The sequence below is a fragment of the Phoxinus phoxinus genome, assembly GCF_949152265.1.
Source record: "Phoxinus phoxinus genome assembly, chromosome: 1".
Lineage (NCBI taxonomy): Eukaryota > Metazoa > Chordata > Actinopteri > Cypriniformes > Leuciscidae > Phoxinus > Phoxinus phoxinus.
Genome location: NC_136876.1, coordinates 23,607,790 through 23,679,878, shown reverse-complemented (window position 1 = coordinate 23,679,878; position 72,089 = coordinate 23,607,790). Strand labels below are relative to the sequence as shown.

The following is a 72,089-nucleotide window of genomic DNA, read 5'->3' as shown; positions in this document are numbered from 1 at the left end:
CACAAACATCAAAAACGCAAACCGCCTATACAGGTTGCAGAAAATACCTGTAGACTGTCCATGCAAGTGAGACAGAGCCGATAGAACCTGAAGGAATGTGTACAATCAACAGGCACTTAAGATAACAACAAAACATATTCTGCTTACCTTTTTTCTTTCCTTTGTGCGTATGGAAAAATGTAAGAGAGAGATCTGAAGTTGAGCTAAAGCATAATTCCATTGAATTTCTTACAGTTCCCCTACAGGAAAAAACACCCTTTTAAAGAAAAAAAGGGATCCTGACTGTTCAACGAGGTCCTCATCTTTAGCGTCACACACACACAGAAGGAAACTCGCACACATGTACGCATGTATTCGAAGGAGGTTCTTATCGAAAGGCTGCAGATTATATGCTAACAACCTCAGAATGTTCCATCAACGAGTGTTGTTCTGACGTTTCAGTAATCTTCAGCACTGCCGCGGTCATCCTCGCGTGTCCAGAGATTCCCTAATGTTCCGGTGCGCCACCTCGTCTCTTTGAACATTTAAAAAACTGCTCTCTTTCTCTCTCCTTTTTTTTTCTCTCTCTCTCTCACCCTTGTCTGCTATCTGATCTTTGCTGCAGTTTTTCACACCCCTCTCTCTCTCTCATTTGCTCCCTCTCTCTCTGAAGTTGGCATTTGCAGGGACCGTCTCACCGATGCTCTTGAAAAGCAGCCTGGTGGTCATGCACAAAACCAAAATAAGAACATTTTACTACCCTCTACATTGGCTGAATAGATTACAGACTGAAAAATGTGTTCTCGTGAGTCTGTGAAATTAGCAAATCGTAAAGATATTTTTGTTTGAATGGTTTTGTGCTGTTTTCTTTTAGTTGTGAACTGAGATTTGTGGACACTGTTTTTTATGTTTGCGTAAGGTTAGTGTGTATGCGTGAGAACATGTTCTCAGATGAATAATCGTTTTAAAGAGGCTGGCTCTTTGGTTTGGGTTGCACACACAAGGATGATGACAGAACCAGGACATTTGCCTCTACAAATAAGCACAAATGAACACATGTATATGCTCATCTGTCATGCATGGTCATGCTGGCTAATTCATCTTTGTGTGTGTGTGTGTGTGTGTGTGTGTGTGTGTGTGTGTGTGTGTGTGTGTGTGTGTGTGTGTGTGTGTGTGTGTGTGTGTGTGTGTGTGTGTGTGTGTGTGTGTGTGTGTGTGTGTGTGTGTGTGTGTGTGTGTGTGTGTGTGTGTGTGTGTGTGTGTGTGTGTTAGAAGTGTCGGTGTGACAGTTTCTCAGATAGATAGATAGATAGATAGATAGATAGATAGATAGATAGATAGATAGATAGATAGATAGATAGATGTATTGACCTCTCATTGTAAACATACTAATGCTCTCACTGGGATGTCAGCTTGGGTTGCAGTGGCTTGTCCTGATACTGTTTCATGTTGTGCATTGCTTGCTATGTTTGGAACTGATCTACAAGGACTGCTATTGATCTGCTATTGAACGAAGGGCTGAGAAGTTTACTGTAAACAACAAACGGCTCAAGTAAATCCATGTTCCATGAATCCGAGTTATCAATGCAATGTAAATAAACTACTTTAAGCCATGCTTTATACACTACTGTTCAAAAGTCGGTTAGATTTAAAAAAACAAAAAAAATGTTTTTCAAAGAAGTATCTCACCAAGGCTTTGTTTTAGAAATACAGTAAAGACATATTATATATTGTGTAGAATTATTATATTTTAGAATAACTAATTATTTTAATATTATTGGAACATTATCTATTGGAAATCTCTTTTCTCTATGGAGAAGCCACCTGATTGTTCTAACTGGCATATAAACTCTACAGAATTGTGTGAAGCATTCATGCTCTTTTTTTTAATAAGAAAACTTAACAAATTCACCAGCAATTGGTTTCACCAAACCCTGATTGTAACATAATTCATTCTCGCTTCGTGCCGTCTCCGTTATCCTCATTTTCTACTTTTTCTACTTTTAAAATTCTAACAGTTGAGGAAATTTGTTTCATTGTACAAAAATCGAAATCTGTCACGTGTCAACTGGACCCATTACAGACTCACTTGGTTAAAGTTGGTTTACCATTCCTTTCCTCTTTAATCACTGATATCATGCATACTTCACTTCTTTCTGGTACTGTCCCTACTGCACTTAAAACTGCTGTTATAACACCTATTCTTAAGAAACCTGGGACAGGCTCAAAGAATTTTGATATTATTTTCTGCCGTTTCTGTCAAAAATCCTAGAAAAAATGTTTACTCTCCAGCTCCGTGAACATCTTGCTTGTAATATATGAGCAGTTTCAATCAGGGTTTCGTTCTCATCACAGTGTTGAAACTGCACTTGTAAAAATTTCTAATGATCTATTACTAGCGGCTGATGCTGGTCTTTTATCAATACTTGTACTTCTTGATCTTAATGCAGCATTTGATACCATTTCACATTATATACTCTTGAGCAGGCTGGAATCTATTGGAATTACTGGTATTGCTTTAAGCTGGTTTCGTTTCTATTTGTACAACTTAAAGAGTTTAAATCAAAACCCACCTATGTTGTCACTGGTGTTCCCCAGGGTTCTGTTTTAGGACCTCTTTTGTTTATTATTTTACCAATTGGTATCATCTTTAGGAAATATTATATTTATTTTCATTGTTATGCCGACGACACCCAACTTTAAAACCTTCTTCTAAACCTTCTTCAAAGTTTCCCTCTTTTGCTCTTGGTGATGAGTGCAAAAAATGGTTTTCAAGTAATTTTCTAAAATTGAACAGTAGTAAAACAGAAATTCTTCTCGTTGGTTCAAAAAAATACAATAACTAAGTCAAATATTTCTTCTGTGGGAATAGATCATTGCTCAGTTCCTCTGTCTAATCAGGTTAAAAGTTTGGGTGTCATTATTGACAGAACATGTCTTTTGAAGCTCATATTAACAGTGTTACCCGTTCTGTATTCTTTCATATTAGGAATATAAATCGTCTCCCTCCTGTCCTTTCATTCAAGACAAGAGTACTGCTATGCTTGTGCATGCTCTTGTAACATCACAAATCAACTATTGTAATGCTTTGTTTTATGGGCTTCCTTCCAAATCTCTTCATAAATTACAGTTGGTACAAAATTCCGCAGCTCGTTATTACCAAAACTTCCATTTCTGAATATATTTCTCCGGTTTTACAAAATTTGCATTGGCTCTCAGTTAAATTCCGTGTAAATTTTTAAAATTTTACTTTTAACTTACAAAGCACTTAACTTCATATCTTCCAGATCTTGTTCATATACATACTCCTTCCCACATTTTAAGATCGGCTTCTGCACTTACACTTGTTCTTCCACGCACTCAGACAACTTCTATAGGGTCACAATCTTTTGGTTATGCGGCTCCCCATTTATGGAACTCATTTCCTGTAGAAGTTTGCAACAGTTCTAGTCCTTCGGTCTGTAAATCTCATCTTAAAAACTATCTGTTTAGGCAGGCTTTTATATGATTTTATGTTTGTTGCTGTACTGGTTTTATTGTTAAATGCCATTGCTTTATGGATTTTGTAAGGTGTCTTTGAGTGTCATGAAATGCGCCTATAAATAAAAATTTAAAAATTTATTATTTTATATTATAACAAGAGTTTTCCAAACACACACAAAAAAAGGTTCTGACAAAAATGTATCTGACTTTGATTTAACCAGCCAATCAGGTCTAAGATTCTGTGATCATATTATTTGCATGCTAATTGAGTCTAAGTACCATTTGTTTAGAGTATCTGCCTCTTAAATACTTCTGTACATTTAATTGAATCCTTATAATTATAACTAATGGTCGTCCCGTTCCCCAAACACCAATTAACACTCTAGATTTTTTATTTTTTTTATCAGATGTTGGCTCAGAGTTTCAAGTTTGGCTTAGAGCATGTGTGATTTATGAGGAATAGTTTCAAAATTACCCATCCTTGTGTCGTTCTCAACCCATAAAACTGTCTTTCTTCTGTGGAACACAAAAGTTAAATATTTGAGGAATATCCAAGCTGCTCTTTTTCAAAACAATGAAAGGGATCGACGACTGAAGATATCACACTTCAAAAGCATCATAAAAGTCATTAAAATTTACACAACTATACTTTTAAATGGCTGTCAAAGAAAAAGAAAAAAAAAAACATTTTACATGCAGCATGGTGAAGTTAAAGCATCTAAGCTCTCATAGAGAATGAATTATAAATGCTCATTTATTACAGCACACCTAATTAGGACTAATTCAGCCATTACATAATTGCTCATTTATTCTGCACAGAGCTATGAAGACTTTTGTCATTCCAGGGTGTCAAGTGTTTGTGTGCATGTGATTTTGTTGTAATATTTATTAGGAAATATGTCTGTGTGTTGGCCCTGAGGCAGATGAACAGATGTCTGTTGTGGAAATTCAAGGGTCCATATGGACTAGAGTTAAATTATTACTGTAGAGACTCTTACACACACACACACACACACACACACACACTTAGGCTCAATCATGTCATTGTGCCCTTTTTATCAATGAAGTAACTGTGAATGTTTTCTCCGCTGAAGACAATCTTGGAATCAATAAAGGAAGTTCCACTTTTATATGCTATCCTCCTTAAGCTCTGTGCAACAAAACACTGACAGATTATTATTGTGTGTGTGTGTGTGTGTGTGTGTGTGTGTGTGTGTGTGTGTGTGTGTGTGTGTGTGTGTGTGTGTGTGTGTGTGTGTGTGTGTGTGTGTGTGTGTGTGTGTGTGTGTGTGTGTGTGTGTGTGTGTGTGTGTGTGTGTGTGTGTGTGTGTGTGTGTGTGTGTGTGTGTGTGTGTGTGTGTGTGTGTGTGTGTGTGTGCGCGTCCCTGTTTCTAACTTCACGCCATATGGAGCATGAAAATATCATGAGTGGAAAATAGGCTGTTTAAAAGATATGAGCAAAAGTATGTACATTTATGGATTCAGTCAAAATATACAAAAATATTGCACTAAGCCCTGCCTCTTTTATAATGTAAATCTATGGAAGTTCTTTGTGTTTGGATAGTTTGAACACAATTTTAAAGGGATAGTTCATCAAAAACTAAAAAATATTTTTATACCCTTATGTCGTTCCAAACCCCATAAGACTTTCGTTCTTCTTCAGACCACACATTAAGATCATTTTGATTAAATAGGAGAGATTTCTGTCCCTCTATTGACAGCTATGCAACACTTTGACGTTTCAAAAAGTTAAAAAAGAGATCGTAAAACTAATCCATATGAATTGAGCGGTTTAGTCCATATGTTCTGAAGAGACTCGATTGCTTTATATGATGAACTGATTGATTTTTGGCTTTTTTCCTCATATAATCGTGCCCATCTCGGGACTTGGCTGTCTGGCCAGTGCTGTATCAGTCTCATATGTATCAATCTGAGCAGCATGACAGCAGCTGCAGAGACCATATGCCCCAGGAGCCTCTGAAATTGTTTCAGTGGAACCGCTGTCTTCCCCCTAAACATATTCAGGCAGTTCAGCACTGACTGCGTGCGCTCGTTTGTGAGATGCTCTCCATGGGGGAGAGCTTGCTTTTTTTTCAGTTGACCCGAAGCCCCAGCTGGGTGAGGTGCCTGAGCACCAGGTCCCTGTGTTCCACAACAGATCTCGAGAGTGAGCTAGAATGAGCCAGTCTTCAATATAGTTTACAATACGAATGCCCACTTCCCTTAGCTGGGGCAAGGGCAGCTTCTGTGACTTTAGTAAAGATATAGGGAGATAGGGACAGCCAAAAGGAGAGGACCTTGTAGAATTTTTAAATGCATTTCTGCGTCAGCTTCTTGAATGGGAGCTTGTGAAGGGTCCGATTCAAGATTAGCAGATCCAAGTTCTGCCATAAGCCTCCGCCTTTCTTGGGTACGATGAAGTAAAAGCTGTAAAACCCCTGACATCATCTCAGCTTGAGGGACAGGCTCCATTGCATTCTTCACCAGTAGGACCGCAATCTCTGCGTGCAGTACAGGGGCTTATTAGCCTGCCGCCGAGGTAAAAAGGACTCTGGGGGGACGCCTGGCGAACTGAATCTCGTAGCCAAGTCTGATTGTCCGCAAGAGCCAGCGGGACGGGTTTGGAAGCGCAAGCAAGGCTCCATACAAGTTGCACCAATACCCCTTTTCCACCAGCAAGAACCAGGTGCTGGTTTAGAGCTAGAGCTATTGCCGGTTCGGAGTTGGTTCTACTGATGGGTCTTCTAAGAACCGGTTTGTCTTTCCACAGGCTAGTAAGCCACAAGAGAGACAGATCTTACGTCACTGTATACATCTCATGTTGCCCAGCAACGCTAGCGCGGCAGAGCCAAATCACACCAGGCTTGTTCGAGATGGTTCGGTTTCTCGCAGACCGATTGCCGCATGACTTCAAAGCACTGCGAAAGCTATCCAAAAGCACAAGGAGTCGTATGCTCTCCAAACATTCCCAGAGCTCTGATCGGTCCGCGCCGCTCCGATGCATCTCGAACAAGCCTTACATCAACAATGGCAGTTGTTGCATTACTATTGATGCTCATGGCTTTGCGAACCTACATCGGCATCCAAACACGGCGAATCCAACGCGTTTGTGCAGCTCGCCGTAACTTACAATCGAGCTGCTATTAGCTCGATTAGCTGCTATTTAAAAAATGGCGGTCACAAGTTTCTGTTCGTCTTGTTGGTCACGGTAACCCCGCCCCCAGCCCCTGACGCAGTTCTTACTTCTAGCCTAGCAATGTTTTGGTGCTACTTAAGAACCCCTTTTCCTGGTTCGAAGCTGGTGCTTTGGGTGTCAAAAAACAAAGAACCGATTTGAAACTAGGCTCTGGCTCCGAACCAGCACCAGCACTGCCTTCGTGGAAAAGGGGTACAAGAGGACAACTGATGTACCTACAGAGGGGCAGCGAGGAAGAGCACTGCCTGGGGCCCAACCCGGGTAGTGTAAAATCCCAAAGTAGAGGCAGTGAGTGTAGTGTGACACTTACCTGGTTCCAAGGATCCCGCAAAGGGGGTGGCCAGAGATGCGTGAGGAGTCAACGTGTCCTCGAAGCGCAACCTCTTGGCTCGTGGCAAATGTAGAATGGGGGGCTAGGAATGAGGAAGAAAAGCATCGCTCACTGCCAGACTGTGCCCTTTATGGCCTAGAGATTGATGAACCTGCTCTTTATCGAAAAAGTGGGTACCACCATTGAGCCAGCAGTGGAACAGAAATAAACTCTTTTAAAGGAAACAAAGGATTGACCACCTGGAGAGAAGCGGTGCGTTAACCCCCTCCTGATGCAGAGCTGCTCCCCTCGTCTCTGGGCCATATCAGGGCCGCTTTGATGGGCGTTTGGAGGGTTTTGTGGCAGCCTGAGGGACGGGCTCCGTCGCCTTCCTGTGAGGGGCTCGACATTGCAGCCAAGTTGTTGCCTGGTGGTGGAGTTATCTTGCCAGGGCAGGGTGTGCTTAATGGCCTCCATCTGCTTCTGAAGTTCAGAGAACTGTAGGGTGAAGTCTTGGACAGTGTCGCTGAAGAGGCCACCTTGTGAGATGGGGGTGTCGAGAAAGTGTACTTTGTCGACATTCCACATCTCAGCAAGGTTTAGACAGAGATGGAGTTCCTGGGCCTCCAGGATGGACATCGTCTGAATGAGGGCCCATGCAGTGACTTTTGTCACTTGGGAGGCAAGGTCAGTACCCGTGCAGTTCCTGTATCAACCCTGGCTCAGAACTAACCTCTTGCAGTTCTTTTCAGTGCTTTAGGCTGGTGTACTTGCAGGATGGCCATCGCATGCAAGGCGGAGACGGCTGCCGTCGTCTTACAGGCCGTGGACGGGATATGTGTGCGGTTCCGCTAGGTGGCGGCACTTTGTGGGCACTGCAATTGCATGCTCCACCTGGGGAATCTGCACATACCCCTTGGCGGCCCCATCATCCAGGGTAGTGAGAGTGGAGGGGACTGCAAAGTGGCTTTAGTCAGGAAAAGGTGCCTACAATGACTTCTGAACCTCCCCATGCACTTCTGAGTAGTGCCTAGGAACCAAACATTCAACCGTGAGCACTGAGGACAAGGTGGGAGGTTCCATAGTCTGATGCCCACAGTGGACCAAACAAGCATGGCCGTCAATTCTGAATCCGACTCATGAAACCGGCATGAGTGACCACTCCCTAAAGGGGAAGCTTAGCCTCATCTCCCTTTCCAGAGGACAATAGCGCACTCTCCAATGTAGCTATCGACATCTGATCCGAAGTGCAGAAGGACACAAACCATCCGGCAGCTCAACAGCACACGAAACCACAGAGGAGCCAGTGGTCCATTGAGACTAGCCCAGTGGAAACGCTCCCACTGTAACCCTCAGGTCTCCCAGAGTGTTAACCATACTCATGGCTCTGCTTCGTGCAGAGGCAGCGGGCTGGGTAACATCAAACGAGACTCTAGCCTTCACGAGAACCTTTCACGAACGTCGCATGTGAGACGGCGATAGCGGCCGTCAGATGAAGACAGGAAACGACGGCATCCAGAAACACACTTTAAACGGCGTCTGGTTTGCTCTTTTAGGGAAATTCTCTTTTATACTGAAGCGCCCATGGGGAATCGCTGCACTTATCCGCTGGCGAAACACCGCTGATTGCGCCTTAGATCTTCCAGCTAAGAGAGATCCATTCTTCATCTCTGTTAGTAGGTGATTGGAAAGTGCGATTGCTGTGTGCAACCACTTTTGCATTTTTGAAGTGGATGCCATCTTATATACCTAAATGTACGGGGGACTGGCTCAGCATGCAAATTCTACTCACCAATTCCATTAGCCATTTTTCTAAAACTCAGAGGTGATTGGGGCTTCCAATTGAGCCCACATTTGTCAGTCGACATAACGTTGTAGTGACTGACAGATGGCGAAGGTTCTTTATTGTAGAAAAGGGCTTTTTAGGTTATTAAGAAGTTCTTCAAGAAAAAAAAAATGTATTTTAAAAACTTTTCACTAAAAGTTTCTATGGCATCACTGCAAAAACAACATTTTGGAACCTTTAGTTTTTAAGAGTGATACAGACATGTTGGTTTTTCCGTTCCCAAATTCACATAGGACAAAAAAAAAGAAATCTCATGTTTGGTATTTAGGCCACAGACTCTCTTATGTGTTGCCACTTAGGCTAATTTTTGTTTGCTGTGTGTTTAATCATGTTGTGAGACCTAAGTATAGCCTATGCATAATGTTAGATGAGGCTGTATCAACAACACAGACAGAAGCACTGCAGCCCTGTTTAGAAAAGTTCTCACATGTTTCTTTTTAAAGATAAATGGTGTACAGTAGGCATGCATCACACAGGTGATGAAACCAAATTTAAAGAGCACACAGACCCAATTTATACAATGTGAATTTGATAAATACACACACACACACACACACACACACACACACACACACACAGTGGCACACTGAGCATGATCTACTTAGAGAGAAGTGTGTGAGTGTGACCCCAAATGTGCTGTGCTGTTTCTCTACCTTCTTATAAACTAGTTTCTCACCTTGTTTGCCATTCATCTTTCTCTCCGTCTTTCTGACAGACCTGCATTCATCCTGCTTAATCAGAAAAAAAAAAATCACCTGCAGGAATAACAACCAAAAATGTGCAACATAAACGCAAAACACTAAGTGCAACAAAGTATCTAACTGTATTTGTTTCTGTCTCTTTTTCTCTACTAAAAGTGAAGTTCATTGTTTTACTGCTACTGTTTTAATACATGTATATTTGTATTACATGTAATTTATTCCTGTGATGGCAAAGCTGAATTTTCAGCATCATTACTCCAGTCTTCAGTAATAATTATAATATGCTGAACTCTTAAAGGAGAACTCCGGTCAATTTTAACATTGAGCTCATTTTTTTGTAAATTTGGAGTGCTGTCAATACAGAGAACAACGACAAAAATCGGTGTTGCCTACACCGTGTTATCCTCTTTTAAACATTTGCACCCTGTTGACTTCAATGGGGCAAGTTTTAAACCTGCTTTTAGCCTCTTAACATCCGTAATGTGTCATTACAAGTGCCCAGCCATGTGAGTGATTCTTTTAGAGTGAACACGGTGAATCTGACTGCAGTAGATGTGAAAGATATGAATAAAAATTGTTATTTCAGCCAGCACAAATACCTGTATTTACATCCTGTTTTCGGTCGAAGTCCAAAGTAGTCGATTGTCGAGTTCACGCGCGTGATCTAAGCAACTAAACCTATGTGCGTGAACACTGATTTTTTGCCGTTGTTCTCTGTATTGACAGCACTCCAAATTTACTAAAAAATGAGCTCAATGTTAAAATTGACCGGAGTTCTCCTTTAATATATGGTAAATGGACTGCATTTATATATAGCGCTTTAACAGACCCATGGCCACCAAAGTGCTTTACATATTGCCTCACATTCACCCATTCATACACCGACGGCGGTGTCAGCCATGCAAGGCGCCATCCAGCTCGTCGGGAGCATCTGGGGTTAGGTGTCTTGCTCGTGGACACCTCGACACTTGGTCAGGTGGAACCGGGGATTGAACCACCAACCTGACGGTTTGTAGATAACCTACATGAACCACTGAGCCACTGCCACACCAATTTTTGACAATGTAATTAATATGTATTCTAATAGCCTATGTACTATATATGCCTGTATAGTAATATTTAGTAATTTTTGCGCTAGTGACAAAGAAAAAAGCTAAAATATCAAGATGCACAAAATAGCTTTACGTAACACAGCAGTTTCACAAAAGAATTTAATAACGAGCATTAATTGAGCCTCTTGTTGTGTTTCCATTATGTAAATGAGGTTGATGAGCTCTTCTGCTATTTTCTCCTCTCTCACCGCAGACAATCAAGAGTCTCATCAACTACATCACAAGGACCAACTGCTGATTAACAGGTGTGTGCGTGTCCAGTAGTAGAGTCAAGATACAGCACAGACACAAGTAATCAATCATGAGACAGCAGATGTTGTGAGACCTAAGTATAGCCTATGCATAATGTTAGATGAGGCTGTATCAACAACACAGACAGAAGCAACAGAAATTGAACATGTAGCTCTAATGGAACAGACATTATACAGAAAAGAAGAGGGGGATTGTGCACGGGGGGAAAAGTGTGTCATTTATTTTCACCGCTGCCCAGGTGTGCTGATCAAAATGAGTAATGAGAGAGTTAGTGGAGCAGCACCTCAGAGAATACACTCACACACCATGCACATGCAAACACAAAACTGCACAAAAAGAAGAGAATTATGGAACAAAATACAAGCATTCTACTCAGAAGGAAAGAGCATTCAAGAGTACATGCAAGATCATTTGCATGTTTCAATTGGAATTGAACCATGCTGTTGCAGCACCGTGCTCTACAAGTTGATCTATGGTAACCCTGTTTGTCCGCTACAGTATTTCTACAGCGCAATACATTTCTTCTGTATGCCAGAGTATTTACACTCATGATACATGGTGTGTGCATTTGGCAGCGATCTGTTTGAGTTTGTGACATTTGGCATCTAGCCCCTGGAAAACAGATCTCTCACACCCAAGAGGTCTTGAGGTCTCCTCGCCATTTCCTCAGATAGATTTTAGATGGTACACATAAGCCCTGCAGCAAACAAACAGGGAAGCTCCCTTTCTTTCTTACACACGTTCCTGTACCGTCCCGCTCCAGAACCTCTGCACGAACAGATCGGGATGGTGGAAAACATCATCTGTTATTTCACCCGTGCCCTTAGAATGATTAATTTCATCTAGGGATCTATTTGTGATAAGAGTTTACATGCAATCACGTACACACAATATTATATTGCATATGATGTCATCTCATAACAATAGTTTTTATTAAAATACACTGTTGATGTGCAGTTGTTTTTAATACATTCTGAGAATAGCGATGACTAGTGTAAAAACACTTATGCATATTTAACATGTAGTGTCGCATAATGTTGATGACTTGATTACAAGGTCTGTATGCATTAGCCTACACATGTTGCTGTTTCATAAAGACACTCTTCATACAGAAGTATGTTCAGTTAATTCCTTTTTTCTTCGTGGCTTTTTGTAAGTGAGGCAACAAGTTGGATGAGATGATGTTCAGTTTGATCTCATAGAAAACAACAACATGGACAGTAAGGTGCTTTATGCCTCACTGAGATGAGACCAACTGCTATCATTAGAAACACTTTGGGCCTCAGTCATGAAACACGAGCAGAACTCTCTCTCTCTCTCTCTCTCTCTCTCTCTCTCTCTCTCTCTCTCTCTCTCTCTCTCTCTCTCTCTCTCTCTCTCTCTCTCTCTCTCTCTCTCTTACTCCCTTCACTGTAAAAGAAATCCTGTTGTGGATGTGTGATAAAACTGTATTTCAGTAACTTCTATTATGTTAATATCAACTGATTTCAACAACAAAAATCTGATTTGTATAATAAAATGTACTGATAACCACAATAATATTACAGGTGGTAAAGTTAAATAAAATTGGTCTTTTCATAACAAACAAAGCAGCATAAAGTGTAATATTAAACACTCTAATGTGCAAGTAACATTGATACATGAAACATTGTCTAATTGTCTAATCAAATTTGATGCATCACACAGGGAGTTTACTGTACAATTATATATTGGAACCATTTTATTAAGATTATAAAATATGCACACTACCGTTCAAAGTTTTGAATTAAGATAAGTAAGATTTTGTATCGTTTTTGAATAAAGTCACTCCTAAAGTTCTCCTCAAAGGGCTTTTGAGGCAACCATTCCAAATAGCTACAGGCGTGTGTGCGCGCAAACTGCACACTTCCTCATCGTCTTGTCAGACCTTTGAATATAAAGTGTTAGCAGTGTGATTACAACACTATTGTACATTTCAGTTGTATTAAATTGGACATTAATGTTTACCTGTATTTGAAGAGCCTGGTGTGTTTTTTTGTATGTTTTTTTTTTAAATAATTGGAAAGTTACTGACATCTGCAGTCCTGCCAATGTTGAAGTGCCATTTGAGATCCCTCCCTGTATTAGCAAATATAACTTTACTAAATACTTTGTCATACTTGACATCGTGGGATTGAAAATATTAGAGAGACTCAATGAGTAAAACCCATAAAAGACCTAAGAAATTCTGTTCACAAATGCATACCAGTGATATGGTGCCATCTTCTGTCAGTGTATATTTTATTATTTGACATTTGGATGCGGCTTGCGAGGATATTGTCTTAATTGCGAATAGAAAATAGTTTTTGTTTGTTTGTTTGTTTGTTTGTTTTAGCTGTTTGTGTTTTGTTTTTTAAAGACAAATATTTAGTTGTCTTTACTGTTTTTAAAATAAAAAAACGTCTCTAATACTATAACTTAAGTTGGGATTTTTATCAGTTAATTTGCAAATATGCAAACTAAATTTAATCAAAATTATGATGTAAATTAAATGACATTTTTTGATAATATTCCTTAAGAAAAAATGTTGAAGTATTTTTTTGCACAACATTAAGGTATTGAACGCTGAATAATCAAATTAATTTTTGTATTTCAACATGTAAAAATAGTTAATTTAATGATAAAATAAATGTTTTAGAATACTGACTTTTGTAGCCGTGTTTTTCAAACGGGCAATGTGTATGGCGACTGATGATGACGTCAGCAACGTACGACGTACGTTGGACTGTGTGAGGACCTCGCGGTGCATGGTTTGGAAACAGTACGAGGATTTCTTTGAAACAACAATAAAATCACCACAGACATAAAGACTCGTATACAGGTAAAACACTATTATACATTGTACATTTACATGCGATAGACATAAATGAAATATTAATTAAATGAGCAATTCGTTCATTTGTTGTCTTACGTTTGTTGCGCGTTTAATTGCGTTAACGTTAGCTTCTTTTAAGGCTGTTCTCAACTTTTTTTATATATATTGTGACTGTCAGTAAATTACTAAATTGTTTTACTGTCTTATACATGCATAATGCATGTTTGATATACACTACTATGATCAGATTTCTGTAATGGAAACCTCCTAGTTCAGTGTTCAAAATCCCATTGAAATCTCACTTGTGATTATCTATGAATTGAATTTAACAACAGGGACAACACGTTTGTGAACATTATTATTATACTATTATTCGAATTAATTATTATTATGATACCTGTAATAAAAGCCTAACTAGTTTTAATACAATTCACCAAAAATTACATTATGAAAAATAGTAGTAACCATTTGAAATAACAAACAGATAAAAGCAGTATTGTATTATATAAAAATTAAACGCATAATAAAAATGAAACAAACTAAATGAGTATGTATTTAACCAATATTTGTAACGTTTTATAATTGTATTAATTATTTTCACTAACTGAATATATAGTTTCCAGTAATTACAAAATGTAACTTTTCAAATGTTATTTTATGTTTGTGCTTTAGGAAATTGATCTTTACCATTCCTAATTATGGTTATCATTTTGAATTTTAGGCTAATTTGCAGCAGAACGTATGTGAATTCTGTAAATGTAATTGTTTAGTTGATCATTGTTTTATTATTTGTACATATCAGGGTATACTTTCACCCACGTGGTATATTTAAGATGTTTGTGTGGGAATTACTGAGGAGTGTGTTGTGATTATGGAACTTTCTGATAACTTTACAATTGTGTGCAAAACAATCCTGCACACTGTTTAGGTCCTGTTATATAGTGCATACAAAATAGTTTTACTTTAATTTAGCATGAATAAGTTAGCATGAGACTACCTTGAATGTAGTTGCAGCACCCTTTTTTTGTCAGCTCTAGTCAAGGACAAGACACCAAAAACGGGGACAATAATAGTAAAGGAGTAACAGTAACTTCATCAAGCCTATGAAACCACATAAATAGAATTATAGAAATAAAATTGTTTTGCTTTTATATTTGGGCATCTAAAAGCAGTCACAGGTTTCCTAGATTACAGCTGTGTACACATTTCATGAGCAGCATTTCATGAGTTCCCATGCATGCTGAATAGTTCTCTGCACAACTGTAGTATGGGTGGTTGGAAAATGCCATTCCAATCTGTTTTGTCTTATCAGCGCTCGTCAGCATGGAGACGGATCTTTATGATGAGTTCGGAAACTATATAGGACCGGAGCTGGACTCTGATGAAGATGAGGAACTAGATGCAGAGGACCGGGAGGCTGATGAGGTGTGTCTAAACTACACAAAACCCACACAAAAAACTAGAATTTTGATACTGCCAAAAATTATGTTTTATGTGCTAGTTGCAAGACAGTGTATGGTGGGATATGATAATTGTTTTTCTTCTTACAGGCAGATGAGGATGATGATGATGAAGACCAGGCTGAGGTTGATGAGGAGGGTGGTGGTATGGAGGTGGTTTTGCATCAGGATAAAAAGTATTATCCCACAGCTGAGGAAGTTTATGGTCCTGAGGTGGAGACCATTGTCCAAGAAGAAGATACACAACCATTGACAGGTAATAGACATGCTGATGGAGTTTATGCACTACATGCACACCCAGTGCAAAATCCAATTTCTCTGATTTGATTTTCTCATCAGAGCCCATCATAAAACCTGTAAAGTTGAAGCAGTTTACTCTGATGGAGCAGGAGCTTCCAGCCACAGTCTATGACATGGAGTGAGTTCAGTATTGTGTTGATTCTCTCTCTCCCCCCCATATGTTTGAATTGCATATTCTTACATGCATGTCTGTCTGCAGGTTCCTTGCTGATTTAATGGACAGCTCAGAACTTATCAGAAATGTCACTTTGTGTGGACACTTACACCATGGCAAGGTAAAAGACATTATCATGCTTATTAGATTTTTCACTTTTGTCTAATATTCATTATGATGATTTCATTAATTTTTTTTTTCAAAATGCATTTATTTCCCCATCCCAGACATGCTTTGTGGACTGCCTCATTGAACAGACTCATCCTGAAATCCGCAAGAGAGATGACTCTGATGTAAGTATATAGATAATGAATATAAATGTTTCGGTAACATTAGTTGGTGTATTAACTAACATGAACTAACCACTAACATTTGTTACTGTATTTGTTAATCTTTGTTAACATTAGTTAATAAAAAAATACAGCTGTTCATTGTTTGTTCATGTTAGTTCACGGTGCATTAACTAATGTTAACAAGATTTTAATTAATGCTGTTAATGCAAAGATTAATAAATGCTGTATAAGTGCAGTTTATTATTAGTTTATGCAACTAATTTAGTTAACTAATGAACCTTTTTGCAAAGTGTTACCAATGTTTCTTTGCACATGCAGACCGAGGCGGCCTGTTTTTAAGATGGCATGCCATATTTGTTCAGCTCTACAGTCATGCACAGGATATACTGAAATATTGATCTTTTATTTTTTGCAGCTACGATACACAGATATCCTCTTCACAGAGCAAGAGGTAAGAAATGACGTAATAATATTACAAGCAAGCATTTATCTTGTGTTCTCATGGTATTCATAATTTCATTCAATTGTTTCCTCACAGAGGGGAGTTGGCATCAAGAGTGCTCCTGTAACCATGGTGCTACCTGACTCACGGGGCAAATCCTACCTCTTTAACATCATGGACACGCCAGGTACTTCTCTCCCTCTTCCCTGTGAAGTAGCTAACATCCACAGAGGTTTAAAGAGTACCCGAAAACCATACTTTAGTAAAAATAGAGATTCCTCACAGCGAAAATGACTAGATTACAAGCTACAAATAGATAAACCTCTCCTGAACAATCGGATGGTTGGATGAATTTTTGGCATGCCAGCAATTTTGGTCGCCCCTCGTGAGGTATCTCACAGTTGAAGCAGAGCTACGAACCGATTGCTCTAAACTCAGTGTTTTTCCCTCGCTGTGCCGGCGCAACAACAGAAATTAAATCATTTCATCTTTAATTCTGCAAGAAAGAAAACGAAAAGAAGGGACATCTTTGAGTTCTGACTATTCTCGCAGTGCGTTAGTTATGCTGTGATGCGCTATGAAATTAATGTGGGGTAAACAAATTGTAATATCAATTTAATAATAAATGTAGGCCTGTACTCTAATAATTATAATATTTATAATTAAATGGGCCTACATAAATTAAAAATGCTATATCCTCTTGATATCGATAGCTAATGCTTTTGACTATCTCTGGATACATATCTATACATATAGGCCTATGGTCTATCTGCGCAACCCGTCACGGGGGTTTATCGTGCATATTTCACATGCATAGTGCGAGCAGACAACTCGTAGCTCGATGATCGGACCGTATAGTGTGAGCACATAAATCTTGAGCTTTGACTTTACATCCCATGTGATCTACTCGTACATTGTGAGTTGGTAACCTTGCTGAAATTGCACAGAAATCGCAAGAAAAACAAGAAACAGCTGGACGTGCTGGTTTTAGCCTCATCACTGGCTACAGCCACGTCCTCATCTCATATGTGAAACGCCTGGTATTCACAACTACCTGCTAATGTGCTCACATTTGTGTAAAGTAGCCTTGAAATGCTCAAGATATCTTCATTAGGTACCTTCATTGCCCTGTAGATGGTGGTATCGCTTCTTTAGTAAAAAAGTGCTGCAGAAAATGTTAGGTGCCATATAAAATGTATTGAGTAGTTGCATTAATCATTACAAATGTATTGGAGTAAAAGTTGTTAATGTCTTTGATACTCAATGTACCGTAAAGTACAGTAACTGATTGCATTATCTCTTTACACCACTGCTTATCTGTTTAAAATTCCACTTACACAGTATATTTGCACACTACTGTGCAAAAGCAAGTGACTTATATCTTATATGCCTCTTCAGGTCATGTGAATTTCTCTGATGAAGTGACATCTGCAGTCAGACTGTCCGACGGCATTGTGCTTTTTATCGATGCTGCCGAGGGGGTGAGTTCACATTCACATACATGCATACATGGTTTACTGCTGATGTCAAGATTTTCGCTTCAAGACTGTCATTAGTATGTCTTTGTTATTGAAATTCAAGAAACAAATCATTGTCTAGGCTTAATATTATATTGTATTTTTCAAATGAAACTAGCTGTTATGCAAGTAGAAAACTTTTTAGTGTGTTTTTAACAGTCTGTTTGCATGTGTTCAGGTGATGCTGAACACTGAGCGGCTGATCAAACACGCAGTGCAGGAGAGGTTGGCCATCACTATCTGTATTAATAAAGTAGATCGTCTGATCGTGGAGCTCAAGCTGCCCCCTACTGATGCCTACTACAAACTTCGCCACATTGTGGATGAGGTCAACGGCTTGCTGAGGTACCCTACAATACTTAAAAGAAGACATTTTTGTTGATAAAACATGCTGCTTGAGACCAATCCTAGAGCTAGAAGCCTAGAACTATTTGTATTTCACCTGCTCATATTTTAGCTTATAGCTGTTGAGCCTCGTGAGTTAAATTGTTTTAGCAAACGGTTTTGTCTGAAATACTAGAGATTAAATCTCTCTGTTTCTCTCTCTGGCAGCACATACTCCACAGATGAGTCTGTGATTGTGTCTCCCCTGTTGGGAAACGTGTGTTTCGCTTCCTCGCAATACAGCATCTGCTTCACTCTTGGCTCCTTCGCTAAAATCTATTCAGACACTTACGGTGAGACATACACTAACCTATGGGTCAAATGCATACTTAATGCTTTTGTCTGAAAACAATTTATTTATTGTTTACTCTTGTTTTACAGGTGATATCAGTTACATGGAGTTTTCTAAAAGACTGTGGGGAGACATTTACTTCAACCCTAAAACGTGAGACAAAAAATAAATTTAGAGTAATAGCAGCATTTTTTTTGTTTCTTTTTGTTTTGTAACTGGGTGTGTTCTGTGCCTATCAGGAGGAAATTCACAAAGAAAGCCCCCAGCAGCAACTCTCAGCGCAGCTTTGTTGAATTTGTGCTGGAACCGCTGTACAAGATTCTTTCTCAGGTAAGATGTACACAAATGTATTCATGCATCTTTAACTTGGGCAATATTTCTACACATTCAGACAGATGTAGGCAGTCAAACACGCACATATGTCCAGGCACTGCAACTGTGGTCTGTCTGTAGGTGGTGGGGGATGTGGATACGTCTCTTCCTCGTGTCTTGGATGAGCTCGGCATTCATCTGACCAAAGAGGAGTTAAAGCTCAACATCAGACCTCTGCTACGTCTCGTCTGTAACCGCTTCTTTGGAGAGTTTACAGGTGAGTGTCATTGTTTTGTTTTTTTGTGCTGCTGTGCTATTGCTTTGAATTATAGTTATTGACCATGTGGGGTGTGTTCGGTCTAATAATGTGTGCAAATCCAACAGGCTTTGTGGACATGTGCGTGCAACACATACCTTCTCCTCAGGGGGGTGCCAAAGCCAAGATAGAGCACAGCTACACAGGGGGACTGGATTCAGATCTCGCAGAGACAATGTCTGAGTGTGACCCTGATGTAAGTGTGGGATCTATGGAGGTTGATATCAGTGTTTTGATGTTGAACTTGTAAGAGTTTCCATCCCTTGTGTTTAAGAGAACAAAATCATCACGTTATACACTACTGTTCAAAAGTTTGGGCTTGTAAGATTTTTGTAATCTTTTTTAAAGAACCCTCTTATGCTCAAGGCTGCATTTATTTGATCAAAAATCATGCACAATATTATTGAAACTTTCAAATGTTTTCTATTTTAATATATTTTAAAGTGTAATTTATTCCTGTGATGTCAAAGCTGAATTTTCAGCATCATTACTCCATTCTTCAGTGTCAATGATCCTTCAGAAATCAATCTAATATACCAGTTTGGTGCTCAAGAAGCATTTCTTAAAATGATCAATGTTGAGAACAGTTGCGCTGGTTAAAGGATTAGTTCACTTTTAAAATGAAAATTCTGTCATCATATACTCACCCTTAAGTTGTTTCAAACCTGTATGAATTTCTTTCCTCTGCTGAACACAAAGGAAGATATTTAGAAGAATGTCAGTAACCAGACAGTTTTTGGTTCCCATTGACTTCCATAGTAGGAAAAAAATATACTATGGAAGTCAATGGGAACCAAAAACTGTCTGGTTACTGAGATTCTTCTAAATATCTTCCTTTGTGTTCAGCAGAGGAAAGAAATTCATACAGGTTTGAAACAACTTAAGGGTGAGTATATGATGACAGAATTTTCATTTTAAAAGTGAACTAATCCTTTAACATTTTTTCCCCCTTTTTTCAGGATTATTTGAATAGAAAGTTCAAAAGAACAATTTATTTTCAAATAGAAATTTTGTAACTTTGTAAACTTAACTTTGTCATTTTTAACAATTTAATTGGTAGTGTATGTGATATAAATTAGCACAAAATATAAATGGAAATGGAAGTCATTGCTATTGGGTAAGCAACTATAGCTCTTCTATTAAGATAAATAATAAATAACATGTGGTTTAGAGCACAGACAAAATGCTGTGGCTGATGCTTTATGTCTAGGAGCGACAGCATGTCAGACCGTTCTGGAGTAACCAATCATTTTGATGACAGGCTAAGGCTCCAACATTTCAGAATGACCAGTCCAAAATGTTGTATTTTCCTCTCCGAGTCAAATATTCAGTCTTTTTTTGATGGCCGTTTCTTGAATTTATCCAGTAAATGTAATTAATGCACATATCATCTTACGGAATAAAAAATAAAAATGTATCCACCTCAAGCAAGCCTACAAAAAAAATCACAAAGTACTAAGTCAAACTTGTTTTCCTTTCTAAGGGTCCACTGATGTGCCACACCACTAAGATGTTCAGCACAGATGACGGCGTTCAGTTCCACGCGTTTGGTCGAGTCCTGAGTGGAACCCTGCAGGCGGGCCAGCCGGTGAAGGTTCTGGGAGAAAACTACAGCCTGGAGGACGAGGAGGACTCACAGATCTGCACTATTGGGCGCCTGTGGATTTCTGTCGCTAGGTGACTGTCACACTCTGACATTCTGATAATAAGCAAAATTTTTGCGTGCATCATTATACAGCAGTTATTCTCAATGCTTTTTGACTCCATGTCCACAACAATATTTGAAGGCTCTATGACCTTTCCAATTGTTAATTATTTACTGGATAAGTATTAAGGATAAGGATTATTTTCGGAAGGATTTCCGAAGTTCTGATTAAAACACAGATTACTGTAACTGTTTTACAAGAAACTACTATCAGTCTTTCATATTTAATTAATTGTATTATCTGCCATTCCTTTGTGAATGTTGTTTCAAAGTTTGGGAATATTTTTGACTTGATTTAAAGTAGATCCTACACTAAAAGTAATGTTTGTAAATGTTATTTTGAATGTGTATTGTATTTAATGCAAGGTACCAGATTGAAGTGAATCGTGTTCCTGCTGGTAACTGGGTGCTGATCGAGGGCTGCGACCAGCCTATCGTTAAAACGGCCACAATCACAGAGCCCCGTGGAAATGAAGAGGTGGGAAAGAGAGAGATAAATATCTATTTGAAACTAAGCAGTGATCATTTATGAGGGATTGGATGTTAAATGTGTTTTGCATTGTGAGTAGGCTCAGATCTTCAGGCCATTGAAGTTTAACACTGCGTCAGTGATAAAAATAGCTGTGGAGCCGGTCAATCCCTCAGAACTGCCCAAGATGTTGGATGGACTCAGAAAAGTCAATAAGAGTTATCCTTCACTTACAACAAAGGTAAACACACTTTAGAACAACTCGCGCTACCAATATTGTTTTAAAACCATATTATTTTCATGTATTAAACCTTGAGACCAAACTAGGTGCCGCATATACTTGAGTGGCAATGAACAGGGTTACTTGATAACATTTCGGTTCTCTGTTTAGTGTACGGAGATGTATTGCAACTGTTTTACTGACTTGTTTCGTATTAATCTGTGCTGGTTTCTTTGTATGTTCAGGTGGAGGAGTCAGGTGAACATGTGATTCTTGGCACAGGTGAGCTGTACCTGGACTGTGTAATGCACGACCTGCGGAAGATGTACTCTGAGATTGATATCAAGGTGCTTTTTTGCTCTCATACAATTTTCCTTTTACTCTCATCCCTTCTTGCCCTCTTCACTTCATTTAAATGTGATTTATCTTTGACTTCTCAATAGGTAGCTGACCCTGTGGTGACTTTCTGCGAGACTGTGGTGGAGACATCCTCCCTGAAGTGTTTTGCTGAAACACCCAATAAAAAGTGAGGAACAAACTTTCTGTATCTCAACACTACCTTTTAGAAATCCAATTTTGTTGAAATGTGACCTGTAAAAGTTGTGACAGGATAACATAGGGGTTCAGATATGTTTGTCTCATTCGTAACTCTGTGTGTGTTTGTGTAATTGGCAGGAATAAGATCACCATGATTGCCGAGCCGTTGGAGAAGGGTCTAGCCGAAGACATTGAGAATGAGGTGGTGCAGATCACATGGAACAGGTAGAATAACATCTCAGAACTAAAGAAAACTTAGTTATATATTTATATAACACGCATGTGTCTCTCTTAGCCAAGTACAAAAAAGTTGGAAATTAATTTGAAAAATTGTTTACCTATCATAAAAACATAATTGTTGTATTCCTCTGCTGTGAGGCCCTTAAGGGTTAAAGAGTTAGTTCACCCAAAAATAAAAAAATGTCATTAATTACTTTCCCTCATGTCTGTTCATCATATAAAGCAGTCATGTCTCATCAGAAATTTTGAACTAAACTGGATCATATGGATTAGTTTTACTATCTCTTTATAAACTTTTTGAAGTGTCAAAGTGTCACTTTGGCAGAAATCTCTCAGATTTCATCAAAAAGATCTTAATTTGTGTTTCGAAGATGAACGAAAAGCTTACATGTTTGAAATGACATGGTAGTGAGTAAATGATGAAAGAATGTTCGCTTTTGGGTGAACTAACCCTTTAAAATACCAACATAAACTACCATTCAAAATGTTGGGGTCGGTTAGGTTTCGGTTTGACAAATGCTGTTCTTCTGAACTTTCTGTTCATCAAAAAATCCTGGAAAATCACAATCAAATAATAAATGTTTCTTGAGAAGCAAATCAGCATATCAGAATAATTTCTGAAGGATCATGTGACTGATAAATTACATTATAAAATATATTAAAACAGTATTTTAAATTGTAGTAATGTTTCACAATAGTACTGTTTTTTTTATTAAATAAATTCAGCTTTGGTAAGCATAAGAGACTTCTTTGAAAAAAAAACATTTAGTTAAAAGCCTTACCAATCCCAAACTTTTGAATGGTAGTGTATATGGTGCTGTTCTGTTAACCAACTTAAAACATTCCCCTCTTTCTCCCTATAGGAAAAAGTTGGGAGAGTTTTTCCAGACCAAGTATGACTGGGATTTGCTAGCAGCTCGTTCCATTTGGGCTTTTGGACCTGACACGACTGGGCCCAACATCTTAGTAGACGATACTTTGCCCTCTGAGGTAATTTACATATCAGCTGACACTAATTGTGCTTGGTGAGGTTCATTTATTTTTCATTGAATCTCATACAATTCTACTGTAATTGGATTGCAAATTAATGAACTTTAGAATAGAATTAACGTAATCTCGCCGACGACTGTATTGACATTTATACTTAAAAATAGTGCCTTTGGCCATTTTAATTTACATGTCTGTTGATCTCTTTTGGCATGGATGTGTTGGTGTGTTATTATTTGGTGTTTGTTTTGTCAGGCAGTCGGAGGGTGTGAAAAATATTGTCGAGTGTGATTGCATGTGACAACATCTATCTGTTTTTGCGAGAGGTCATGCAAGTTGTTGACCGTTAAATGACTCGATAAATGATCTGTTCTCTTTCTGTGCGTGTTGTAGGTAGATAAAGCTCTCCTCGGCTCAGTGAAGGACAGCATTGTACAGGGCTTCCAGTGGGGAACACGCGAGGGTCCTTTATGTGATGAACGTAAGACATTGTAAAACATTTTATATGAGAGTTAGGCAAATTAGGCATTAAAAAATACCATGCAGTCAATAAAATACTCTTGAATGGCAAGTAAATATTAAAAGCATATCCACTATATTTCATTAATGGTAGATTTTTCACATATATCGGTCAGTACAGGACATTGTGCATGATCATTTTCCTTGCTTTAACGTTTAGATTAAAGTTAACCTTTAAAAACAACAATGTAAAAACTAGGGATGCTCATAATTAACTTTTTAACCGACAGTAAGAATTTTGTCTGATTAATACGGTTTAAAAGCTAATTTAAAATATTTTTTCAATGTTTAAAAATGTTTGCTGCATGTTTCTAAAAAATGCTACACATAAAAAAAACAGTAATTATCGGTTTATCATATCAAACAGAATGTTAATATTGGTGCATTCAAAATTTAAATGTCATTGGATATATATAAATATTTTATAGTCTATAACAAATGTCTCTGTCAATCCTTGCATTCAGCAATCCGCAACGTGAAGTTTAAGATCCTAGATGCCGTGATCGCACAGGAACCGCTGCACAGAGGAGGAGGACAGGTCATCCCTACAGCTCGCAGAGTCGTCTACTCTGCCTTTCTCATGGTAATCTATCCTCTGTTTAGTCACCTCTCTTTCTTCCCATCTTCCTCTGTTTCCTTTTCTACTTAATCATTGTTTCCATTAGTCGTATTGGATGTTTCATTTAATTACGTGATCCATTAACTCGGTTCAGTAGATTAAGTTGATTATCGTAATTGGTTTCTCACTCACTCACCCTCTTTTTTTTTTTTTTTTTTTTGCACTTGTTGATTGGTTGTTTTCTGTAGGCCACGCCCAGACTGATGGAGCCTTATTACTTTGTGGAGGTTCAGGCTCCTGCTGACTGCGTTTCTGCTGTGTACACGGTGCTGGCACGCAGAAGGTAAAATATACACACAGAATGAGGACATTGCTGACTTGTCAGTAAACACACACTCGCATTAAGCAGATTGTTGCTCAAGGCAGCAGAAGTCAGCAAGTCTTTAATAAAGACGGCCTCCTTTTAGATTGAGCCTCTGACTGATCTCTTGTCTCTGTGTCCCGTAGAGGTCATGTGACGCAGGATGCCCCAATTCCTGGCTCTCCTCTCTACACCATCAAGGCTTTCATACCAGCTATTGACTCGTTTGGTTTTGAAACCGATCTCCGCACGCACACGCAGGGCCAGGCCTTTGCGCTCAGTGTGTTCCACCACTGGCAGGTACAATCACACCCACGTTTTTTCCTTCTCTCTCTCTATTTTTTTTTTTTTTTTTTATTGTTTCAGAAAGCCTTCCACTTCTTTAACCAAAATATGATTTTCAGTTTTAATTTCGGTCTATTACAATTGTATTAAAGTATCCTTACGGTGAGATTTACCAATTGGAAAATAATAAAAGATAATTTGGTTTAAAGAAATTGTATTATGACTTTTTGTGTGGCAATTAAGCACAGTAATGTGAGAAATTTATGATGTTTAAATTGATCTTTTTAAATGATTCATAATAGATTCATTATTGTACTATTGTTAACAAATTATTTAGCAGCTGCGGTTTTTGTATTACAAAATGTATTCTACTACAAAAACCTAATGAGATTTACCATTTGAAATTAGTAATAGAAAATTACAATAATTTTTGATGCATTACTGTAATTAAAATTTGGAAGGAAATGTAAAAGTATTTAAGAAACTGTAGTATTTTTTTGTACTACTTTAATGTATGCTGATGTAAAAATTGTATTACAGTACTTTGAATTTTGAATTTAATTAGAACTATTTTTAAGAATATTGGAAATGACAAAAAATATATAGTATTGAGAACATTTGAAAAATATGCAAAAATTAATCATTTAAAAATAGGCTTCTTTTTCTTTATGCAAAATACGATTTATTTCCTTTTCATTTTGGTGTAAAATGTGACTTGGACATGTTTGCATAGGACTCTCCCATGTGTGTGTGTGTCTGTGTGTGTGAGTTGATGTGCTCTGATGTGTTTGATGTTGAGTAGCAGAAGTTCGAGTCAGCAGCAGCTTATCTCGGACTCCCTTTGCCTTTAACACTGTTTCTGTGTGTGTGTGTGTGTGTTTGTCACATGATATTAGATTTTCACGACTGTCCTGAGTAATTATTGTCTCTGCCCCTCACTCTAGATTGTTCCCGGTGATCCTCTGGATAAGAGCATTGTCATTCGTCCTCTAGAGCCTCAGCCGGCCCCTCATCTGGCCAGAGAGTTTATGATCAAAACCCGCAGGCGCAAAGTAAGAAATGTTTGACGTCTCTGAAGTTTCAATCAACTTGTTAATTTGAATATGCATCATATATCATCATATATCAACGTCATCTCTCCTCTTCCTCTAGGGTTTGAGTGAGGACGTTAGTATCAGCAAGTTCTTCGATGACCCTATGTTGTTGGAGCTGGCCAAACAGGATGTGGTGCTCAACTACCCGATGTGATGAGACAAATGAACTTAACTTATCCCATCATTCCCCTTCAGCTTCACCGGACTTGCCCCTATTACGAATCAATCCTGTTCTGTATGATGGAATATAAAAACAGTTTGTTTGTTTTTTATATGCAAAGTGCTAGGAACATCAACACTGATTTATGTTGCTGTTACCCCAGACTGCCCTAAATTAACCTGTGACCTCCATGTGCATCCTTACAGTCTTGCCCTGTTTATTTTTATATTTGACAAGTGTTTTTGTAGTATAAGATGATATGAGGATAGGCAAGTCTTTTTGGAATGTGTCTGAAATCTCTGTAAAATCTTACATCTTTTTTGTAAGTTTGATTAAAAGGATTTGGCCTGTGGATCTGTGTTTGAGTTCATTATGGATGTACTCTTTATGACATCCATGAAGGTGATATTCATTCAGGCTTGCAGACACTTTGATGTGAAGGAAAAGGTGTTTTTGATATGCAGTATGAAAGCATGCTCAAACTTTGGAGGAGAATATTCAACACTGGAGATAGTTTGGTATCATTCAGTGAATACAAAATAAAACTGAAGTACATACAAAGGGCAGGAGATGCACATCTGCATACATACGGGTAAAAACAGATTGGTTTGTCTGACACTGCCAGATGCAGAAGCAGAACTGAGGAAGGTTGACATGAGTGAAGGCCATTCAACAAACAGAAGTCTGACATTTTAGTGAATGTCACAATGTCTTTCTGTATTTCACAATTTTGAGAATTAGTATTTGCATTTATATTGAATGAAACTCAGTTCAGTTCTGCATTTGAACTAACCTAAACCAGAAACTAATCTATGAATAAAGTTTAAATAGGAAAATCATACAGAATGACTTGAGAGTGAGTGAATGGTTTAATTATTTTTTTTTTTTACTATCCCAGTTACACTACAATAAGGTTTCATTTGTTAGCATTAGTTTACATTAACTAACAATGAAAAATACTTCCATTTATTAATCTTAGTTCATTTCAACATTTACTAGTACATTATTGAAATAAAAATTTGTATCTATTAATATTATTTAATGGACCTGAGCTAACTTGAATTAACAATTAACAGTTGCATTTGTATTAACTTACATTAAAGAAAATGAATAAATACTGTAACAAATGAATTGCTCATTGTTAGTTAGTGCATTAACCATATTAATGAAGTGTTATCGTTATCCCTATAAAAAGAAAAAGTATATAAAGTTCAATTAAAAAGTTTTAACAGTATGTTAATATTTTGAACTTTGCCATATTTTCTGACATTCATCTAATCAGTCTGGCTGAAGAGAAGTTTTTGAATGTCAGAGGGAATCATATTAATTCAGAGAACGGGGAGTTTCCATGCATGTGTCATTGGGTAAATTGGTGATGAATAATTATTTTGGACTACGTTGCTCCAGCCTTCATGAATGATGTTTGTGTGTGTGATGTAAATATGTGAGATGGTTCTGGCAGCATGAGTGACAGACTTTATAAGAGGCTCTCTCATGCACTGCACATACCACTTGCATAATAAAATATCTGTCAACACTTAAAGCCTTAGAAACGTGTCAGAGAACACAGTGTTTCTTAATCTCACTACAAAGAAATACACAATGTTCCTGTGGAAAGTTTAAGGTTTTGATACTCCAGCCAGCAGTGAGGTGGTTTCATTAACAAATTTAACTTGCATGTCAAGGGGAAAAGATAAAGAGAGAAAAGGGAGGAAGGATTGAATACCAGGATCACTTTCTCACAAGATGAATGGTGAGATTATATTCTGATTGAATGTCTTCTCCTAAGGTTTTGGCTTACTTGTGTTTTTTCTATATTTAGCCATGATTTTCAAATTGTGCTCAAAGGTTCTGTGTGAATGTGTGCTTTGGCACGTTTCACATTCACTGCCATCAGAGCAGATGCCCTGGGCTCCACACAGTCACACTGCATGTATACACACATATTCTACCCCAGAGTCAGAAAACTGTCATAATACTTTCACAAACTTGTTAGACACACTTTCATGATTGACACAACGCATAAATATGTACAATTAATTGAATTGTCAAATTCAAATTCAAATTCAATTAAAAGTCAAATATTTGCTTTATAGACATTCACGTTGCTGTCAGTAAACGCTTTTGTATTTAAGCATGTTTACCTTTATCTCTGGCATCTTATCTTGACGCTTTCTTCCATCCAATGACATATAATTCCTCCATTCTATCTCAGCCAATCAAAAAAGATGGTGTTGTTGTCAATCTGGTATTGTTTCATAGTGCTTTGACGGGGCTTTGGTTCAATGTTCATGAATAAATGTTTCCATTTATTTGACTTTTATATCTTTAATATCCAAACCTATATGATTATACTGTATGACCTGTATGAGTGCAGTAGTGAAATGGGCTATGCTATTGAACTTTTTATGTTATTTATTTTATTTATTTATTTATTTATTTTCATTTTTGGAGCTTCCAAGACACTGGTCAACATTTGGAAAAGAGAAACATTAACTTTCTGCCTAATTCCTCCTTTCATGATCAAGAAAATCATACAGGTTTGGAACAACGTAAATTATTGTTTTTGAGGGAAGGCTTTTAAGTCATACCTCCCTGCATACCTCCTCTATTTCTTTTACATCTCTTCTCCACTCACACCTTAACCTCGTCATGACCTTCTGTCATAAGAACTGCAAAGAACCCAGTCATGACACCACATGAGGGCAGCGTTTCTTACAGCAATATGAAAGACATATACAGCATGGGCTTTGTTTGGAATGCAACATATTGCTAACTGCATACTGCATTGTACTGTATGCCTACTATTTTAACATTTACATTTAATCATTTATCAGGTGCTTTTATCTAAAGCGACTTCCAATTGAGGAGGAAAACAGAAGCAATCAAATCAACAGCATATATAAATAGATAAAACAGAAAAATAATAGAATAGAAAGTGTTAATATTAATGGGTCAAGTGTTGACAAAAAGATCCATTTCTATTTCTTGAAAATGGCTACGGACTCAGCAGCTCAGATTGAGTTAGACAGGTCATTCCACCAGCCGGGAACAGTCCAGGTGAAGGTCTGTGAAAGGGATTTTGTGCCTCTTTGAGATGGCAACACAAGGCGCCGTTCACTTGCAGAACGCAAGCTTCTGGAGGGCACATAAGTCTGAAGTAGTGAATTCAGGTATGGGTATGTAGAGTCCAGTCTGGATAAAACAAGATCATGGACAAGGAATTGTGTAGCATGCTCCGATAGGAAGGGCCTAATCTTTCTAATGTTGTATAAGGCAAATCTGCAGGACCGGGCAGTTCTAGCAATGTGGTCTGTGAAGTTTAACTTATCATAAATTACAACTCCGAGGTTCCTGGCTGTCCTGGAAGAAGTTATGGATTACAAACCTAGCTGAATGGAAGTTGTGATTAAATGTTGGGTTGGCCGAGATCACAAGCAGCTCTGTCTTTGCAAGGTTGAGTTGAAGGTGGTGTTTCTTCATCCAGTCCGAAAATGTCTGTCAGGCTGAGATGCGAGTAGCTACCGTTGTATTATTTGGCTGGAATGAGAGGTAGAGTTGTGTGTCATCAGCATAGCAGTGATAGGAAAAAAACATGTTTCTGAATGACAGATCCTAATGATGACATGTAGATGGAGAAGAAAAGTGGTCCAAGCACTGAGCCCTGAGGCACTCCAGTAGCTATAGGTATTGCAATTTAGACACCTTACCCCTCCAAAACAGCCTGAAGGGGTATGCAGCAGCCAGTGTCCAACAATTTACACTTCAAATAGTAGCTCACAGTACTCATGAAACCTCATTCGTTTAATTGTTTAATTCCGCAAGTGGTGCCCAGTTATCATCTGAATAACAATTTTGTATTTATCCAGTTTTGTATAAAATTGGTACATTTCTCTGTCAAATTTTGTTATAGTTACAGTTACAGTCCATGTTAGTGACATTCAAGTTTAACGGAAATGATGCAGAAAGGAAAAGTCAATCCTAGATAAAGTGGAAAGGAATTGCTAAACTTTATGAATTGCTAACAACAAGTCTGATGTAGAGTAGTTAACACAAGTGATGTCCGGAAAGGGATATTTGTACAATACTTGCTATTAAGGACCCTTCATGTTCTATTTGTAAACAATTAGAAAACGAGGAATATTTTTGGGAAGAAGAACTAAACTTCACACTAAACTTTGTTAAGATATTAAAATGACAAAATTATTTGACAAGAAAGGTAAACTCCAACATATAATTAAATCTGGATTTTAAAAAGCATAAAAAAAGCTTACAGAAAATAAAAAATACACTGACTAGAATATAATCAGTTATAAATATTTTGTTGTTTCTCCCTTGTTTTTGATTACATCAGCCATTGACTCACTAAACTTTGTACATGTTTCATGCTTAACTTCTTTCCAATCCTCCTTAAGTTCCTCTCAAATGTGAGCTTCATTGAAAGACCTAATCACAATCCAGGTTTATAATTTCCCAAAGGTTTTCTTAGTGGCTCTAAGGTTAGGGGACTGAGGAGGCCATTTAAGACTAAAATGCTAAGCATGAACACTTTTATTGAGCACAGCTTTGTTGCATGCGCTGTGTTTTTGGGATCGTTATAGTGTTGAAAAATACACATTTGATTTCAAAACAGATCCTCCACATTTGGCTACATTGTGTTCAACGGGATTCCCATATTGGTCCATTTTCAAAGTGCCAGCAATTTTGTAATTTGATGAGTAATTGCATTATGACAAATGATACAATTGAAAAATCGAACGCATACATTCATTTTACACTCCAGGCACAACTTCACAACATGCATACAAAATATTTATTTAATATTTAATAAAAAATATAAATATAATAAATATGTAATAACGTGTCACTGTATGTCGAGGCATTACAAGAAAATTTGATGCTGTCAAAATATGGGTTATGATGACTGTATAATGGCATGATAATAAATGGAATTTCAATCACAGTGTGAATATTCTAAAATTATATATTAGAGATTGAAGAAAGTTTTGGAACTCAACTCTGCATTTTGACTTTACACAATGGTAGAAAAAAAATTAGCGGTGGTTGTCTGATCATTTGTTCAATCACATTGAGTGACAGATTAATGGAGTGATTTGATGTGACAATGTCACCATCTTGATCCGACGTCTCAGTGTTGCCTGTACTACTCTTCTCCTTTCCCACAAGTCAGAGTGAGAGATTCATGTTAAACAGGGCGCCAGGGAATTTCTGGCACACACCACAAGATAATGTGACAAAGAGAAGTACTGGAGCCCTCCGTGTCACTTCAGGCTGTTTTTGAGCACCATATGCCGAAAACCCTTCTGTTCATCAAAACCACCCAGAGTACACAAACTTTTGGAAGCCTGATTTCACCCTCCCAGTCACAACTATGTGAACAGTTTGATCATATCTATGCCATCCTAGCAACAATCATTATTTCATGCCCTGGACTCTTACCAACCTAAACCCTGCCATCATTTGACAAGTGAGAAAGAGAGAGAGAGAGAGACAGAACACAAAGAAACAGAGGGAGAGAGAGATGCCTCTGGTTTGTAGGAAACCCCATTTCCAATGTCACTGTCTGTATAAGATGTCAGCCAATGCACCTGAACCAGTCAGCCTGTCAAAGTTCCTGTCAGAGTGCCTGAATGTCAGAGAAGCAGATGGAGAGGTTACAATGGCTCGTTTAGACTTGAGACTGATGGAACACGGTTTCAGGGTAAGAACTATCAACTCAAATTCTGATTGAGGATATAGGGCTGGGCAGGTATTTGAAGTCTAAATAGGCTGAAGAAAATAATGGGTATGAGTACAATAACAGTATGTTAGAAGAAAATTATATTTTTCTGTAAAAAGAAAATGATATTTTTCTGTTTAAAAGTTAAAACCAATGTTCCAGGTTTTGCTTTATTTTCTCTAATTTACTATAGAACACTTTATTAAATGTATTAAAACAATTTATTACAAATGTATATTTTATAGTCTATTTTGTATCGGAACAGGTAACTAAATCATTTAATAAACAGCTTAAATTGAAGTTAGAACACACTGGCTTTTTATGTCCAAAGGAAATCATGCATGAGAGCGGGCGCGCGCATCGTGCTTGCGCGCAAGTCAATCATCCTTCGACTTTTGTGAACGTCAGAAATGCCTCTCGTCAGTGTGCAACCATCCGTCATGCTTCCCCTTCAGTTTTATACGCCGTAGCATCCCTCAGACAAGGTCGTGCACTTTTGCCTTTCCCTGCGATAAACAACCGAAAAAGTGGCGTGGGTAAAAGCCGTGCAGTCATTGTGTCCCAGCCTCCCCGCGAGGACGGAGAGGAGATGCGGAGACCGCTTGAAATCGTAGTCATTTATTTTTGACAGTTAGTAGGATGGATTGGTCGCACGTGTGCAACGAAGTGAGTGACTTTAGGCGCACGATTAAAAATGACACTTCAAGCGCGAGAGAATATTTCGCCAGGTAAATACGGGCACGAGACTATAGCTCGCGCTAGATGCGCGAAAATGAACTCAGCGGTGAGCGAGTATCGGCAGTGATTTCTTCGAAATGACTGAATTCATCCAACTGAATTTATGGACATAACGACAGATGGCAAAGGAACATGAACAACAATCACAATACGTCGTAAAATAGCGCTTGTTACCGAACAGTATGTTAAAATCGGATAATTTCAGTCACGCTCTGAGGTCTCGTGAAGGGTTCAACGGTGACAAGACAGAAGCGAAGGCGAGTTCAACAACGGAGGAATTGGGCAACGATTAAAATATTGGGACCTTCCGTCATTTCGGCATCCTTCTCCATAAAATAATCATCACAGACTCGCAGAGCGGTAAGAACCATATTTCAGCCATATTTTAATTATAATAACAGATAATGTGTGTGGAGAAACTGCACGTGCGCGTGAATGACAGAACTGAAGCGCGTTAGCGTTACCACATTTTGACGAGGTTATAATGAAAATTAAGCAATTATATACTATATACTTAAATGAAGGACAATTAAAAATGTACTTTTGTGTAAAACGCAGCGCATTGATAGTGTGGTTACCAATGTAAAAAAAAAAAAAATGTCGCAAATAATGACACTTTTACCCACGGGTTTGGTTTAGTTTTTTGTTTTTTTTTGCTGACAGAAACAAAACGGCATTAGACTTCACAGTTTGTGTTTTGCACTGGTTTTGCTTGGTCTTAAGAGAGTGAAAGCTGAAATTGTAGTTTTATTTGATATTTTAGTAAATGTTTTCTCTGGTGCCGTTGTGCACAGAGTATTCCTGAAGAGGTGGACATGTTTCTATAGCCTTATTTTATGTATTGATGACTGAGCTTAAAGTAGTTCAACTCTCATAGGCTACTTGTTAATGAGACAACAACATCATATATGTTTATCTTCTTCCTTTCTCTTGTTCTTTCTTTCTGTTTTTTATTTATTTAATACAAATAAAAATAAAGTTATGATTGAAAAAAGAGCAAGATACTTGTTAAAGTTACCCTCAATAAAGCAGAGATCTCCAGGAAAGTCCCTCCCTCATGTCTATGCTTTCCAGAATATAGTTTGGGAATAAAAACGTCTTTGGGTCACACTTTAGTTTAGGGTCTAATTAATTCTCACTATTTAGGCTACTAACTATTAACTACGACTTGTGCCACAAATAAACTCATAATTACTGCATATTAATAGTTAGTATAGGTAGCCTAGTTGTTAAATTTAGGTATTGGGTGCGGGATGTAGATTATGGTCATGCAAAATAAGGCATTACATTTTAAAACGGCCAATAAGCAACTAGTTAGTAGTGAGGATTGGATCCTAAACCAAAGTGCTATTCTTCTTTGTTTTGGAGAAGATTGGTTGTGCCATTGTTCTGTAAAAGGCATTAAATGCATTTTTTTTTAGTGACCAGCTAAATGTCAGCTAGTGACATTCATTGTTTGGTCCGGGTCTGTCTGTTTAACGTCTTTAAGAGGACACCATGTTTTTTTCAGTTAAACGTTCACTGTACAGTACTGCTGTTGCTCCACAGCAACAAGCCTTGCAGGTATTTGTCACAGTTATGCACCAAAACATCTGATTAAAGCAATTAGCTGATATTAGAGCATGAATAGTATTTAATTAGCAGAGGTGGGGTGGTGGTGCGTAAAGTCACAAAATACCTCTAGCATTTATTTAAGATTTTTTTCTACTATATTATTTTAAAACAGCTGTTAATAGGATTTAGTGCAACTGTTTAGTCAATTGTTAAAATTCACATCAGGCAGATTGTAATGTGTCATAGACAATACATCTATAAATGTCGGTCATCTTAAAACCATCGAAAACACATGTTTTCTGATACTGAAGTAGCCAATAGATACTTTTTGATTTTTAATCATACATTCACTTCACTCCAAAATTACACCTTCATTCTGCATTCTCTCTCTCTCTCTCTCTCTCTCTCTCTCTCTCTCTCTCTCTCTCTCTCTCTCTCTCTCTCTCTCTCTTACTTTCTTTGCATTTCAAGTTGCTTTGTTTTTGTAGGCACCTTATATGTCTGGATTGCTCACACATTTTATTTCCAATTACAATGACCATTTGCTTAAATAATCAGTCGTGAGACGCTGGACAAGTTGATTTGCCCAGTGATGGATTTATGGCTCTGAAAAGCTTGCATACTTTGGTAATGCTGTATTAAAAGTATGCTGTGTTAAAGTTTAAAGATATATTTTCTTAAATATATACAAGCATGTGTGTGTGTTTCTATATACAAAATAATTAAACACAGTACACACACATTTATTATGTAAACACAAACTTTTATTTTGGATGCGATTAATTGCGATTAATCGTTTCACAGCCCTTTAAAATATCTTTTTATGTATAGATTTTACTTTCTATCTGTAACAGACCTACACTTTTAATCTTAAACTTTAAAACTTTAATTGCAAGATTAAAACTAAACAAAGAGTGCTAAACAAAAAATTGTGCTCCTAATAACAAAAAAGTGCCAATAGTTTAAGAAACGCCTGTTTAAGATTTCCATTTAAAGATTGTATCTAATAAATAATATAATGCATATAATATAATATAATGCAAACAAATTCAAACATTTCTGCATTTTGTGTGTGTTCTGCGTACTGACACAATGTCTTTATGCCATGTCAAGGCACCCAATCCCACGCACACACCCATCATATTTTATGTTCTTTGTTTTCTATTTTTCTCTTTTTCATCCCAAGTCTACCAGGAGGACCTGGGTGTTAGACAACAGAGTTTCTATGTGACTTATTACATGCATACACACAGTAGACGTTTGGACTTTACTGTAGAAAGAAAAATAGTAGAGAAAGGGATGGAAATTGCACTTTGCCTGGGTAAAAGAGTGATGAGGAGCACATTCTGTCTGGCATGCAATTACACACACGCTCATGCTAGTCCATGAGCCTGATCTGAGGAACCTGGCCTGTGTACAGCTTTCTAATGTGAACATACACATGCATAAAGAGACAAAACAGACTGCTTCGTTCCGGCTGGTCAAGGCCAGTTTTGACCACCCAGATCGAGGCGGCATCAGATATATGGGGAGGCTCTGAAGCCTCTCAGCAAGTCTGTTACAAAGTCAATGTCAATCTATCATCCATATGGAGATTAAAATGAACGATGGCAAACAGATATGTAGTATGGTTATCAGGTCCTCTTCTTGTAACATTTGATCACCACAGTCTAAGCAAAACCTGGCCCATCCACACACTAGCCTATAAAGAGAATCTGTAATGTATTAGCCTATGTGAGTTTTTGTGTGCGCGCTGTGTTTTCTACAAAGGAGTGCTGTACTTATTATCATGGTGATTCATAATGACTCCATCATTCTGTCTGATGCACACACACCATAGACGCAGCATGTTATTATGTGTGTGTGTAGTTATAGATCCTCGGTGACATTCCCAGTGGGAAGGAGTCTCATGTGATTCTTTTCTTCCACTCAGCTCAGTGCCGAAGTGAACCTTTGCCATCCAAAACACACACAGACACACACGTGAGTGTGCATTCTCAGCTTCTGTGGCTGAGTGAGTAAATCTGCAGTCAGTATTAATGCAATGTGACAGCAAGGGATGACTGCAAAGACAGGACACACTGAGACAACCGAGGCCACGTAAAACACACACACACAAACACAAGCCATCCTGATTTACAGCTTTCCCTCCCATGGCCTGCCCAATTTCATCTCTTTCAAATCTTTCTCTTTCTCATACACATGTCTCTGTGGTGACACAACCTGTTTCAAAGACAAGTACATGTGCTCTGTTGACCCAGCCAGGTCTGGGTCCTGTCAAAAAGAGATAGTGAAATACAGAGTAAGAAAAAGCATACTGAACCAAAATTATTTCACTGACTTATTAAAAATAAACAAACAAATGAAAATCTATTGACATTTTTGTTAACTAATAAAAATGAGGCAATAATGTTAGGGATGGACGATCTGGGAAGTGATCCAATCAGAACTGATGTCCTGCGTTGTAGATGCGCACATTTGAAGTGTAAAGTTCGGGACATAAAGACTGTTTTATGCTTCTGCGTCAACTCCACGCTGTATCTACGCCGTCACTCCTACGGCGTCGTGGCCGTTTTATGGTTCTGCGTCGGGTTGTGTTGCATCGCGGTGCATTTCACCGGGGGGGGGGGGGGGGGGGGGTTGGTTCCGTGCGCCGGTGAGCAATGGCGAGCGAAAGAGAGCATTTTGAGCATTATCTTTCCATGAATTGTTTGCCATCTGGCAGTCTTTGTAGTGCGCTGAAGAGGAATTGTACAGATAGTCGTACTTTCGTACTTCCTCGATCAAACGTTCCTCAACTTGATCCATCGTTGAACACAAACAGTGCAGTGGTCACTTTAAAAATGGCGCTATAGCGGGAGGGGGAAACTGGAAAAACTACACTCCGGAAATGATGTATAATCTGACCAATCACAGCCCTTGTGGTCTGCGTCGCCTCGACGCGTAGTTACAATTTTTTGGAGGTGCACGTCGAGCTACGGCAGAGGGGGCGGAGAGGGTCTGCGGGGGTACGCCGTAGATTCGACGCAGAAGCATTGTGTAGGCTTTCCACACAAACAAACGTACATGTGTCATTAGTATGAGAAAATTAGATTTTAACTGTCGGGCTCGGGTCACGCTCGGACAAAAATATCTTAATGCCTGTCGGGCTTGGGTCGGGTTCGTTTACTGATCTGTCGGACGCGGGCTGGGCTCGGACAGAAAATTTGGGCCGATCCGCACTCTAATATGTATCAGTGTATTGGATCCTTGCATTCAGCCTTAAAGTGACAGCAGTCTAATAAACCTGCTGCTGTCATTCATGTTAATCAAATAACAAAAGAAAAAGAAAAGGATTAATCTATATTTAATTTATGTAAATAAATATGTCTACTTTAAAGAATAAACAATGTTGTATGCAAGTTGTTATAAAGAATGCATATATCATTAGTAATTGAAAAGACAAATGAATTAATACATTTTAAGATAAATAAAGTCATGTTATATGTCAGCAGTTAAATCTGCGTTTGTGCATGTTCAAATCTTAATATCGTTCATATTAACAGGTTAATATGTTTTCTCCAGGAGTATATCATGAGTTTGGACATTTTAGAGAAATGCTTAATTGATGCATTGCAGTTTAACTAAACCCTTTAGATACTAAATCTCTACTGTAGATTTAGTTGACTAAAATCATGTGATATTTAGTCGACTAAAAGTAGACTAAAACAATTCAGATGGCTATAAAATGACTAAAACTAAAAAGCATTTTAGACAAAAGACTTTGACTAACTAAATCAACATGTCTTGTCAAAATTAACACTGCACTTATATAAATATATTAGGGTTCAGACTCTGTTCTCCATTTCTTCCTCTCTGTCTCTCTTGCTTGGGTGATTTGAGTGTAAAGCAGAGGCGTAGATCGCATGTCCAACTGGAGGAGAAACAACCAGGACATTTTACGATACTGACAGTTATAGTGACAGTTTGATATAATCCCAAAATGTTCCCCCAGGATATGCACCCTGTTAGTGAGTTATTGAAACACATTCCATCTGAAGAGTTTGCAGTGCTTCTGAATGTACAGTACCATAGTGAATGAATTTACTTAAAAATCACAGTTGTTTAAATTATTATTCATTTATTTCTTGTTGTAATAATAATAATAAAAAAAAACATTTTTGAGAGTTTGTCATCTGACTTGAATGTGATGGGGGGAGGGGGTGTAAAGGATGGGTGCTATTTTATTTTTATTTTTTACATGCATTTAATTTATATTAAAAAAAAATATATATATTAAAATATTAATTCATTGTTAATATAATACTCATAAAATGTGAAGTTAAATATTATAAATGCAAATCTAAAATTATACTATTTTTGTTGGGTTGTCTTTGCTGGCTGCAAGCAACAACAACAACAAAAAGAAGAGAGAAAAAAAAGTGAGGACTGTATACGATTCATGTTTAAATGACTTGTTTGTTCTGGTCCTGTTGCTAAATCAGACAAAAAAATCACAGTCATTGACTCAAATCAGTCTAACAAATTATTTGCTGAATCCGTCAATTGAATCAACATCTGACTGGATGTTTATGACAACATATTAAAGATACACATTCATTTTAACACAAAAAAAACCTTATGTTTAAAAGAATAATATTGTTTTGTTTAGTACTTAACTGGGGCTGTTTCACTCATTTAAGCAAATATAATGTGGGTAGTTGCCAAAATGAAGATAAACATGGAGAGTATCTGGCTCTTCTAAGTGAAATCTTCCTTTGAAGTGTTATGATAGTTGTGCTTTTACAACAGGAGTAAATTAACAAAGAAGTACAAGGAAGAAAAGCAAGGCGTTCTTACACTTTTTATTTCTTTTTTATTTCCATGTGATCTGTTTCTCCTCTCTGTTCACCTCTAACTCCCCCTCAATGATCCTGCCATGAGCACAGTGACAGACCCCTTGGTTGCATAATCAACATAAAACATGAGTCCTCCAACACAGGTCAAAAAGTATTAGACAGGGTGTGTGTGTGTGTGTGTGTGTGTGTGTGTGTGTGTGTGTGTGTGTGTGTGTGTGTGTGTGTGTGTGTGTGTGTGTGTGTGTGTGTGTGTGTGTGTGTGTGTGTGTGTGTGTGTGTGTGTGTGTGTGTGTGTGTGTGTGTGTGTGTGTGTGTGTGTGTGTGTGTGTGTGTGTGTGTGTGTGTGTGTGTGTGAAAGAGTGATGTCCTTGTTTCCTGTCTTTTCCCCAAGTCATGTTCAGAGGGGGTATCGTTCACCCATGGCTGGGTTTCCATGGCCACAAGGGCCGAGCCAATCAGAGCGCAGGGCCACCATGTGCTCCAGACGAGGAAAAAGCCCGTTGGCGACACATATGCTAGCGTGCTAACGCTAACCCAGCATCTTTGCATTTGCTCCGCGGCTCTTCCTCCCTGGCCTTTCCAGCTCATTTTGATCCCCTCTGTCCTTGAACCTTAAATCTATCTTTAGTTTTAAATAGCTTGATGTATTAATAACAGTTATGGGTAGAAGTAGAGGTAAGGGGAAGGAGAGACAAGTGCCCCTCTGACAAACAAGCTTTAAATCAACCTGTAAAAATAGAAAAGGAGGTGAGACGCATTCCATGGAGTTTCTCCTACTTACAAACTTTGTCGATTTATATTGTCTGACGGGGTGTTTATACTGTAAGAGTGTGTAAGGTAGAGAGGAAAGAGAGAAAAAGAAAACATTTGCTGGAGGATTTATTGCAACGTAGAAGGCAATTTCTGAATATTTTTCTTTAGGCCAACAACTGATTTTTCCTGTGGTTTAATGCACTCTAAACTGTAATGGAATTTCATTGTTTGCCTTTGGAAATGATTGTGTCCATGGAAATGGAATTCCATTGTTAGAGTCTAATCTCCGTTTTTATGCAGCATGCTTTTCATTTATTATGGAATCATCTGCAGGTATGGGATTATGAGTTGTCAGTGGAGGAACACATAGCTGCTCTCTCTCTCTCTCTCTCTCAAAATGCACACACAGACACACATTCTCGCACATACCTTGATCAAAGGCCTAAAGCTCAGATTTTGGAGAAATCCCCTCTATGGCAAGTCATCGTTTCCATGGAGACTGAAATATTTCCTATACTCATTCTAAGCTGTGCCTCACTTCATGGTACTATTGTGTGTTTCTTCTCTTCTTTTCTTATTCTTTTCACTGCCAAAAAGGGATTTTCTTACTCAGTATTTTTTTCTTGTTTTCCAGTACAAATATCTAAACATTCTTAAATCAAGATACATTTTGATACAAGATACATACTAGAGAAGCAAAATGACTTATTTGATCAGAAATCAATACTTAATATCATCATATGAGTTTATGCCATGTGAGGTAAGAAAAACTGGTTTTCCTTTAGTCTTAAGCTGCCCATTACCTCATGTCCAGAATTTATCTTAGATTTTTGTACTGAAAAACCAGACAAAATACAGAGTAAGATTTTTTTTTAGCAGTCTTCTTGGAAGCTTTTGCATCTTCTAAGAAAAAAATCTGACAGGTCAAAACAAGGTTCAAATATGGATTATAGAAATGGATTTAAGCCATCTAAATATCACACACAGGTGAGAGATATTTTGCATAAGAAGCTAAAAAAAGTTAAGACACAATTCACGAGTTCACACTTACAAATAAGTTAGATAGAATAAATGGTATGCATATTTGGCGTGCTGTCCGAGGAGAGGGCTCCGGGCTCGGTATTCGGCCCGAACCCACAGTACTCCCCCCGTATTGCTGGTTTAGGAAGTAACCAGGCGAGTGTGAGGAGACGGGGTGGTGGAGGGATGCTGAAAAACTGTCGAGGAACGTTGGTGAGTCAAATGAGTATGTATATAGGTCTCCACTCATGCTGATTGGATAGAAATGTTGATTACTGATTGTTGACAGCTGGTTGGAATGATGTGATAATTGGATCAATTATTTGAACGTGCTCCTCCTGAACTTTGTTTATAAAACATAATTTATGGAGGCATAGAGAAAGGTACGGTAAAGCACACGCAGAAGCGTTAATATGTCACACAAGCATGCAGCACTAATATGCTTCAGCTGTGGATTAGATTTAGCAGTCAAGGTGCATGATGGCACACTAAGTTTATACATAATTCATGTTATTAAGAGTCAAACCTGTGAATGCTGGAGCCTACGAATTTGGGATTTGATGCGCTCTCATCATTTAACTCCCTAAAGTGCAGAGAATAGTTTGAGACCTGAATTGTTATATTATGCAGTGAGTACAACGGTAGAAAGTAGCTGTAAATATTTTTGTCCTACTTCAACAGCTTGCAGTTAGCGTTCATGGCTTTGTGTTCAGGGGCTGTCCTGCAGTACCTAGAAGATGATGACACCAGTAATGGTTCTGTGATTTCGAACAGTGACTACAGCTTGAGGTCAAGACAACAGCTAGTGTTGCTCCACTGTTTACAACTGTGTTAAAGATGTTCTAGGGCCAAGCTGTGTGTGTATATATATATATATATCAATGCTGGCGTGCAAGGGAAAGTATTTCCAACAATGTGTCTAGAATATCGGGGTTTTGTCCATATGGCCTACCGGAGAATTGTTGTGTGTGTGTGTGTATGTGTTTTTGTTTTTTATCTGCAGGGGAGAATTTGATGTCAAACCCAGTGCAGTCTTGCTGAATTTGCCTCCAAAGGAAAACCGTGATTGTGAACTTTCTCTAAATCTTTACTTCACTGTGAAATGGCGAACACAACCCTGTTTATAGCTGTAGTGCCAATGTCAACATAGCACGTAATGCAATCATTGCTCCAAAAATGTTTAGTACTTCACTAGCTAGGTACAGCTGAACACAAATTTTGATGTATTAAAGGGCACCTATTATGGAATTTTGAAATTTACCTTTCATGTAGTGTGTAACATAGATCTAAGTGAACAAAAACATCCTGCTAAGTTTGAAATATGAAAGTGCACCGTATATAAAGTTATTGTCTTTCAAAAGTGAGAGTCGACTCTGAGTCATTTTTATGAATCGTTAGAAGACCGAAGCTTTTTCTTTGACTAGTTGACGTCAACTTGTCAAGTTATTTGAATATGATACGCCCACTTATTGCGCTCCAAGGTCAGGGAAAATATCATGGCGACGAGACGCTGTGTTCTGAACATACTGTCTATGGTTCTGAAGTGCAACTCAAAAGACAACTTTTTTCATCTGCCCAAGGCGGAGCATTTGAAGACTAAGTGGCTACAATTCACTATACCACAGAAGTGTAGTCCGAGCCTTGTGCTTTGTTCGCGTCATTTTGAAGACGATTGCTTTTTTTAAATGCAATCAAACTTGGATTCGCTGATATTGAAGGAAGGTTCAGTTCCAAGTGTATTTGCATCAGCTTCCTCCTCCGTATCACAACCTGTAAGTGCTATTAATAATTTTTGCTTTCATATTTTATGTAGCATGCTTAATAATTATTTTGTTTGTTGTGTAAGCACCGTTTAGCTTCTAGGTCTTCAATGACAATTGTATTGAGATATGTGAAGTGTTTGTCGTTGTTTTCGGAGTTGTCTAAAGAATAAAATAATACCTCGTAGTAACGTAACTGCATTTTTTTTTTTTGTAAAAACGTTATGTTTATGCATCGGGCTAACGCAAACAAAGACTGATTGTGCTTTTACAATATGAACTCTGGGCTATGCTCGCTAACATAACATTAAATTATTTATCTTATTTTTCGTTTTTTACTACAAACTATAAAGCAGTGGACTATAATCATTATTATAATACAATTTAATTGATAAAAGCATCATTGTACTCCGTTTTAAAAATAAGTATTATCTCTGTAAACACTGCTGGGTCATCTGACCAATCAACGCAGATTAGCGTCGCGCAAAGGAGGGGTTTGAAAAAACGAGTCGTTGAACGATTCATTTGGGAGTCGGTGAGCAAATCAGGTAAAAATAAATGCATATTATACGAAAACAAAAGTGTTTTTTGTCATTGCATGCATGTAAAACTGTTGTTGGGGACTCCCTAAACAACATTAGGAACATTTTAAATGTCATAATAGGTGCCCTTTAATCAAAGACACATTTGAGATTCATGCGACATCGTGTCGATGGAACTTTGTACATCGGGCCAACGTCGGCCCGACGTACGTGTGCTATCTGGGTGGTGTTCAAGTGTAAGTGAAATCTGTCCACTTGTGATCTGATCAACTGAGACAGATGTTAATACCAGGAACCATAGAAAACAAGAAAGATCAGAATGAGGAAATGCATGGGTGATAAGTAGAGGTCAGACCAAGAAAGAAGAGAGAGAGAGAGAGTCCATAAGGAGAGTAGAGATAATGAGGTGAGCTGAGGTAATGTTGACAGTTCCCCTGAGTTTATTCACTCACTGATCAATTATGTGTGTATGTGTGTGTGTATACAGCATTGTTTTCTGCATCGCTATTTAGCGGCAGTGCTTCACAACAACGAAAATATATTACCTAGGTTGTGTGTTTGCAGTTGAATGTGATGAGGTTTTAAGACTAGCTGAAGAAAAAATGATGCCAAGACAATAAGTAAACAACAGTTCCTCATGTCTTTACTGGCTGCACACAAAGTGCTCAAACACAGTCTGATTCACACACAAATGACCCTTATCAGCCTTTTCATTCAAAAAGACCAATGACTTGTTGGTTTATCAATCAGTCAAATTAATTACTTCAATCTTTTCAATATATATATATTTAATGTTTTTGAAAGAAGTATCTTATGCTCACTCAGGCTTTATTTATTCGATCAAAAATACAGTAAAAACAACCTTGTGAAGTATTATTAAAATAAGTTTTCTGATTTAATCTATTTTAAAGTTTAATTCATTCCTGTGATTTCAAAGCTGTCTTTTCAGCATCATTACTCCAGTCTTCAGTGTCACATGATCCTTCAGAAATCATTTTAACATGATGATTTGCTGCTCAATAAACATTTGTCATTATGGTCAATGTTGAAACCAGTTGTTCTGCTTAATATTTTTGTGGAATCCATGATTTTTCTGGATTTTTTCATTATTATTTTTTATAGAAAGTTCAAAAGAACAGCATGACCCCAAAATTTTGACTTGTATGACAATGTGTACTTAAATATACTGATTCATAAATAAGATTTGTTGTATTTGAATAAAACAGTCATTAAAATTAAGCTTTATCACAATGGTAGAAAACTATGAAACAATGGTAAAAGACTAGTAGTTGCACTTTTCCGCTGTTCACGCATGTTTTTATTGTTACATTTTGAAATGATATAGAAATATTATAACAAATATATAATGACTTGAGTAACTTGTTGATTGACTACAACAGCAACATTTTTTTTCTCCATTCTGTCTCATCAGCCTCGTTGGTCAAAAATTCACGGAGTGACAGAAATGGCTTCTCAGGTCAGTAGCCATTGTACAGTGCAGTTCTTGATAAACTTCCTCATTTATACTTGTAAATCAAAAGCTCAATTTGTTTTCACGGATCATTTGTTAACGTCATTCTGTATGCAAAATTTATAGGCATAATGTCGTATTTAAAAAGTATAGCTAATGATCCCATCATTTGACAGAACGCTGAGCTGTAGGAATTTAATCCTGTGGCTCTGAGCATAGATATTTGGTCATTATAACAAGCAATTTAAACTAAATCTGTTATTAGGAGGTGATGGATCTTAAACAATGTCTAATGCTTGCTTGTGTATCATTATTAGAAGATTATATTGTATTAATTATTATATTTATCATAATAATTCTTCAGACAACAACGCAGTTTCTAGATTCTAGCTTGTGTGTTTATTTAAGTGTGTTTGTATAACCGGTAACGATTATCGCTTTGATTCTCATCAATTTAACAGCAGTCTAATAAAGACGAGAGCTCTGGAAATGACAGCAATCAATACCATAATCTCTCTAAGTGTTTGTGTGTGTATTTTTTGATATTGCACAATCCTATGAATCATGAGGCATTTTTACTTTTTTCTTTTTAGCAGCGCATACTCCACCACATCATTAGCAGGACCTGTGTGTTAGTGTAAGCATATATTGAGTACATACATGTTTTAAAATTAATATTCCATTCTACACATAATGAACCAATTTTTACATTGCAGGACAAGCTAACACTATGTCAGAGGCTCATAGACTCATAAGAGTACAGTACCTGTCTATGGCGGCTGAATAATGATCAGAGAGGCAGAATGGAGGTCAGGGTGAAGCAGCAGATGATAATGGACATCTAGGGTGAGATAGGGATGATGAAGGCAAAGGACGTGAGCAGGGTGCCAAATGCAGGTAAAAATTGTCTTTGGCAATGAAGTACAATAGAGTGACTTTTCACCTCAGCAGGTTCCAATCGTAAAATGACATGGTGGGAGTCATATTGTAAGAATGAGAAGAATTAGTGTCAGTTAAGACATTTATGATGTTACAAAAGATTTGTATTTAAAAAAAAATTCTGTTCTTTTGAACTCTCTATTCAATCAGGAATCCTGGAAAAAAAGTTAATGGTTTCCTCAAAACATTAATCAGCACAACTGTTTTCAAAATTGATAATAATAAGAAATGTTTCTTGAGCATAACATTTTCTGAATTTCTGATTTTAAACAGCAATATTGTTAAATATTATTACAGTTTGTTTCATTAACTTATTGTAGCCTTGTTGAGTGTAAGAGACTTCAAAAACATTCAAATACCTTACCGACCCCAAACTTTTGAATGTTAGTGTTTAGAAACCTGCCAATGATAAATGAATTATGTTTCACAGGGTGTAAAGGGGTGTGTGGATTTGAGTAGATTTTGTCTGAACTTTTGTTTTGCTGCACATCTCAGCTCTTTTTTGAGTCATTTCATTCATCAATTCATTTTTTTTTTTGCTGAACTGCACACCTTTTTGAGATGTGCTTACACTGGTCATTCACTGTATCATCAATAGGTGCCTGTCATGAAACTAGAAAAAGTGGGTGATGGGCTCTTTATCAGAGTTTTGGAGAAAGTGTGTCTAATTTGATTTACACTGTTCTGCTGTGAAGTTACCAATCCTGCAAAACATGCTTTGCATAACCCCAAAAAATCCTCTTAGATGGAAAAGATGGTGAAGGCGAGAGGAAGAGGATGGATGAAGTTAACAGTGACACACAGGCGCAGATGAACAGATGAATAAGGGACAAGGGAGAGCTGAGAGAAAGAAGGGATTGGGGGAAGGGTTGCTGGGGAGATTAATCCTGTTCACCCTTTTACATAGACACATGCAGTACATACACAGTCTGTGATCCATTTTTCTAACAGTTCTCTTTTAAGATGAAGCATATATGTGTGCATGCATGGTGCACATGTGTGTGTGTGTGAGGATTATAGACGTAAAATAATGGCCTTTTCTGTGAAACGTACATGAATGTGAGCAGTATTGTGTATGTAAATGACTGTAGCGTGTGTCTATTCAGAGCAGTCTGTCTCTCTTCCCCCAAGTCATTTACAATTTCTGCATGGTTTGATGAATAAGCTCCAGTGTTTGTGTGGATGTGTGTGTTTATATAGATAGATGAGAGAGAGAGAGAGAGAGAGAGAGAGAGAGAGAGTGAGGTTTGACCTCGGTTTTAAATATACACTGTTATCTTCAACCATGCTCTGTCCTCTCTGTGTTTAAAAATGACATCTCTGCAGGCCATTTTTTTCATCACAGTACATTACCATTCATAGAAATGCTGGACAATATTATTATTGCATTCATTTACAAAATGCTTCTCTGGAGCACTTGTGCTGGCATTCTCTTCTTGCCTCTGGATTCCCTCTGTCACCTCACTGCTGTCTTACAAATGGACTCAGCTGAAGGAGAGAGCTACAAAAAATGTGTCTGTGTGTGTATGTGTGTTTTTCTGTTAAATAATGTGAATTATGCAATTTAAATCTTCTGCCTGAAGGATTGCAACTGTAAATAGCATACTGCCTTAGCTGGGCTTTCCAAAAACACACACTCATAAACACACATCACACATGTACACACTTGCACTTTCCATCTAGTGTAATAGTTGTGAACCTTGTTATTTTGAACCACAAGCCAACTACTTTCTCATTGCTTTCCTGTACAGATTTGTTGTTGGATTGTTGTTGTCCCAATGGACCCATTCGATTGCTGTGAGACAGGAAGTACTGTAAATAAATAAAAAAGGACCCTTTGCTGTGTGAGAAAAGTAAATACACGACTGTTCAAAAAAAATGTTTGTATATCTTATAATTAGCAATGTTTAAACCAGTTGTGTGGCTTAATATTTTTGTGAAAACTGATAAAAAAATGTTTTGGATTATTTGAATTACTGGCATTTTTTAATTTAATGCATCCTTGCTGAATAAAATAATTAATTTAGACTCAAACATTTTAACAGTACTTTACGTCAAATTTAAAATGACAAAACTGAAATACTTTACATTTTGCAAAGGATCTAATTGGTTTAATTAAAATTAATTAATGCAAAATGGAGAGAATAAAAATTTGCATTTTTATTGTTACTTTTTGAAAGAAACAGTCCTCATTTTAAGTTGGACATAATATCTTGTGCACTGAGTAAGTCAGTTGTCAACTCACTGAGCTGAGTATGATTCAGACCAGTGAGACTCAGGAGTTTGATTCCGACAAATTTCTTAAGAAGAACCGGCCTCAAATTACTATTCACTCGTTTGTTTATCTTGCACTTAGCCAGAACAAAGTGATAGAAGGATGTGTTGATTTCTTTTTATTACTTTGTGGCTCCTTCTTTCTCTGATGTCACATCCTGTCTCTGCAAATTCTCAGCACAGCTTTATGCCCCGTGTGTGATTTTCATCTAGCATCTCTTTCCAGGTAACGGCACTCCATTCACATAGTTGTGCAATGATACATTATATACTTCCAGCTTCCCCCAGAGCTTCAGCAGGACATGCCAGTCTGTCTGTTTAATTAACAGTGTCTCTGAGGGGATTCAGCATATTAGACGTACAGCAGTTGAACACAAACGCGCCAGAAATGTGTAAACGCTGGTGTGTGTGACTCCCGTAGGGGATCACTAATCACTTTACCCTAACATTAGCTAAAACTGAGCAGATGTTCCCCCACCAAAAGATCTTGAGTTATCCTTAATGAGAGCATCCACTGCAACACCTCTCACTTCTTATCTGAAATCTCTTATCTGAAAAATTATAGATAGTCGTAAATGAACACCTTCACCCAAACAGGCAGATTAATGACAGAGGAGTCACTAAATTTATACTTATATATATATATATGTGTGTATATTTTCTTAAAGTGTGACTCTAAATGTGGACCACACAGCCTCAAGCATCACAGAATCTCTCTCTTCTTCCTCAACATGCGTTCTTCTACATCTTTTTTCTCTTCATTTAGTGCATTGTACCCTCCTGCCAGTTCTCTTTATCTCACCTTTGCAGCCTGCCTACCCCTCCCTTTCACACTTGTGCTCAATATATCTCTCCTTTCATTCTCATTTCATTCTCTCACTCCCTTCCCGATAACACCTTTATAATTTCATCTTCTATATGTATATATTTTTTTGCCTAAAAGCCTGTCAGTAATCAAAGTTGTCAGGGTGTCAGTATGAAAAACATACTTTAAAAAACACATTTAGCTGACTCAAACTTTGTCATTTATGAGGTATTTTCATGATGTAATCAACAGCTATTTTTCCCCTGAAGGTGTTTTGATTCATCTTCTTTCTGCTATAGTCAACATGTACCTAATATCTTACCTCATTTCATATTGGTAGGGAAGGCACTTTTCAGAGCGTCTAGCGATAGCAAGTTAGCTTTGAAAGCATGAGATCCTACCCTCACTTCAGAGTGTCTCCAAAGCAACACCTTCTTCAAAACACATGAACGCACACAGTAGAGTCTGCAAAGCATCACGAGACGAGAGACGCTAATTAAACTTTCTCATGTCTCAAAGCACATATCATTACAATAATAATGAACATAACTGACCTGTACCACCTGACTGCTGCAGATTCATTTCGGCGTTGATAGTGTTGACATAGAAACGCATAAATTCGAGTCACGAACCGCTTCAGGTACAGTATAACGTCATGGGTTTCCATCTATTCCAAATTACATTAGTGAACACAGCATAAGCTTGTTGTTTTGGTTCAGGAGGAACCTGACTGGTTGCAGTGTTCGGTGACTGACATCTCTCTAAAACTGCATAGCATGAAACGTGCTGGTGACGCATGATGTCTGCGTGAGAAGGGTGTGCGGAGGTATGAAAATGTATTTTGACTGGCAGTTAGGGGACTGTACCATTGCATTCAGACCGAATGCAATGATTGGACGAATATTTTATGGTCCTACGCCTTTCATAGACGATATATACAGTATAGATATAAATACATGTAGACCATTTACCTTTGTGGTTGCTATCAGGATGTGAAGAGACTTTAAACCAGAATAACACAAATGTTTCTGGAACAAATTGCCTACCCTGCCTTTAAGCAGTATTGTGTACTCGAGACTCGGTCTCGAGACCATATTTAAATGGTCTCTGTCTTGTCATGGACTCGTGTGCATTTTGACTCGGAATTGACTCGTACTCGAACATATTAGGAATCTGACTTATTCCCGAGTCCACTCGAGTCCCATTCAAAATATTTCATGATTATTACTGTATGTTAATATTTCTTTAAATTGTTGTTTGATTGAAATATCCAATGATTGCTGACTTTCTTGTGCGCAACTGCGCATGACTTGAGACTAACGTTTGCGGCGCGCAAATGCAGCAGGACCCAGGTCAGATGTTTAATTGTAATAAAATTACCTTTACACCACCTACTATGTGGCCTTTTTACCATTACTGTGTACATGATTCCATGGTATATTTGATTTACTGTTCAAGTATGGTGCCAATTTTATTGTTACCACCAAATATTTTACATATTCTTGAAGATATCTTTAGGGCTGGTTTCAGACCCAACCTTAGGTTATCGAACCTCTCTGGTCTCGTCTCGGTCTCAACTCGGACTCGACTCTCTCTGGACTCGATCTCGATCTCGACTCGGACTTGACCCTCTCTGGTCTCGGTCTCGACTCAGTCTCGACTCGGACTCGAGTGAGCTGGTCTTGGTCTCGACTCGGACTCGACCCTCTCTGGTCTTGGTCTCGACTCGGACTCGACCCTCTCTGGACTCGATCTCGACTCGGACTCGACCCTCTCTGGTCTCGGTCTCGACTCGGACTCGACCCTCTCTGGTCTCGGTCTCGACTCGGACTCGAGTGAGCTGGTCTTGGTCTCGACTCGGACTCGACCCTCTCTGGTCTTGGTCTCGACTCGGACTCGACCCTCTTTGGTCTTGGTCTCGACTCGGACTCGAGTGAGCTGGTCTCGACTACAACACTGCTTTTAAGTGTAAATAAGTTTCCTGTGGAGGGTTACCATTTACTTCTTTTGAACTCATAAATAAATGTTGAGATGGCATGGCATCTTTGGCTTTTTAAAGTAATTTTTTGACGAGTTTCTAAAGGTTTAAAGCTGACTGTGGTATAAGACAAAGATTACTGTTTGCAAATGTGTTAGAGAGAGACCAAGAAAGGGAGCTACCGTGCTAGAGAGAATGTGCCTGTGTTTTAACTCCCAAGTTAAGGCCCTGATATACTTAGTCAATAATTTATCCTTGCACATCTTTGTAATCCGTATAATCTTGAATCAAAATAAGTTCCATCTCTATAACGACATCTCTTCACTTTTCTGACATGTTCACCAGTGTGAGGGCGGTACAACCTGTCACTCAAGTGAGTTCACAGCAATAGCAAACCGCAACAGAATCAAGTCCCGGACTACAATTTCTAAAAGTGTCTTGAAATTCAAAGTTGAACAAAATAATGGGAGGTTTTTTTAGTGAATGCATTGAAAAATTTTGAGCTAGTGGGAAGAATCAAAGAGCCCATGTTAAAGCCTCAAAAATGGAAAATAAATAATGGAAAGATAATTCGCCTTTTGCAGATATAAAAGAGAAAGTCTGTAGTGTGTTTCTGCATCTTGTTACTAAACTTTAATGTTTTAATGAATCATTAAATTAATATTTGATGATTGAATACACTGATGGCCTATAATTAACCACTAAAGTTTGATTAAGGGCTGTGTGCTGTGGGTTTTATCAGGGATTATAGACATAATAGGTAGTGCATTGTAATGAGCTCCAGCAATAAACTCCAGCTAGTTTTTATGTCCCTTAATAAACATACCCCGCTAGCAAGCAAGCACACCAAATGATGGTAAATATTTGCTGCTGTTTGTGCAAAATTTGTGTAAAACTCACCACAACCACACGGTGAGTTTTACATTGAATGTATGACACAACGTTAAGATGTAAAAGTTTTGTTACCTTTTATTCATGTTTTGCCTCTATAGGAAATATATAAGACTTTCCTTCAGAATACTTCCATGAAAAACTATAATCCCAAAATAGATGCCACATTTATCTCATATCGGAACAGCAAACATTTTAATCCTACACACCTCCCAATTTGTTCTTCACAGCGCTGTCTGCCTTCTTAACACTAATTAAATATCTGCCCTCCCACCACTAATTAAAAAGTGTTAGGTACACAGGCGGGTGCTGGGCTGCCTGGGGAGGTAGAGGTATTACAACCTTTCTCTCTCTCTCTTAGTTATGTATTTAGCAGGGTTTATGTGTGACTAACTGTGTATTCATGACGCTTACAAACGCCTCAAGCTGTGCTCCAACACATTATGTTTACACTTCACCTCCCCTCTATACATACGGAATCATATACAAAGTATTTCCTTAGTGTAGAATTGGCGATACTGATCACCGATACGATCACCAAAATAAATAATACTACATGATAAAAGAAGGCTTCAAATAGACCCACTGTGGTTATTTAGATACTCTTAACAACAATGAAAGTATAAAAAATGTAAGATGAGAAAGTATCATGAATTGACAACTCTTTATTTATTGGCAAGCAACATGTGCAACATATTCCATCCCTACTCTTAAAGGTGATTAGGAAAAACTTAGCAAATATAGCTTAACAAATATAGTATTCCTGTAAAATATATAATAAAAATAAAAAACAGAAGTCTTCTTTATCAATATAAAGTAAACAAATGTAAAATCACTGCATATAGGGCTGGGTAGTGTTAAAAAATATCGAGACCCGGGGGGGTACATGCCTCGCGCTCAAGTGCACGCATAAAGCTTGCCGCAAAGCACTTGCAAAAGTAACCTAATCATTATAAATGTGTTGTTTTTGATTGTTTATTAATAAACTAGTGTTTTCTGAGTCAGTGTTGGCTGCAAAGATGTTGACGATACTGACTCGTCATCTCTGCAGTCTAATGAATGCACTCACGCCTATAGAGAGAAAAGCACATTTCATTTGGATTACATAAAGAGAATTTGTTTTCGATTGGAATTTGTTTGTTTAAAAGTAGACATTTTAAGCTTTCTATAGATCTATTTCTCATGTCTGTGAGGCAAGTAGCCTATACGCAGAGTTTCGGTTAATTTATGTGACGCGCTCCAGTTCTTCTTGCAAAGACGGAGCAACTTTCTGCTCTTAAGTTTATTCCGTGCACTGTCAAGTGCTTCATAAGATTTGTCTTGGCAGCAATTAACTTTTTGCAAATATTGCATCGTGCGCTGTTGGCATCGAGCCTGCAGAAATGTAGCAACACTTTTGATCTTTTACACATCTTTTACATCTATGGGGGTTGGGACGCTTACACACTACAGCCTCACGTGTGAGCCATGTCTCTGGGCGTAACCGGCATAAACTAGTATTTTTCCTTGATGCCTAGCCACAGCCAATCATGCAGCATGCTTATTGGCTCACTGATGTTAACGAGATTTGGTTCTGAACGACAATACATTTTTGATACTCTATGTTATCGAGGCAATTCGATCAGTGCCTAAAAAGTATCGAACTCGATACCCAGCCCTAACTGCATAGTCTTCCCTCTATAAATTAAATATAGATTAATCTATATTTATACATAGATTAATTAGGCTGCTGTCACTTTAAGACCTAATACACGGATACAATATACTGTTTACGTATGCAACTTATTTCCAAACTGTTTATGTTCACTTAAGACATAACCAAATACTCACCAAGCTGGGCATTTTCAAATATGTCTGTGTATATTTGTTCGGCACGAAGCTCAAAGTTCACTTTGCTTGTTCGTGTTCCACTCCGCCTCGGACCGCCCGCACAGAACCTGGTAAAAAAATTGAATTTAAATTCTTTTTGCAGTCTTTTTGATTTTAGGAGCTTCTTGTTGGTAATTTAAATGGATAATTCACCAAAAAAGTTAAAAGCACAGAACAAGGGTCTATATGGTAGAGCAAAATAAAATAAAATCTTTATTGTGCGGCCATTATCATATTCTGTCATGAATGAATCACATTTCATGTTGACTGAGAAGTCAACATTTCTCATTGATTCCCGAGCCAAAATCTACATCAAACGTCTTCCATAACAAATCATAATTCCTGGGAAAATGTTTTCATTAAACATTACAACGCAGGAACGCCTCACTGTCTACAAACTAATGTACTCGCATTAAATGATTGTTTTCTTATCACACTTGGGGAATGTGTCGAATTTTAATGAGATTTTTCCCACTGACTGGCTGTGGAAGTAGCTGTGAAATCCTACGATTGTAATCTCGCCTCACTCTTTACTGTGAGAGAAACACATAAAGAGAGAGTGGGAGAGATAAGAACGAGGGGGGAAACAGGGTTTGGATAAGAATGCGAGCACTGGAGATCGCTGGAAGCTCTAATTTAAGCCATGACCAAAGATGGTCAGATGAATAGAAGAGCAAGCATTAAAAAGTTCCCTTCCTTCCAGCAGTGTGCTGTGAAAGTGCTAGAGAGAGAGAGAGAGAGGCTTTAGAGAGGAAGTAGAGGGGTAAGCGATAAGGTTATGGGAGAGATATTGCTTACTCGCTTATCTGTGACAAGTGTGCATGTCTTTGTGTTTGTGTGTGTAGAGGAAGGAGGTTGCGGCAATCTCAGTTTTTTGTTACAGGCTGAACATCACCCGTGATTTTGGCTTTCTTCTCTTGTTCTCCCCTCATCATTGTCTGTTCCCCTGCCGTCAGGGATATTAACCCACCCAGCCTCCCACATCAAAACCATAACACTCCCCCCTCAAACCACAACCCTCTCTGACCCAATTTTTTGGGGTAAAGGGCTATTGTGCGCATTTGAGAGTCTCCCCCTCGCGCATTCTTCATTGCGACACATGCTCGTGTACACGCATACAGTATGTGTGTGTAGGTCTCTTGTGTTGCTGTAAGGTCAGTTGTCTCTGATCTCCAAGACAGATCTTCAAAAGAGAAGGATGCAGAAATGAGCAGAGGGAAAGCAGACAAAGAAAGGCACGAAAGACAGAATGTCGAGTATGTGTGAGTACAACTTTCACGGCGTGTGCTTGTGTGACTTAACAGGCGAATACATCAGTGCTGTTTGACCTGACTTGACTTGAAGTCAGTATTTCTGCGAACAGGATGGGACTTTTTCCTTGTGTCTCTCAGTAGATAAGACATGTGTTCTATCATGTGCCACTGCTGTGAACCAGGGGATTTATTTAGCCTTTACAAACTAATGAAACAATATTGTTAAAATTACAGTTTTAATAATATTAGAGCTGTCAAAGGGTAACAAACGTTTTTCTCTATTCATTTATATATTTATGAATGAATTAACTATTAACTACTGTAAAATTGTAATGAAAACGCTAAATGATATTCACTGTTTGGGATTCATTTTGCTTTGCTAAACCAAACAATGTTATTAAAAGTAAAGTTTAAATAATATTAGGACTGTGTGTGTCAACAAATAAAATAAAATAAGTATTTTTATTTATTTGTTTGTTTTGTTTGTTTTTGTTTATTCATTTACTTTTATGATCTGTTTAAAGATAATTATCTGTTGCAATAATACTAATACAATGCTAAATGATATCCACTATATTATAAGGTAGTAGGAGCACATTTTTTAATTTTTGTTAAGGGGGTAATGCAGCTCTGGGGGTACATAAGACAAAAAAGGACACACTCCTGCAAATGAGATGGCAGAGTGTGTGTGATTGAGAGAGAGAGAGAGAGAGAGAGAGAGAGAGAGAGAGAAAGAGAGAAAGAGAGAGAGGGAGGGGGAGGTGGATGGATGGATGAAGGGTATAGATTGGCTTTGACATGGGCACAGGGGCATTTTGCTGAATCTGAACACTGTCTGTCCCTGCCAAGGGGCAGGGCATGAGAAGTGTGTGTGTGTGTGTGTGTGTGTGTGTGTGTGTGTGTGTGTGTGTGTGTGTGTGTGTGTGTGTGTGTGTGTGTGTGTGTGTGTGTGTGTGTGTGTGTGTGTGTGTGTGTGTGTGTGTGTGTGTGTGTGTGTGTGTGTGTGTGTGTGTGTGTGTGTGTGTGTGTGTAGAGACCCACAAGAGTAGCAGGGGACTCAGGTTTAAAGGACGATTCTGGTGAAAAATGAACAATTAACACATGGTTACCGAGACAGTACACGTCGCGTACACCAGTCGAGCCACGAACGCCGTGCTAAGTGAGCTGGTCAATAGGTTTAAGTCATAGTTCAGCTCACGTAGCACTGCGTTCGTGGCTCGACTGGTCGAGACTGTTTTCCAAAGATGTCTCCTGTCTGTATACGTGACGTGTACTGTCTTTATAAAATATCTTCTTATTAAACTGTCTGTACACTTACAAAGTTCTCAATGCTTCGGTTTGCATGTAGGGACCCTCATTATGCTACCATGTTAGTGTGAGGCTATTTTGAGCCTTGTTAGTGGTATTAACTAGCGATTTATTTTTACTTATATTCGATGCCCCATATACTAGCGTTATAAGCTAATCAGTTTTTAGAGATTTACATTTACATTTACTTTTATCCAAAGCGACTTACAACTGAGAACTACAGCAAGCGAGTCATCGTGAAGAGGCATAAACAACGCAAGAAGTGCTCAAAATACAAAGTTCAGGCATTGCTCAGAGTAGCATAAGCCAAACAAGGGAGGATTAAAGAAAAAAAATTATATAAATATTATTTTTTTTATGTCAGGTGCTCACGGAAGAGATGAGTTTTCATTTGTCTTTTGAATGTTGTCAGGGATTCTGCATTCAGGACGAGGGTGGAGAGATCATTCCACCAGCATGGAATCGTGAATGAGAATGTTCTGGAGAGTGATTTTGTGGCTCTCTGTGATGGTACCACGAGCCGTCGCTCATTGACCGATCGCAGGCTTCTGGTAGGGATGTAGACTCGTAGGAGCGAGTGAAGGTAGGAGGGAGCTGAGCCTGTGGTCGATCTGTAAGCAAGCGTCAATGCCTTGAACTTGATGCGAGCAGCGAGTGGTAGCCAGTGCAGAGAGATGAACAGAGGAGTGACGTGGGCCCTTTTGGGCTTGTTGAAGACAAGACGAGCTGCAGCATTCTGGATCATTTGTAGAGGTTTAGTTGCACATGATGGAAGACCGGCCAGAAGAGCACTGCAGTAATCAAGCCTAGAGATAACCAGGGCCTGGACGAGAAGTTGTGTTGCATGCTCAGTTAGGAAAGGCCTGATCTTCCTGATGTTGTCGAGTGCAAACCTGCATGATAGAGCTGTCTTTGTGATGTGGTCTGTGAAGGTCAGATGGTCATCAAATGTTACTCCAAGATTTCTGACCGACCTTGATGGGGTGAATGGGGTGATAAAGATAAAACTCTTTACATTCGATTACCATGAAAACACATCCCAGAGAACGATCGACTCGGTAACCATGTGTTATTAACCCCTAGGTTCATTTTGCGCCGGAATTGTCCTTCAATTAGTGAATAGTATCAACAATTATTGAAGGAATGCCTAAATGGATTCAGGACAAAATGTGTTGGGTTGTGCTGCATGAGCTTGTTCTCGGTTTAGAAAGATATATAATTGTTCCGAGGTTTTGGGTGAGTAAGAATTTCAAGATGTTTTTAAAACAAGTCTCATATGCTCACCAATTGATCATCAATTTGGTCATTTAGTTGATCAAAAATACTGTAAAAACAGTAATTTTGTAAAATAGTGTTACAAATTAAAATTACTGTTTTCTATTTTAATATATTTTCACATGTCTTTTTTTTTATACCATTACTCCAGTTTTCAGTGTTACACGATCCATCAGAAATCATTTTAAGCTGATTTGCTGAATCATTTCTTCTTATTATCAGTTGTTCTGCTAGCGGCTTAATTTTTTTTGTGGAAGCCATGATACTTTTTAGGATTCATTGATTAATTGAAAGTTCAAACGGACAGCATTTATTTGAAATTGTAACGATGCAAAAGTCTTTGTCACTTTGGATTTAATGCATCCTTGATGAATAAAAGTAAATTGAGCTAAGTAAGTTCATTTCTTACTGACCCAAACTTTTGAATGTCTTATATAGAAAATTATGAAAGGAGGATATCACAAAACTATTAGTTATGAGATATCATATCTAAATTATGTTGTTAATTGTTTTGTTGTTGTTGTTTTATATTAAATAACTCTTATCTCTCATTAAGTAATGTTATTAGCATGACAAACAGATGCATGGCAAACAGATTCAATTATTTTTTAACTTGGCATGAAACCACAGAGGAGCGCTGCAGAGGATTTTGTCCCTTGACATAAATATAACACAATTCTAATGCTGATTAGCAATTTATTTTGTACGAGCATGTCTAATACTGACACAGGAAATCATTTTATATTATTTAATTGTTGTTAGTTGACTCCCTGTGGCCACAGCCTTTGTGTGAGCGAGCGTGCGTATGTCACAGATACAAAACAAAGTCCTTTACTCCCTTTGGGAGTGAGGGCTATTTCAACCTTGAGAGACAGAGAGTGTAATAGAGAAAGAGAAACAAACAAGTGATGGTGAGATGATTGGGGCATTACAGCAACAGCAGTCATTCAAGGACAGATGCTTAAGAGTGACCAGTGGATCTGTCTCGTGTTCTGTACGTCTTTTGTGTTTTCAGTATGTGTGTGTGTTCATTGTTTGTGTGGCTGCATATGAGCCACATTCTAAGACTATGTTCCTTACCCCTAGTGCCTCTACCAGCATAGTGAGATGCAGATTAAAGGTGAAGGGCTAGTACACGTCAGCGCATGCCCACCGCTGAGGTCCTCTTCTGGGCAGGAGGAACAGGAAAGCCCTGGACCCTCTGGTTCTGTTGAACCATGTCAGGTCCTGTTTTCAAAGTGACCTGTGAAAAGAAATAAATTAGCCTATTATCTTTTCTCTCTGTCTCTTTCTCTTTCTCAAACATATACTGTATACTATATACCTGGATTTATACTTAAGATATTATAATATTACATGTCTCCCCTTGTGTTTGACTGCTCAGATGCGACCTTATATGGTCATAACAATCAATACCTCATATGCTTTATTGGATGGAGAAATCCAAACATTCATTAAAAAAAAAGCAAAACAAGAACATGCAGAGACAAACCAGAGAGGTCACACACTCACCCGCTCACCACAGCTGTTCTCCCTCAGGGAAGATTTGTGTGGTTCAGGCTCACTGCTCAAGGTAATTGTGTCTGCGTATGTGTGTGTGAAAGAGAGAGTTCCGTTCATTGAGTCTATTAACACTAGGTTGACCTTTTATCAAGCAATATATCTAGCAGAATCCACAATGAACTATATATGGATAAACTATTGGTACAATATTGGTTATTGCCTGATGTCTGTTTTATTTTTCAGTTTTGATTAAATTATTGGATAATTGTGCTAATTTCCTCCATTTTTTTTCATTTAGATTACATTTTCCTTCATCTAACGTTCACTAGAAATTAATATACTTATAAAAACACTTATAATTTAATAACACTGTTAAATATAATCTATTAAATATAACAAATATCTTAAAACCTTTTTTTTGACAAATAGTATAATTTTAATAAAGGCCTTTTTGGTTTTCAGCCATAACATGAAAATAATTATAGCCACATCCTTGACATATTATAATAAAGTTTGCATAAAACTTTATACTTAGTCTAAAACTTAGACTGTTTAGTTATTTTGTATTTTTACTTTGATTTATAGTATTTCTAATTATGCAAATACAAATATCTACTTCAATAATGAAAGACCTAAATATCCAAAACACTGTCAATAAGATCAAATCATGAATAAAATATGATAATGGTTGTATCATTTTGCGTTCATAGCTCGTATAACGCTAAATAACCCTGCATTTTGGTCTGGTTTCTGTAGTAAAAAAAACAAAAACAGATTCACTTTTCATTATTATGCACTTATATTTGAAACTCTCTGTGTTTGTTCACAGAGTCTGTGAGCTGTGCAGTGTGGGACGCTGTCTGCCCCGTTGTCATCAGACGTCATGAGCTGGAGCTTCCTGACGCGTCTGCTGGAGGAGATCCAGCACCACTCCACGTCGGTGGGGAAACTCTGGCTCACTACGCTAGTTGTCTTCCGCATTGTGCTGACTGCAGTGGGCGGCGAATCCATATACTACGATGAGCAAAGCAAGTTTGTCTGTAACTCGGGCCAGCCGGGATGTGAGAACGTCTGCTACGATGCTTTCGCACCGCTCTCGCACGTGCGATTCTGGGTTTTTCAGATCATCCTGTCCGCCATGCCCTCTCTGCTCTACATGGGCTACGCTGCCAATAAGATCTCCCACAGCGAGAACTTACGGGGTGGCACAGGGGCCGGTGATCCAGCTGCAGGCGACTCTGCAGGAGGCGAATACACCCAGCGTAGACCAAGAAAGATGTACTTCGGGGCACGGCAGCATCGACCAGGACACGAGGATGGGGAAGAACAACGTGAAGACGACCCCATGATTTACGAAGTGCCTGAGATAAACACACGTCGGGAGTTGTTGCCACCACGACCCAAACCCAAAGTGCGTCACGACGGGCGTCGGCGTATCCGAGATGATGGCCTGATGCGAGTATATGTGCTACAGCTTCTGACGCGCTCCGCACTGGAGGCTGGCTTTCTGGCGGGACAGTACCTGTTGTACGGTTTTCGCGTGGAACCGATCTTTGTGTGCTCGGATAAGCCCTGCCCGCACCATGTGGACTGCTTCATCTCACGCCCCACCGAAAAGACCATCTTCCTGCGAATCATGTACGGCGTCAGCTGCCTTTGCCTGCTGCTTAACGTGTGGGAAATGATTCATCTCGGAGTTGGAACCATCGGCGATGTACTGCGCAAGCGAAACGCAGCATCCACTGATGATGAGTACCAGCTTGGCCTGCTTGCGACGGGTGCCGTGTCCGTCGGAGTAGGCGGGCCTTCGCTCAGCGAGGGGGAACCAGGAGGTGGGGTTGGGGGTGGTGCTAGAGAAGCGGACTATGTTGGTTATCCCTTTTCCTGGAACACTCCTTCTGCGCCACCAGGCTACAACATTGTGGTGAAGCCTGAAACAATGCCGTACACAGACCTGAGCAATGCCAAGATGGCGTGCAAGCAGAACCGTGCCAACATTGCACAGGAAGAGCAGCAGCAGTACGGCTCCAATGAGGACAACTTCCCATCTGCAGGTGAGGCGCGGCCGCCACCCATCAACAAAGACGTGATCCAGTTAGAGGCGGCGATTCAAGCCTATACCTTGCAGCACAATGCTAGCAATAACCACGACGAGCTCAACGACACTAATGACATCGATGAGAAGCCTCAGAGTAACATCACCACAGTACCTCAGAAGGAGCGAAAGCAACGGCCCAAGCATGGGAAATCTGGGAGCGCTGGGAGCAGCAGCAGCAGCAAGTCAGGAGAAGGCAAACCATCTGTCTGGATCTGACATTTGCACGCACACCTGAATATTACACTCAGTGGGCAACCTCTTATCCATTTCTACACATTCTAGACACAAAATATTGTGTGTATCCCACAGATTACAAAGACTGCAATTTGCAATTGGAAAATATGCTGTATATATATTTTTAAATGCTTTCAGTGCCTTAAAGGAACTTGATCTTCCTAAAATAATCTTGTGGTCTCAAGATTATGTTAAGCTCTAAGAACATTCCCTCATAATCCTGAAAAAACTCATCCGTTTTTCAAAGTTTGGAACTATTCATTGAGTTACTCAGTGAGAGAAAGTCTTCCTATCGGATCCCTTCGGAAGAGTGATGACACTACAATCCGATTCCAAGCCAGCTGTCTTCTTATTTCCAGTGTTAAACAATAACTTTTACATTACAATGCTATAACAATGCAATGATGCACCAGTGTAGTGGTGGTACTCTGTGGTCTTCAAGACCCAACAAAACAGTCGTGTGAAATAAGCTGATAAACTGTAACAAACACACAAACACATTTAGTGCAATTTTTGGTCACACTGAGAGCTATGGGTGTTAGAAGCATCAATGTCTTTTAGTTCTTGAAATTCTAGGTCTCTGTAGCCATCAAGACTTGGGATATTTAGTTGACGGATCCTTATCCTTCTCTGTTCTTGTACTATCCCCTACTGGTGAAGAAAGCAGTTGCAGTCTACTCTTATCAGCCATATAAATATATACAGGGTTCCCTCAGTCCTAGAAAACCTGGAAATAACAAGTTATTTTAAAAGTGTGATTTCTAGGCCTGAAAAAAAATCATGGAAATTAATTTTCAAAACTTAAAAGGAATATAAAATAAGCAAGAAATTAATTTCAGTGCTTGTTTTCTTTTTCTTTTTTTCTTTTTTTTATATGTATGCAGTCAGAAAATATCCTAAAGTGTGGGAACCCTGTACATTTAGTTGCATATGAAAATGATTTTTCATTAAGATTGACTTTACAGAAGCTCATTATGTATTGTTGCTATTGCTCTAGTGAACATGTACTTGTGGGAACATTCTCTGGCTCTAAGAGACTTGATATACAGTAGCAGATCCAAGTAGCAGGTCTAACTTGGTCCAAATGGAGGTTGAGAGTTTAACAGTGCAATCAATGTAGATATCCAAGATACACAAACACTTTCACATGCACACTGTGTTGAGTCTTCCATTTTCTCTCTTACTGCCACATTCCAACTTGCGAGACTTTTGCCTTTATGTGGGATGTTTCAATTTGTGACGATTGCCATGGGAGACCAAATACTGTTTGTCACAATAAAGACATCAAGCTACTATGCAGTCATGCGGACTGAGGAAAACACGCCATAGAACACCATTGTGTGTGCCTGCGTGTGTGCGCGCTTGCGTGTAGCTGAGGATGAGAAGGTGGGGGAGTGATTGCATGAGTGCATGTGAGAAATTTTTGATTAACGAATTAAAGAAATAAAAGATAATCCCTTTACATATCAGCATTTCAGCAGTATTTATTGATGCTGAAGATTGTGGCATTAGATTTGCGGTTTCTATAAGAGAGACTTGACTTGTTTGTATTTTTAAACATCAATTAGGTTTCTTTTTTTTTTATTAGCTTTTTTAATACTTGGAACTCAGCAGTGTCCATATGATTTGATTATTACAAAATATGTTTTGTAGGATTTTTTTTATCATTTTGTTGCCTTTACTTGTATCAAAAACAAAACAATTTGATGTATGTACTTTGTAGTCCGCCAGTTTGCTCCGTGAATCCTTTTTTATAGTCATAATCGATCCCTTTAAATATGATTTTGCATGGGAGGGAAAATAGGAATGTTTTAGGGGAAATTCCACAGCACTCTTTCCGATGGAAAACTCATACACAAAAAGGATTTATCAGTGTAACTACTTTGACCTTTTATGTGTGGGTGCGTGTTGGGAGTTTCTAGCAGCTGTATATCCGAGCGCTCCAGATGGAGTGAGTATAAGAGACCCCTCTGTCCCACATCTGAGCACCACTGTGTGTGTTTACGTTTGTGTTTTTTAATATGGGAGTGTGTGTGGAGTTGGAGTTAGATGAGGTAATCCTCAAGAAAAACCTCTCTCGTACTTTTGTCAGCTGTCTGAGAAAGAGAATCTTAAGTAGTAAGCTACTTTACTTCAGAGTTTGACACATCGCTTTGAAAGCAAGTCTTCTCAGCTGGTCGAAATGAAGTATGATGGCATTCTTCTTACTGATGAGTATGTGTGTGAGTGTGAAAGCATGCGTTTCAATTTATCGTCCTTTCCTGGTTATCATCAAGCCAGTAATGTGTTTGATAAGACCTTTGTTTGTCCTGACTGCTATGTGATTCTATAAATGTTGTCACTGTGTTTGAAAATGAGGGAGAAAAAATGCATTTAATGTGCCAAGCTGGATTGTTCAGCGATTTCCAATTTTTGAAAACCCTCTCTTTGGATTTTGAAATGCATGTTCAGAGCTATTTTGTTAATAAAATGAAATGAATGGGAATTGTGTGTATGTCTGAGAGCGAATATGTGCATTTGGCATTAAAGACACCCGTGTCAATGGAATATTTTTGATGGTTCGTGAAGGGGTCAACCTATTATTCATCCCTATCTTTGACAGATGATGTATTTGTGCGGGGGCGAGCCACGTTTGTCGCTCTAACTCATGTCCAGAACATCAACTGTTTCTCCGTATTTGTCAAAGCAGGTTTCTCTCAGAAGGGATTCCATAAGCCATCAGATTGGCCTGTGAACCATTAAAAGATCATGGGGGGAGGGGGGCACAGTAATGTCAAATGAGGGAATGTCTTTCCCTTAAAAGGGTGTAACACATATGCAAAAAAAAAACCTCTTGCCAACATGAGCGGAATCCCCTGAGTGTGTGCGGAACAGCTTGCAGAACGTTTAGAACAACAAAAGTGTACTCCCCGGCCATCCATCCATCCGTTCTACAAACCACTATCCTCTTAGGGCCGCGGGACTCCCCAGCCAATTGACTGCAAATGAAAATATGGACAACAGAACAAGCATCAGGAAGAGAGATAATATTGGAAGGAGGAAGGAGACAGATCTTACACTTGCCCTAACAGTAACATTTACACACCAAATGTACAGAAGGAGCTTTTCCATAGTTTCCATAGACCGTCAGCAATTTAAAACTGTGAGAATTTAGGCCCTACTTGAGTCGGCCAAAGCATAATTTACAACCCAAATAAATTAATTGTAAATTAAATGTTTACATTAAATGTTAATCTAGGGAAAGTTTTGCACAAGAACAATATTTTGACATTCATGGCAGCGTTGCGCAGTTAGAGGTATTGAGGGGTCAGGACACAGATCCAAATATTAAAGGGATAGTTCGCCCAAAAATTACTTTCTTCTGTGAAACACAAAAAGTTTTAAAAGTGTTTTGGACAGCGTTCTTCAAACAATATTATTTTGTGTTCCACAGAATAAAGAATGTCATAGGTTTGGAAAGACGAGGGGGTGTGTAACAATATTTTCATTTTCAGATGAACTATCACTTTAAACATTTTGTTAATGATTATTTTTGTTAGTTTTGTGCATAATGTGCATTTACATGTATTCATTTAACAAATAATGAAAACCAAGAGATTTATCAGCTGCCAACAGTATATGGTAGTTTAGTACTGCTTGTTTTCATGAAAACATATAGTTCATTGTCTTTTGAGTCAGGCTCATCATCACATTAAATTGAACTTTGCTACTCTCATTTCCTTCCAAAACAGATGTAGATCACTACCAGTACCAACCTTTTCAAGAGAATGGACTTTGTAGTTTGATTATAGGGGCCCATCTGTCGACACCTACTTTTAATTCACATGCAGAGGAATTTCAGAAGGCACAAATTGCCAAGCTGTCCTATCAGAAGAAGCTCCAGTGAGTGCGAAAAGCCTTTCTACTGGCCAACTTACTGTCATCAGACTGTCCCTGAATGGAAAGAGTCAGTAGGAGTTCACTTTGTACTCCTTTTAAGCCAATTAAGAACCAAATGAACTGACTCTAATAAATCTGCGTTTGAAAGGTGTGTGTGCTAATGATTTAAAGAAGTTCACCTAAAATGTTTAATTATGTCATAATTTAATCATGTCTAAACTCTTTTTTCTCTTTTTGTGCCTCATTCATTCATTGTAAAAAAAAAAATACATCCCCAAGTCAAAATTTTCTAGTGACTGATAACATCTAAATTTTTCAATTAGTCTGACATATTATTTCTTATTGAGCCAATTTTAACAGACTATTGCAAGAACTAATTCAATTTATTGTACAAAATTTCACTTGGGCCAATTAAAAAACTTAGATGTAACCAGTCACTAGAATATTTTGACTTGGGGAGGTAAACATTTTTTTACAGTGTTATAATTACAAGGAAAGAAGCAACTAGTAGATTATCAAAAAGAACATGAGACTGCTGCTTTCAATTGACTGTGAAAGTATAATAAAAGTAGTCCATATGACTCATGCACTATATGATGTCTTTGTAAGTCATAGCTTTGAGTAACAAACATACATTTAAGCTGTTATTCACTTAAACCATTCCCACCAATGCGCTTTTAAAGGGCGACTTCACCACTGGCAAACTGGGCTTTCAAGAAAACGTGGCTGCCTATACAGTAAATATATCAAAATAAATCTGTGTTCTGAGCGTCTTGTTGAATGACGTTCTGTTCAAAGTGACCAAAAGTAAACCACAGTCCCACAGCTCTGGCACTAGCGGCATTATCTTCACCAGAAGGAAAGCCTATTTTCTCCTCCTGGGCCAACGACTCGACAACGCATCCCCGGCCAAGCGTCAACCTGCCCAGTACATGAACTGCCCTTATCGAGAGAAATCGCTCATCTGCCCATATAGGAGAAAGCGTTCTGTCAGCGTCTGCAACACACCTCCCTGGCAATTGATATACACCACCACCGCCGTATTGTCCGTTCGAATGAGAACATGCCCTCAATAAGACTATGCTATATGCTATCTAAATCGTTATCGCTAGCACAACACGCTAGTATCTCACTAGCCTTGTTTCCCTTATTTCTCTTATTTCTCTCGATAAGGGCAGTTCATGTACTGGGCAGGTTGACGCTTGGCCGGGGATGCGTTGTCGAGTCGTTGGCCCAGGAGGAGAAAATAGGCTTTCCTTCTGGTGAAGATAATGCCGCTAGTGCCAGAGCTGTGGGACTGTGGTTTACTTTTGGTCACTTTGAACAGAACGCTTGCGCTTTTTATCTAAGTCTATCAAACAACTGTGGTAAAGTAGGATCAGTCAACAAACACGGTGAGTAATGTCTTCTCCTGTTTTTGTCACTTACACTTAGTGTCACATGTGTAGCATAGCCTTCTCTGTCAGCACAGAGGGCTTTTCATGTGATAAATGCAGGGAGATAGTCAGGCTGACGGAGAGGATTTCAGAACTAGAGACACGCATCCACACTTTAATCGAGGATAGTAAGAATGCAAGGGCTTTAGATACTGCTTTGGACGTGACGAGCTGTAGAGCCCGTGCAGCAGGCAAATTGGTGACCGTGAGGAGCTGTAGTCGCGGGACAAAACACCGCTCTTCCGTTCCGATTACCATAACAAATAGATTCTCCCCACTCAGTGAAACACCCACTGAGAATCCTGTTGAAAGTGCCCTAGTTATTGGTGATTCTATTACACGGAACGTGAAAATAGAGACACCAGCCACATGTTTGCCGGTAGCCAGAGAGCCTGATATCAAAGCAAATTTAAAAGTGCTGGCTAATGCTAATTGTAAATTCTCTTAGATTATTATTCACATCGGCACTAAAGATGTTCGACTTCGCCTGTCGGAGATTACTAAAATTAACGTTAAAGAGGTGTGTGAACTCGCAAGTACGATGTCAGGCACTGTCATTTGCTCTGGCCCCCTTCCTGTTCGCCGGAGTGATGAGATACTTAGTAGACTGTCCTCATTCAATGGCTGGCTGTCTAAGTGGTGTCCGCAAAATAATATACAATTGGAAAAGTTTTTGGGGCAAACCTGACCTGTTGAAAATATGGCACATAGTCTTAGAGCTCAAACATGAATTGGGGCTCAGGTCAGGAAGCAGACAGACTGGCTAAACCGACCGTCTGCTAGCTGTCACGTCACTGAGGTCAGATAAATCCTATCACATAGAGACTCTTTCACCTAGATGTCATCATATAGAGACTGTGTCTGTTCCCCGAATTAGGAAATACAAAAATCTATTTTTATTGATGTTCAACAAATTAAAAACAGATATAATACAAATTAACAAATGATAAAGCTTGGGTAGCTGAATATTCGGTCCCTTACTTCAAAAGCACTTATTGTTAATGATATAATCACAGATTATAACCTCTGTGTTTGACAGAAACCTAACTAAAACCAGACGATTACATTACTTTAAATGAGTCCACCCCCCAAGATTATTGTTATAAACATGGTCTGAAAGTCAAAGGGGGAGGTGTTGCTGTAATTTATAGTAGTATCTTCAGAATTACTGAGAAGTCTTATTTCAAATATAATTCTTTTGAAGTGTTGGTACTTAATGTAACACAAGCTAATGTAAATGATAAATCACGTTTGAGATTTGTGCTGGCTACTGTATACAGGCCACCAGGGCACCATACAGACTTTATCAAAGAATTTGCTAATTTTCTGTACTGGCTGCAGATAAAGTCCTAATTGTTGGCTTGACTTGTTGGTGATTTTAATAGACATGTAGATAACGAAAAAGACTGATAGATAAAAGGCAATATTGTTATGTTTAAGGACATTATGGAATTAAGATAATGTCTGTACTATGTTATGATTGTACTGTACAATTAAATACAATCGTTGCTGAGTCTGCAGTCTGAATTCACTTTATCTCAGAGAGTCCGTTAAAGGTACAATTTGCATTAAAAATCCAAAAATCACAAGGCCAGTGTTATTTTGTTAAGTTGATTACTTACAATATCCCAAATGTTTCCAACTATTTTTAAATCGTGAGAAAATTGCGATTTTAAACAAGGAAACGGAGCGTGTAAGCAGGGGTGAGCTGGGAGTCGCCAGTCAGTGGCGGCATATCGCGTCACCCTCGGTTTCCGCTTGTACTGCGTGGAGTCCTAGACAAATGCGGAAGTTGTTGTAGTTGTAGCGTTTATCAAGCAACAAACGTTAGCTTGTTTTGTGCAGGCGTTATGGAACACAATTATTCTTTACCAATTGCAGCTGGTTCTGTCGACAAAGACAAGTCCCATAAACGTACGAGTCAATTTTATATATTCCAAATGTAGCATTCGATAATAGTTATGTTTATGTAAGGAAAGTATTATTGCTTTAGGCTTGTGTTTAGTTTATTGACATTGTTTATCACGTCTGGTGTTTATGGCCAAGTAAATAAATATAGCATGTGTTATACATAAAGATGAATCAGTCTTTTGGCAAATGATGTGGGTATATTCGAATGTACTTTTACAACAATGGTTTAGAACACGTAAAACTGCGCAGCGTTATCACAACAATGAATTTGACAAATACATCTATGATAACCAATTTAGTATTAAACCTTACTTTTCTTGCAGTTAATTCATTTTAATGAAATAAAAGCATGTCATTAAACGCAACATTTATAAAAATAGAACTTTATCTCATCCATGAACATGATTTTTCGATTCCCGTCTGACTGATTTACATCTACAGTGGAATTAAATAAGACAGTTCCCATCATTCCACGCTCCTTCACATCGTCATAAAGCTACGCTGTTGTTGTTGTAAAATATTGCATATTGTACCTTTAAAGTCGGCATGAAATCAAAATTGACCCTATTTACTTTGTTAGCGGATATTACTAGTCTTGTGGTGAACAATTAATCCGTGCAAGTTAATACACAGAAAAAAATTGTTTGCCGAAGTTATCTTTAATCAAAGTCTGAAAAGTTACTTCCGGGTCTGGAATGGTTATTTTTCTGATGACATAGGTTTGACGGCTTGGGTTGCTTAAACGCTTAACCACTCCCCTCAAACCGTTACTCTGCTATGGGCGAGAGATGGAGAGGAGGAGCGCTAAAGTAAAACCCTGCCCTCTGTTCAATATTCCGTTTCACTCGGAAATGCGTCACAACACTTGAGAAAAGTCGTTTGCAACTTCCGGTTCACGCGGACTTTTTAACTGAATGAATTGAGAATATCACCTGAAAATCCGATAACATCAGCAATTTTCATTCAACCAGCTGATTTCTGTAAATTAATGTAAAACTAAATGTATATTGCAGGCAGCACAGGGTGAATATACATAACGATGTTACATATAGCCTATATGATACATATATAAAACTATAACCCTTTAGATTATTGGCAGCATAAAAAAACTAAACGATGTGACAGTCATGGGCTGAACAATACAAGTTACCGGTAATATCCATCGAGCCTATGAACTTGTTGCCCGAAACACATCAACAAGAAAGAATGAAGGCTACCCTGTAAAACAACTGCAATCATGTGATACAAAATGAACAACATCTCTAGTGATATTCATCACTATCATCATCACCGTGATCCTCAACTACAAGTCCATTGGCGAATTCCTCCTCCTCGTCACTCGCCTCCTTTTCTCCCGCTCCGGCCTCCGCTAACTGCCTTGCTTGTGCTAACAGCTCCCGCCCAGATGTGCAGGGCTCTCTTGCGTGTGCAATCTGCACCATAGAACTGCACTGGTACAAAGAATACAAAGCACTAAATGATTTATCTCCCCAGTACTTGAGCAAGCTCTTAACGCATTATAGTCCTTCACGTCTATTGTGATCTCAAAAGTCTGTCCAGTTGATACCTAGAATATCAAAATCGACTGCTGGCGGGAGATCCTTTTCCTATTTAGCACCAAAACTCTGGAACAGTCTTCCTAACATTGTCCGGGAAGTAGACACTCTGTCAGTTCAAATCTAGACTAAAAACACATCTTTTGACCTAGCATACACATAACATATTATAAACTTCTAGAATTCAATGTTAGGCTGCATAGATCCCGGAACCGGGAAAACTCCCCATAAATCCTGATGTACTCGTTACATCATAAGAAGAATGGCGTCTACGCTAATATTCGATCTGATGAAGGACCTGCGCCTGGACATGATGACAACGCAGTCCTGAAGTGTCAACTAGTCTCTCCCTTGTGAAGGCCCCCTTCTACTTCCCTTTACCTCTGAACATAAAATGTTGTCAAAATAGTTCCGGTTCACATGGCTACTCGGAAGGGATAAATAATTCTGTATTTAAACATTTTAAGGCCAGACAAGACATTTTTTAGGTCAATTTGTAAAGAAAGACTACACGCCCATAAGTTAAGTTTAACAAAAAGTCCATATTGTTAAAAGCTATATAAATGAAGGTGACTTGACGGAAAAATTTGCGGGACGAATGTGTGCCGTTACACCCCTAATTAATAATCAAATATCAAGGAGGGAAATTTTGTTTTCTCAACAATGGGCTAGGGCTTGGCTGGACGGGGCGCGTTTGGGCATGAGAGTATCGGGTGGGTGGTGTATCGCGGTTTTACGGTTCAGTTTGAATATCGTTTCACCCCTACATAATAGAAACAAAGCAAATTAAATCACTCAATTAACCTATAGGTTTTAATGAAAGCAAAGATGTCTGAAATGTACATCTAATTCGTGGAAATTTTACATTTTTAATTAATTAATTAATTCCAATAAGTATTCAATTAAAAAAAATTATAACACAAGTCACAATATGTCACTTGGACTTGGGGGTATTCAGTAATACAATGTCATTGAAAGTGTCAAAATAGTCAAAATAGCATAGCCGTTCATTAAAATTGCTGAGATGAGATTTTTTTGCCGTCCTATGGTCAGGAGAAAAAATTAAGGTGAGGGGATTATCTTGCCCCAGGGGGAATCTTACCCCATGTTACCCACACTTTAACTGCTGAAAATGAATCAGTGAGTTTGTGAGATAAACATGGGAACTGAATCCGTTTGATTTATGAATGATTCAAACTGTTTTGTGAACTGGATCAACTGGCTGACTGACAAAACAATTTTGTACACTAGAATCTAACAAAAAATTATGATTTGTTCATAAATTGGACATTGCCACATTTCTCATGAATCCATCAAAACGAGTTTTCAGTGAACAAAAAGAAAATTTGTGGTCTGTAATTCACACAAACCTACTGGCTGAAATAAATCTGAGATACGGGTTTTAAGGCAAAGGAAAGAAAATCACACACGTTTTGAACATGAGGGTGAGTAAAAAAAAAAAAAAACACTTTATTAGGCAAACAATCCCTTTAATTACTGATGGTTACTTTTTCATTTGTCAATTAAATAATTAATAGAAACAGAGAAATCTGAACATGTCTAAGCATAAACTGCACCAAGAATTTGCATTTGAACTGAAATTGACATTTTAAATTAATTATTTATTTATTTAATTACATAACAGTGATTGCTGTAAGAGTAATGTCATACTCAGATAGGGCATTTAGAATTGGCACATTGAAATTTGCCCCTATTTTCAGCTTTTACACCTCTAGTTTCTTACTCTGAGTTACACTAACCACATCCATGCTTCTTATTGTTTCACACTGTGATAGTGACATTATGCTTCCAAACAACCAGACATTTCTGCAATCTCTTAGCTGAGATCTTAGTCCTAGAATCAAAGTCTAGAGTTAAATACAGTGCTGCTATTACAGCTATTTCTCCACACCTGAGATCAAATTCACATTCACTGCTAATAAATGCTAAAGAGGAAAGACTGGCACATGTGATGAATGCAACAGAGCTGCAGAAGCACCGATAGCGAGCACATTAAAGGCTGACTAAGGCAAGACCACTTAAGGAGTGTTTAGGGGTGCTGCTCTAGGAGTCATTTTCCTAATTCAATTCTTTCACAGTATACCAACGCTAATCAGTACATTCAATGTCAGCTATTTTTGTGTGC

General features: G+C 38.3%; 4 protein-coding genes and 1 long non-coding RNA gene across 12 annotated transcripts in view; 2 read left to right on the top strand and 3 right to left on the bottom strand.

Moving 5' to 3' along the window:
• The window catches only part of kcnj12b (potassium inwardly rectifying channel subfamily J member 12b), a 6,534-nt gene extending 5,948 nt beyond the window's left edge, over window positions 1–586 (bottom strand). The window contains exon 1 of the mRNA XM_079635636.1: window positions 148–586. The gene's annotated coding sequence lies outside the window, so the exon portion shown is untranslated. The remainder of the gene's footprint in view (window positions 1–147) is intronic.
• A 13,014-nt stretch (window positions 587–13,600) lies between these two features.
• eftud2 (elongation factor Tu GTP binding domain containing 2) lies at window positions 13,601–26,670 on the top strand. The gene is made up of 28 exons (XM_079635627.1): window positions 13,601–13,718; window positions 15,025–15,137; window positions 15,263–15,428; window positions 15,512–15,590; window positions 15,672–15,747; window positions 15,854–15,919; window positions 16,335–16,370; window positions 16,458–16,548; window positions 17,760–17,842; window positions 18,057–18,223; window positions 18,431–18,555; window positions 18,644–18,707; window positions 18,794–18,884; window positions 19,008–19,143; window positions 19,251–19,378; window positions 20,666–20,859; window positions 21,254–21,365; window positions 21,457–21,597; window positions 21,822–21,923; window positions 22,020–22,102; window positions 22,252–22,338; window positions 23,217–23,343; window positions 23,734–23,821; window positions 24,324–24,442; window positions 24,667–24,761; window positions 24,926–25,079; window positions 26,009–26,116; window positions 26,217–26,670. Exons 2-28 carry the CDS (start codon window positions 15,036–15,038, stop codon window positions 26,310–26,312), a joined length of 2,916 nt encoding a protein of 971 aa, XP_079491753.1. The 5' UTR covers window positions 13,601–13,718; window positions 15,025–15,035; the 3' UTR covers window positions 26,313–26,670.
• A 2,947-nt stretch (window positions 26,671–29,617) lies between these two features.
• LOC307004520 lies at window positions 29,618–58,542 on the bottom strand. Its single transcript, XR_013799060.1, has 3 exons — window positions 58,407–58,542; window positions 53,452–53,558; window positions 29,618–29,858 (listed from the first exon to the last, which is right to left on the bottom strand). It is a non-coding gene; the product is annotated as an uncharacterized lncRNA (long non-coding RNA).
• On the top strand, window positions 32,442–63,706 carry gjc1 (gap junction protein gamma 1). 7 transcript variants are annotated; one of them, XM_079623794.1, is made up of 5 exons: window positions 32,493–33,156; window positions 44,696–44,740; window positions 45,331–45,371; window positions 45,451–45,631; window positions 59,659–63,691. In XM_079623794.1, the coding sequence occupies exon 5, from the start codon at window positions 59,713–59,715 to the stop codon at window positions 61,141–61,143; it is 1,431 nt and encodes a 476-aa protein (XP_079479920.1). In that variant the 5' UTR covers window positions 32,493–33,156; window positions 44,696–44,740; window positions 45,331–45,371; window positions 45,451–45,631; window positions 59,659–59,712; the 3' UTR covers window positions 61,144–63,691. The 7 variants fall into 7 exon arrangements, with proteins under 7 accessions (XP_079479919.1, XP_079479920.1, XP_079479917.1 ...); XM_079623791.1 differs by having other exon boundaries at window positions 45,328–45,371; XM_079623795.1 differs by lacking the exons at window positions 45,331–45,371; window positions 45,451–45,631.
• A 7,026-nt stretch (window positions 63,707–70,732) lies between these two features.
• The window catches only part of st8sia6 (ST8 alpha-N-acetyl-neuraminide alpha-2,8-sialyltransferase 6), a 28,557-nt gene continuing 27,200 nt past the window's right edge, over window positions 70,733–72,089 (bottom strand). Inside the window, exon 7 of one of the 2 annotated variants that reach the window (XM_079627977.1) lies at window positions 70,733–72,089. This exon is cut by the window's right edge and continues 741 nt beyond it. The gene's annotated coding sequence lies outside the window, so the exon portion shown is untranslated. The other variant, XM_079627978.1, reaches the window with a different exon arrangement.

Bases quoted from the DNA above. Each gene is read 5' to 3' on its own strand.
- eftud2 (XM_079635627.1), top strand. From the start codon at position 15,036: ATGGAGACGGATCTTTATGATGAGTTCGGAAACTATATAGGACCGGAG. The intron at 15,429-15,511 runs GTAATAGACATG...TTTTCTCATCAG, and splicing joins AGATACACAACCATTGACAG to AGCCCATCATAAAACCTGTA. The intron at 17,843-18,056 runs GTGAGTTCACAT...GCATGTGTTCAG, and splicing joins TTATCGATGCTGCCGAGGGG to GTGATGCTGAACACTGAGCG.
- gjc1 (XM_079623796.1), top strand. From the start codon at position 59,713: ATGAGCTGGAGCTTCCTGACGCGTCTGCTGGAGGAGATCCAGCACCAC.